At 40.3% G+C, this 72,089-nt stretch overlaps 1 long non-coding RNA gene across 2 annotated transcripts; it reads right to left on the reverse strand.

The window, feature by feature from the left end:
- Positions 1 to 7,556: 7,556 nt before the first annotated feature.
- On the reverse strand, positions 7,557 to 30,137 carry LOC140730385 (uncharacterized). Of its 2 annotated transcripts, none has more exons than XR_012099581.1 (3): positions 30,061 to 30,137; positions 14,773 to 14,894; positions 7,557 to 12,762 (listed from the first exon to the last, which is right to left on the reverse strand). It is a non-coding gene; the product is annotated as an uncharacterized lncRNA (long non-coding RNA). The 2 variants fall into 2 exon arrangements; XR_012099580.1 differs by lacking the exon at positions 7,557 to 12,762 and adding an exon at positions 13,840 to 14,002.
- Between the last annotated feature and the right edge of the window lie 41,952 nt (positions 30,138 to 72,089).

Below are 72,089 nucleotides of genomic sequence, written 5' to 3' on the forward strand. Positions count from 1 at the left end.
CCCACTTGTCAGTGACCTCCATGCAGAATATGACCTGTCTACCTTTGCCTTCTGTGGACAAGCCAATACTGGATGCACAAAGCAAGGTCCCTTGGATCCCATGCCTCCTTACTTTCTCAATAAGCCCTGCATGGGGTACCTTAGCAAATGCCTTATTGAAATACATAGACACTACATCTATGGCTCTACCTTAATCAATGTGTTTGGTCACATCCTCAAAAATTACAATCAGGCTCGAAAAGCACAACCTGTCTTTGACAAAGCTATGCTGACTATTTCTAATCATATTATGCCTCTCCAAATGTTCATAAATCCTGCCTCTCAGGATCTTCTCCATCAACTTACCAACCACTGAAGAAAGACTCACTGGTCTATCATTTCCCAGGCTATCTCTATTCCCTTTCTTGAATAAGGGAACAACATCTGCAACCCTCCAATCCTCTGGAACCTCTCCAGTCCCCATTGATGATGTAGAGATCATCACCAGAGGCTCAGCAATCTCCTCCCTCACTGCTCAGAGTAGCCTGTGTTACATCCCATCCAGTCCCGGTGATTTATCCAACTTGAGCTCCAGCACGTCCTCTTCCTTAATATCTATATGCTCAAGCTTTTCAGTCCGCTGTAAGTAATCCCTACATTTGCCAAGATCCTTTTCCGTAGTGAATACTGAAGCAAAGTATTCATTAAGTACACCTGTTATCTCTGCCGGTTCCATAAACACCTTTCCACTGTCACACTTGATTAGTTCTCTTCTCTCACATCTTATCCTCTTGCTCTTCACATACTTGTAGAATGCCTAGGGGTTTTCCTTAATCCTGCCTGCCAAGGCCTTCTCATGACCCCTTCTGGCTCTCCTAGTTTCATTCTTAAGCTCCTTCCTGCTAGCTGTATAACCTTACAGATCTCTATCATTACCTAGTTTTTTGAACCTTTCGTAAGCTTTTTTTTTCTTCTTGACTAGATTTACAACAGCCTTTGTACACCATGGTTCCTGTACCCTACCATCCTTTCCCTGTCTCACTGGAACATACCTATACAGAACCCCACGTAAATATCCCCTGAACATTTGCCACATTTCTTCTATAGATAGATAGATAGATACTTTATTCATCCCCATGGGGAAATTCAACTTTTTTCCAATGTCCCATACACTTGTTGTAGCAAAACTAATTACATACAATACTTAACTCAGTAAAAAATATGATATGCATCTAAATCACTATCTCAAAAAGCATTAATAATAGCCTTTAAAAAGTTCTTAAGTCCTTAAGTCTATACGTTTCCCTGAGAACATCTCTTTCCAATTTATGCTTCCAAGTTCTTGCCTGATAGCCTCATATTTCCCCCTACCCCAATTAACCGCTTTCCTAACTTGTCTGTTCCTATTCCTCTCCAATGCTATGGTAAAGGAGATAGAATTGTGATCACTATCTCCAAAATGCTCTGTCACTGAGAGATCTGACACCTGACCAGGTTCATTTCCCAATACCAGATCAAGTACAGTCTCTCCTCTTGTAGGCTTATCTACATATTGTGTCAAGAAATATTCCTGAACACACCTAAGAAACTCCACCCCATCTAAACCCTCACTCTAGGGAGATGCCAATCAATATTTGGGAAATTAAAATCTCTCACCACAACAATCCTGTCATTATTACTCCTTTCCAGAATCTGTCTCCATATCTGCTCCTCGATGTCCCTGTTACTATTGGGTGGTCTATAAAAAGCACCTAGTAGAGATATTGACCCCTTCCTATCTTAACATCCACCCACAGGGACTCTGTAGACAACCGCTCCATAACTTCCGCCTTTTCTGCAGCCATGACACTATGTCTGATCAACAGCGCCACGTCCCCACCTCTTTTTTCCTCCCTCCCTGTCCTTTCTGAAACATCTGAAGTCTGGCACTTGAAGTAGCCATTCCTGCCTCTGAGCCATCCAAGTCTCTGTAATGACCACAATGTTATAGCTCTAAGTGCTGATCCACACTCTAAGCTCATCCACTTTGTTCATAATACTCCTTGCATTAAAATAAGCACATCCTCCGGAACCTAACCATCGGTCTGAGCGAGTCCCTTCTCTATCACCTACTTATCCTCCCTCTCACACTGTCTCCAAGCTTTCTCTATTTGTGAGCCAACCTCCTCTTCCCCAGTCTCTTCAGTTTGGTTCCCACCCTCCAGTAATTCTAGTTTAAACTCTCCCCAACAGCCTTTGCAAACCTCCCCACCAGGATATTGGTCCCCTTGGGATTCAAGTGCAACCCATCCTTTTTGTACAGGTCACACCTGCCCCAAAAGAGATCCCAATGATCCAGAAATCTGAATCCCTGACCCCTGCTCCAATCCCTCAGCCACGCATTTATCCTCCACCTCAATCTATTCCTATACTCACTGTCATGTGGCACAGGCAGAAATCCTGAGATTACTACCTTGCGGTCCTGCTTCTCAACTTCCTTTCTAACTCTCTGTAGTCTGTTTTCAGGACCTCCTCCCTTTTCCTACCTATGTTATTGGTACCAATATGTATCACAACCTCTGGCTGTTCTCTTTCCCTCTACAGGATATCATGGACATGATCAGAAACAACCCAGACCCTGGCACCTGGGAGGCAAACTACCATTCGTATTTCTTTCCTGTGTCCCCAGAATCGCCTATCTGACCCCCTAACTATAGAGTCCCCTATCACTGCTGCCATCCTCTTCCTTTCCCTACCCTTCTGAGCCACAGGGCCAGACTCTGTGCCAGAGGCATGACCACTGTTGCTTCGTCCAGGTAGGTCATCGCTGCCCCACCCCCCCAACAGTACTCAAACAGGAGTACTTATTGTTAAGGGAGACCGCCACTAGGATTCAATCTTGCATCTGCTTCTTGCTCTTCCCTCTCCTGACTGTTACCCATTTATGTCTCCCAAGTCCCCAGTGTGACTACCTGCCTCTAGCTCCTCTCTATCACAGGCTGTTAGGTTGTTTAATCTCTCCTTTCGTAGCAGACTCTTACTCTACAGCACAGTGAACTTCATTCTCATAAAGCACTGTCTCTCTTGAACAGTTTTCCTCCAAGCTTATCTATAGAGTACTATATAGATTTTTAGATGCAATATTGAATTTCAGGACATTTTTTGGCCCTGTTGTGACATGCACCTTTAATTGATGACACCCTTTTATTTTAATTGCATTCTGTTTTACAGCATGTTACTGTCATCAAAAAGCTTGCTGTACCAGTTCAAGATCAGTGCCTGCATTTCTACTGTTCACTGTACTCAAAACTGTCAACTCACACTTCTCACCTCTGTTGGAATATGCCAAAAGCTGTACTATTCGGTGCCATTGGAAAAGATCTCCATCATTCTTGAAAACCCAGTTGATCAAGGGACAAAAAGGGATCTTATTGTCCAAGGCACCAAAGAGTATCCCTCAGCATCTTCAAGCAAGAAAAATAAAGAATTTTCAATATTTACTTTCCAGGAATGGATTTAGATCTGAATGCAACTCCAGTTGAGAAAATTTCCACTGCATCTACAAGAAGAAAATATGATACAAAGTGCAGTGACTTATACCTGTCTGAGGTTACAGTCTTGAGTGAAAATTGACAAAACAAACTTAGACGACTGAAGGAAGTCAGAGAAGCAGAGAATTAAAATTCCTCCCACAGCTGTCCAGTTTACCAAGTCCCCTCCTCCACTTCAGTCACCGTCAATGATCCTTTTCACCCAGTTTCTGAAACCCGGATATGTACTTGACAAGTAAATGGCATTTGCAAACCACCGGCTTGCAACTGAAAGCCCAAGGTTGCTTGTCCTCCTGTCAAAGGGCATCTGTTTTCCTAGTGGAATTCAAGGAGCTTTTTCTAGCGGTTGGCTCTAATTACTTGTTTGTGAGGAAAAGAAAATATTCTTTCATGCAACAGAAATGCATTTATGGTAGAAGATGGCAAAGGACTCAACCCTGTTATTGGATGACATATCTTCTCTTCTCAGTTACAGATCATTAAAGGATATTAGAAATGTATGATCACAAAGTGATTCAGCTAGTTATTACATAAACATTAGGAAGGTCTTGTTAGAGATCCGAAAATAAACTATTGTGCTCTTTATGCAATCCAATGTAGGTCACTGGGAGTACAAACGACTTTCCAAAATGCAGTGTTTTGTATTTTGGCCTCCCTGTAGCTGTGAAAGTAAATTCACTGTTCAAGCAATTATAATAGGCAAGGCCACACTGATAGCAAGCAAATCAGAATAGAAAACTATTTTTACACTGTGATACATTCACTGAGACATGCGGAAGGGGGAAGGATTTTAGTTTGAGTGACAATGAATAGGAGGCAAAAATTCTTGATTCTCCGGTCAAAGAGGTTGCTTTATCTTTAAGAAAATGGTGATGTGAGAAACTGTCTTTCAGAGGCCTTTCTAATTCTGCTAAAAACACCCCCGTTTTTCCATTTCCAAAAGAAGGGGCTGCAGATTGCTTCTTATTTCCAAGGTGTTTGCCTCTGCATCTGTGAACAATACTACCTGTGCCAGCCCACCTTTTCGTATCTCTCTTCATCTACAATGGGTCTGTCAGCAAGCAATGGGTCTAAAATTCACTCAAAAAATGCACTGCATTAAAGAAGAGCTGCTACAAAACACATGTATTATATTGTTTAAGGAATGCATTTTTAAATGGGAAATTCATGAAATGGAGGCTGAATGCTGCTGAGAGATACATTTGTATGAAGAGTGACATGATGGGAAAGCACCTAGCAAGATTAAATGAAGAGAGGGGGAAGAGATAAAAGTACAGACTCCTCTTAAGTCACCAAATAAATGTACTTTTGTTGACTTGGTAGACTGGCAATACTTCCATGACACATCTACCTTGAGATACCTACCATTCACTTTGTCAACACCCTTCAACTTTGCCTTCACAATGAGAGCAGCACACTTTTTCCATTGTTCAGGAAAACAATTCTCCTTCCAGAGGCAATTCTGGCTGCTCAGTTAGATCAATGAACATCATCTATTATGAAGATCTACAATTTCCATGTAGACTTTGCCTTCAGTACAGCTGTGTCACGTGAGAGCACATTGTGTTCGTTCACAACCTGGAGGTGTGAAAACAGATGGAAAACTTGAAATTTTTTTAAAAACTGCTGATGATAGAAGACTGAATCAAAACAGAAAATGCTGGGAAAACTCAGTAGATCGGACAACATCTTGTGGAAAAAGAAACAGTCGATATTTCAGAGATGAACACCTTCAAGGAAGTTCAGTTGGTTTAATTGAATTTCAACTGGAGATTATCTACTCAATTGACTTCCAGAAATTTGTTACTCAGTTCCTCACCCCAATGTATTTAAAACCCCATATTCCATCAGCATCATCATCACAGAAATGTTTTTAAAAAATCTGATTTTACTGTACATATTATATCTGAACAATTGCTACATCAAAAATAATTTGCTCAGATAATTACAGCTTTTACATTATGTTTATTTGTCTGTTGTCATTAAGAAAATCAGGTTTGGGACAATTAAAAGAAATCATGAAACTCAGCCAGACAATTCGGCCTTCTAATTTATTGTGGCGAACACAATCTATTCATTATCAGTATTTCCAGATCATGTAATTAGCAATAGCACAGTTCTGTGAATGGAAATTTGAGAAATGTTGTATTGTTTGTTTTTAAGTATGTGATGAAATAACTTAAAACTACTATTGTGTCAATTATGTCTAACATTATTGTGATAAAAATAACAACTGGCTACTCTTTCCAAAGAAAATTAATTTTTCATGTAGCTTCATTGAGACAATGGGAATAATTTTAATCCAGCTCTCAAGGCAGGGAACTGACAGCACTGGGTACAATGCTGACACTTCACTCCTCTGTTTCACTCCTTAGAATCAGAATCAAGTTTATTATCACTGATGTATGTCATGAAATTTGTTATTTTGCAATACAGTGCAATGCATAAAAACCATGTGACAGTAAGAAATTTAAAGATAAATAAATAGTGCAAACAGAGAGCAGAATAGTGAGGTATAGTATTCATGAGTTCATGGATGATTCAGAAATCTCATAGCAGAGGCGAAGAAGCTTTTTCTAAGATATTGAGTGTATTTCAGGCTTCTACCTTCTTAAGGCACCACCTTTCAAAGCTGTTCTCAGTGCTGGGAAAGCTAGTGCCCACGATGGAGTTAGCCGACTCCACCACCCTCAGCAGCTTTTCTCATTCCTGTGTTTTGGAGTCTCCACACCAGACAGTGATGCAACCAATCAGAATGTTCTCCATGGTACATTTGGAGAAATCTTTCATAACATACAAAATATCCTCAAACTCCTAATGATATATTGCCTTCATAATTGCATCAGTATGGTGGACCGAGGAGAGGTCCTCTGAGATACTGATGCCCAGGAACTTGAAGCTGCTCATCCTTCCCACTGCTGACTCCTTGGTAAGGTCTAGTGCGTGTTCTCTTGACTTTCCCTTCTTGAAATCCACAATCAATTCACTCAACCAGCTCATTCATGTATGCCTTCTCATCACCATCGGAGATTCTGGCAACAACAGTCACTGGAGAATAAAACCAGGAGGATTTGATCCTGATCCATGCCAAGTTTCTACAGGTTTTCTTTACTGGCCACCCTTGACTGTTGAGGGAAAGAGCTGCTCGGGTATTCTTGATGCTCACCAATGACTCCATTTGCAGTAGGTGCAATTGGCATAGGAATGAGTTTGCACAATAGTCTAAGGTGAATCCATACACAAGGTACTCAGGGTTGTTTGCTGCCCTTGGAATCAAATTTCAGCATGAATCAATAATTTTCCAGGAATGGAAAATGAATACTGGGGAACCAAATCAAACTAAGCCAGCTAACTTATGAGCTGTAATTGTAATGTTACTGACAATGCAAAGGGGGATATTGACACTCAATATGTTTTGCCTGCATTATACAGTGCCAGAAAATTTCTTGTATCAGGATTATATTCAAATATTTACAGTATAACTTAACTGAACACTAAGAACATTGAGGGTAACTGAGGATGGAATGTGGTTAATAGCCATGCAAGCGATTTTTCTGATCCCAGTGAAGACAAATTCTCTGGGATCCATGCCAGCAGTGCAGGCACTGACTAGTAAAACATCTGACTAGTGAGCTCTGAAACGCCCTGTTTCTGACCTTTTGACTACATGTTTATGGTTATTCTTTTTCACCCATCCCAGCTGATTAATGAGGTCGCATGAGGAGTGGAAGGAAGCCTCGTGGTGCTGTTTATACAAAACTGTTCCAAGAGACTTTGCAGTAATTGACTGAGGGAAAGGAAAAAACAAAAAAAAAGCATCTATAATTATATTCAAACACTTCATAAGCGTGTTAATTTGCAAAGTAAAGGCAGTATTGGACAGGTTTTTATCACTCTTCATTTTATATGCTTTTCACTCATTCAGCAAAGATCCTAAAATAAAGAGAGAGGCCAAAGACATTAACCTAGAAATTCAGCAGAATATCTGTAGAGTGTGTGGGTTTCTTTAGTGTTGATGCAAGTACTATCATACAGATTAGACTGAACTAACAACAGAACATCCTTTATTGAAGTAATTCTCAAAATCAAACAGCAATGTTCAGAACAATAGTATATCAAGGTCATACCACTCAATACATTAAGTTCTTAAAGGCACATTCACACACCAACTGGCGCTCTGGTGCAGTCGGAACAATCTGGAGCTGAACACGCTCAAGACAAAGGAGATGATAGTGGATTTCAGGAGACATCCCTCCGCTATGTCTCCCCTCACAGTCCTCAGCAGCCCTGTGTCCACCGTGGAGAACTTCAGGTTCCTGGGAACCACCATCTCTCAGGATCTGAAGTGGGAGCAGAACATCAGCTCCATCCTGAAGAAGGCCCAGCAGCGGATGTATTTCCTGCGGCTCTTGAGGAAATACGGTCTGCCTCAGGAATTGCTGCTGCAGTTCTACACTGCAGTCATTGAGTCTGTCCTGTGCACCTCCATCATTGTGTGGTTTGGAGCCGCCACCAAGCAGGATAGAACCAGACTACAGCGCATCATTGGAGCCTCCCTGCCCTCTATTGTGGACCTGTACTCTTCCAGGTTGAAGAAGAGGGCGGGGAACATCATAAAGGACTCCTCCCATCCTGCGCACGGACTGTTTGATCTGCTTCCGTCTAGTAGGCGCTTCAGATCCCTCCAGACTAAGACTAATAGGCACTAGAGAAGTTTTTTCCCTACTACAGTCACTTTGCTGAACAGTTAACTGCCGGTTAACTGTCGGCTAACTATTACTTGGATTGCACTACCTGTATGTATAATCTATATTTTCATTTATATTTATCATTATTATTGTTATGAGCAGAGAGACAACATCTGCCGGAAGTAAATTCCTTGTATGTGCATAGGTACTTGGCGATTAAAGTCCGATTCTGATATGTACTACAGCATCGTGCAAATGGAAACATAGTTTGAGTTTATCTCCACATGATGAAAAAGGCCATTCAGTTTATCAGGTAATTTACAATAGAACAGCAATTTGGGATTTTGCTTCAGAAAAAGTGGGTGCCCCAGTAGAGTCGTGGTTAGTAAGACATCGGAATTTGGAATTCAATTCTGGCACAATTGGGTTTCCTCCAGGTGCTCCAGTTTCCTCCCACAGTCTAAAGATGTGCCGATGAGAAGGTTAATTGGTCATTGGAAATTGTCCTGTGATTAGGCTAGTATTAGATAGATGCATTGCTGGGCTACGTAGCTTGCTCAATCGGGAGGGCCTGTTCCATGCTGTGTCTCTAAATAAATAGACAGAGGTGCAGAATGGATCATCTTTTTTATTTACTATTTAGATGAGACCTTTCTTAATTGGTGCAAGTGAAGAACCCAAGAACTCCAACCATCTCCGAGTATCCACCTCTAACATCCTGATCTCCAAGCCATCAATGGAAAAATGCCATCCTGAATCTTAGCACTAAGTAATCCAGCAAGTTGTAAAAATGTAACACTACATTAAGGGGTCAGGGTATAATAACAAGCTAAGCAGATTCCTTCACATTCATGCACGTGATTCTTGGGAATATGGTATAACTGTGCACACTCTTGGAAAAGTTACTTTGTTACACTACTTTCGCTTCAAAAACCTTGTAGAATGAAAATCCAGTGGTATTGGAACACTTGGCAAGGCTTCCAAGTCCAGTGACCTTCTCTCAGATAGCTTCAAGCCAAAAATTACTTACAGGTCATCACCTCTGCTGCAAAGATCACACCAAAGCCTCAGAAAAATTCTCTGCCTTTTTAAGATTCACATCCTCCTCCTGTTGAAGCAGATTGGACTTTGATTGCTCATAAGTTGATTTTCCGACTGTCATCTCTCCATCACCACAGAACATCAAGTTAACTTCTATAACATTGTCTGATTCCAAGGATGCTGCAGTACAGCTAGCTGAGCTCCTGTGACCTGGATTCAATCCTGACCTCTTTTATTGCTTGTGTGGAGTTTGCGCTTTCTCTGTGACTGGGCAGATTCCTCTGCATGCTCAAGGTTCCTTACACCTGTCTTGGTATGTTAATAGACCAATGTAAATTACTACCTTGTGAATGATGGAATCCAGGAGCATAGATGGGAACATTGGTGTGGCACAGTAATGCAATGTTTAGCACAATGCCTTACAGTACAGGTGACCCAGCTTCATTTCCCACCGCTGTCTGTAAGAAGTTTGCACCTTCTCCCTGTGACTACCTGGGTTTCCTCTGGGTGCTCCAGTTTCCTCCCACAGTCCAAAGATGTTCTGGTTGGTAAGTTAATTGGCCATTATAAACTGTCCTGAGATTAGGCTAGGATAAATTAGGGGATTGCTGGGCAGCATGGCTTGAAGGGCCAGAAGGTCCCAATTCTGCGCTGGATCTCAATAAATAAACTAATAGCTATGGAGAGAACAAAATAGGAATAGTGCAAGTGGTTGCTTAAATGTCATCATAAACTTGGGCAGCCAAAGGGCCTTTTTAGCTGTTTGCAATTTTATAACTTCTATGAGAATGGAGGATTGTTGGCCTGGAGAAGGGTACTTATTTGGTACGAGTAAGGCGACAAGATTTGAAAACAGTGCAGAATACTTTTAAATCAAAGCATTATGAAGACAGGAGTTAATGTGGGTCAACAGCAGAGTGATACAGATCAATACATAAGGATATAGGCAAGAGGACTTTCTGGAAGACCATGGACACTCTGCTGTCTTGTGTCTGGATATGTCTGTGGTTCTACAATTGTTCATTGGAGGACATTTAATATAATACAGGGATGGGTTCTGGAATATCAACACACTTCTTTACACCTATCCTGAAATAAGATGGTGAGGGATGCCGTTATCCATTGTTGTTCCTTTTGCCACATCAGGCAACACTGTTGTCTTATCTGTAGCATTTTGACTTTACGAGGCCGAGTTGCTAGCTCGACGCTCAACCCAGCACAGATGGAAAGCATGCAAGGAGCTGGCCGGATTTGAACTCGGGACCATTCGCCTTGAAGTCCAGTTCTGATTGCACTGCACCACCAGCCAGCACAATTAATTATCCCTGTCTACTCGTACAGTATATGCATAACTCCCCAACACATCATCTCCCCACTGCCATGACTTGTTAGCAATTGCAGTTTAGCAATCAGTCAAAGAGAAGAATAGTACCTTGGTCTGACTTTGGAAGGGTTTTGAGAGAGCCAAAATGTATATTGTCAACCATGATGCAATTAAACTGGAAAGGTTACCTATTTGATGACTTTCCAGCTGAAGCCAGTGAAGAAACAGGGAAGAAACAGAATTTCATATTCTACTCCTTCCTAACCTGGTGAAGCTAAATTGGTATAACTTGGTGTAGAATGAAAAGTAAATTTGACATCAGTAGCTTCAGCTAATGTCTCTATTTGTCATATTATTGGGAATTCACCCTGGAGAAATTCCATGAAATAAGACTAAAGTCACATAAACTGGATACATATCACCAGAGCTTAGTTGTCACTTTGTCACTTTCCTGGAATTCATTGCTGTATGGATAAACCTTCATCAGAAGAAATTCAATAGTTAAGAAGAGGCTCATCATGACCTTAAAATCAGTTAGAGGTTGATCTTACCACTGACACCCACATTGCTTAAGTCTTAGATAATCTAGTCAATTTGCTCTGGAATAACTGCCAGCCATTGAGTTAGCAGTCAAAGGTCTTGGATTTACTCTGAACCCAATATGATGAAATCCATACGCATACGTTGTAGGCAGCAGGGTTATAGGATAGCACTCAAGAGCTGATTTAATCCACTCCCTAGCCTAAAGGTGCTACGGTGCTTGGTGTCATCCCAATTGTCATTGGTAGTAGTCATTTAGTTTGGGGCAGTTTGGCAAACTTTCAGAGCAGATGTTCCCTATGTAATGATAATGAAGGTTTATCCTGCAAATAATTACAAATCACCTCCTCTATGCTAAAATGCAAAAATGGCATGGCAAAAATAACAACGCTATTTTTTAATTTATCAAGGGTTCACCTTTGATCCAGAAATGGGAAGAAGTGTTTTCTAAAACTCCTTGAGATTTAATCAATCATGTTAGATACCAATAGTTTTAAAGGATCTGATCAAAACTATTGAAAGTCTCAGATGGGTTTTGAAGTTTGTCTTTGTTGAGTGGCTACACCTGCACTTGAATCAAAATGTGTCATTTTTAACCTAACCCCACAAGTCTGTTTTGTTTACTATCATGTCAGAGACTGCTTCACTGATATGAAAGAATACGCTTAATGTAGCGTTAACATGCAGGTCAGCAGGGCAACTCACCATATACTTTCCCACAATCTTTGCTCATTAACATTGAGCTTTCCATTGTGCAAATGTTGGAACCTTTCCATAAATGTGGGTAAAGGAACGATTACAAAATACAGACGGCAGACAACAGTTTTGAAATGATAGTCTTTTGAACAGAGGAAATTGAATCAAAGGTTAATATCTGCTCCCAGTTCAGAAACACCTGTCCTGATCAACATATTTTCCTGCATAAATTTGGACTTCAGTGATTTTTTTTTAAAACAGATAGTAAGAAATGTATTGCATTGCAATCATCTGCAGTTGGGATATGGGGTGAGGGAGAAGGACGGTAATACAGCAATTATCTAGACAGCTCAGTCAAATATTCATAAGTTCGGTGAAGCACTGACAGAGTGTCGAAATGTAGAACTGGATGTAAAAGACCTCACGACTTTATTCACAATAGCCAGTGCCATCACTCAACAAACATACTGTACGTCAAAAGGGACAGATGGCCCTATCATTTATTTGGTTCCTGATCGTGGGAGCCTGCTAATGTCATTCTCAACAGGACTGGCAACACGCTCAATGTACTACACTGACTGCAAATAAATCTGGGTTTACTTAGCCTCCTAAAATATATAAATCTATGAATTCCTTGATTCTCCAAGAAGTCAGAGCACTTTAGCGCGTCACAGCTTCATGTATATACCTCAGAACTGAGGATGACAAATGAGTGTCAAGTAGAAGGGAAGGAAAGTGGCCATTAGAGAGGGGACAGGGAAAGGGAGGTGCATTGATCAGGTGCTCAAAAGTAGTATCATTGGGGTGGGGATACTTTAACAAAATCATGGCTGATCATTTACTTTGGTTGTACTTTCCTGCTCAAACTCCGTTGACCTTGATTCCATTAGCATCTAAAGTCAATCAACTTTCATCTTGAATTAAAACTGAAAACCCTGGGAACACCCAGCAGGTCATGCAGCATCTGTGAAAAGAAAAACACTTCAACATTTCAGGTTGAACAGCCTTCATCTTGATTATAAACAGTGACAAAGCCTCTACAGTTCTGTTGGGTGGAGAATTCCAAAAATTCACTAACACTTGGGCGATATGATCTCTTCTTTGGCTAACCTCTTGTTTTGAGAGTGTGGTTCTAGACATCCCAGCCAGGGGAAACATCAATTCCACATCCACTCTTTCAATCCCAGTTAAGACATTTTTAACTTCAATCAGTTCTTCTAAACATAAGAAAGCTTTGGCTCACTCTGCTTGAAGTAAACCCAGGAATTGTCTGATGACTGCACTACCTTTCATCTATCACACATTTACCCTTCCTTATGTGAGGAGATAAGATTTTTGCAATAAAACCTGGTTTATTGCTTTAGCTTTCCTAATTGCTGCAACTGCATATTAACTTTTACTCATTCATGTACAAGGATACCCACCTCCCTCTGAGCACCAAATCTTTCAATCCCTCACCATTTAAAACTCCCCCACCTTTCTACATTTTCTGACAAAGTGAATGAACTCATATTTTTCTAGACTTCGCTCTACTTATTACATTTTTACACCTTCATTTAAAGTCTAGCTATGTATGGCATCCTGAAGCCACTCTACATGCCTTCATAACCCACCCTACCACCCAGTTTAGTACCAGCAGCACATTTGGGTTTATTGATCTCCTGATCCAAAATACTGATATGGATTGTGAACGTCTGGGGCTCCGGCACCCATTCTTCAGGCAACACAAGCCTACTCTCTCTTTTTATCCATTAGCCAATCGTTAATCGACACCAAGGTGGTATCGCCAATACCAAGTACTCCAATTCTGCTTAATTTTGAGGTAATTTATTGAAGGCTTTCTTGAATGTCCACATGGTTCACCCCTATTAATGTTTGTTAGTTAGACTTTCAAAATAAGCTAACAGATTTGTCAAACATGATTTTCCTTTAACAAATCCTGTTGACTCTGTCCAGTTGTACTATTGCTTACTAACTGCTCTGTTACCAATTCCTTAAAGCTAGCAATACTTAGGGAATGAAAATTTTGCCAGAAGCTAAACTCACCCAAACTGTGGGTGGCCAGTGCAAGTGTCAGTTCCTATTGACTGGCTGTCCATTACATTCCAAAAATAGCCTGAGTTTGAAATGTTATACCACAAACACTCATCCATCCTATGTGCCAAAACATCTCACATTTGATATTCTGGGTCTTCCATTTTGGGCTGTAAAAGGAAAGAGGGGGCATTCGTTTAGCGACAATCAAGGTAATGCCAAAAGATTTAAAAGGAATGAGTTACTTTTGATGTAGGAAGTGACCAGCAGTGTTGTTGTTTACAGAATGGTCACCACTGCACACATCTTTTAAAAGTGTCAATAGTCTATCAAATGGTGAAAGACCTTGAAAGAGTGGATGTGGAGAAGATGTTTCCTATGGTGGGAGAGTCCAAGACCAGAGAATTAAAGGGGCATTCTTTTAGAATGGAGGTGAGGAAGAATTTATTTAGTGGTAAATTTGTGGAATTCACTGCCACAGGCGGCTGTGGAGGCCAAGTCTTTATGTGTATTTAAGGTGAGATCGATAGATTCTTCACTGGACAGGGCATGAAGGGATACGGAGAGACGGCAGGAGATTGGGGCTGAGAAGAAAATTGGTCGGCCATGATGAAATGGCAGAACAGACTCAATGGGCCAAATGGCTTAATTCTGCTCCTATATCTCAAGGTCTTATGGGATGGTAGGGTGGGTGCCTTTAACAAGCAATTCAAGGGATACCAATAGGCAATCTCTAGCTGCTGAACATTTGAACTGAGTAGCAACTAATTTTATGAACTACAAGAGGGGCAGCAGGAAGATTGCTGAGACATTCATTGAATACATAATGCTAAGCAATTCAAAAGCAAAGCCACACTCATTAATTTTCACCAGAGCGTCACTAACAGACTCTGGTCTGACTGAAGGCAAGATGGCTGCAAAGATTTGCAATGAAACTTACTTCGAGGATCTTCTGCAGACTCTTTAACAAAGCTTTGAGCCCAGCTGAAGATGTCTGATGTTGCTGTGGGAAGTGACCACAGAACTCCGCTCTGATGCTTAGCTTCTACATGTAGATCAGGCCTGTGTCAAAGAAAATGTAGTATTAGTAACACATGACCTTTGATAAAGAAGGCAATCTGAAGGGTAAAAACAAGGGGGGGGGGTATTTTTTTTAAGCATTTATTTGCAGACAAGATTTTATAGTTTTTCATATGAAAAAAGGTGACCTTTATGATCCCTGTTCTGAAGATATTTTATTTTGTTTGCAGGAGAGATTGGTATCAGTAATGAATATGTTGTGTACTTGTGGTGGTGAACTCCCTCACCTCCTTGCTCCTAAGTTGCTCCAGTCATAAGCCCAAGGACAAGATCAAGAGCCAAGTGCCATAAATACTATGAACACACATTCTGCTTTGCTGATAGCAGTTCCAGCTGCAAACAAAGTTACTTATCACAATAAATAATGTGAGAAATGTACTTTCCCAAGTAAGATGATTTCAGCCCCTTTCCACTTCTGGGCAGTAGCCCTTTCATATACCTAACGGTATATAGATACATTCCATTGAAAAAAACGAATACTATTTTCACAATAGGGTACAATTCTACAAGAACTCACAAGCTGCACATTTAGTAAATTTATTCAGTTTTGATGTACGTAGTTTTGTTACTGATCAGTCAAACAGATGAAATGCAAAAAAAGAGAGAAAGAAAACAAGCTGCTGGAGGAACTCTGTGGAGGCAAAAGGAGTTGAATTTTTGGGTCAGGATCCAGCACAGTTGACTGTGAAATGTCAGCGTTCTTGGTGCCGTCATGGTCCAACAGTGCACACAAGTTCCTGATATGCCAAGCAAGCATAGCTATGGCTCCCAGCAAAATAAAGCAGGAGGGTGTTGCTCCCTAAGCAAGAGGAATGTTGTGCTGCTTATGAGAGCTAACACCCGCATTCTGAGATCCATCAGATGTTTGTAGTGCATACGATTACGTTCAGGAGCCTGAGGCTCAATCCACACCCAATGTTCTTGAAGCTTAATAAAGTGATTGTGAAATATCAAGCTTGTTCAGTGCCTGTGCATAAATGGTTTGACTTATTGGCTTCAAATATGCTTCATTGATCACTGGTGTGTCTGAAAACTAGCACAGGCACACAACACTTAACAAAAAGAGCAATTTGTATCTATATAATGTCTTTAATGTTGCAAAACCACCCAAACAGCTTTAAAATATTGATTTATTTCCAAAATACATTTCAGTGAAGGACTTTGTGAAAATGTTTCATCAGTGAGTCACTCTCCATCCAGAAATAAGATAATGGTTGATCTGTAGCCTAACACTATACCATATAACCTTTTCCCCATATTACTGATTTTTTTTTTATTTAATAGAAATCAACCATTTTTACTTCTAACACTTCGTCCAGCAATAACTCCTATTTGCAGGAGTGAATTCCAAACCTAACAATTCATATTCTCCTTGACCACATTTTATTTTTTGTTCTAGATATGCTGACCAGCTGCAATTAGTCTCTCCCCATCCATCGTACAAGGACAACTCCATATCTTGAATATGTAGATCACATTGGCTCTTAATCTTTAAAAATTTAAACCATAGTTTGCCTACTCCTTCATTTTAACTTAACCATTGTTATTTTGGTATGTTTGTGCTACTTCAGCACACGTGTAATTTCCAATGTGAAGAGTGCAGACTAAACACAATATTGTAGTTGTGGATGAACAATTCACTTTTTGACATATGGAATATGACTTCTAACTGAGGTTAAGCTCATCACTACTGTTTGTCACTTTTATTTTATTAGCCTGTTCAAATTTTACTCTTAACCTATCCAAAGAGTCCAAAACTCTTTGAAGACCCGTTGCTTCTAACCCTTCATTATTTGGAAAATACTTCTTAACATAAAGGTATCAAGGTGAGTGATCTCATAATTGGCTTTATTGAAATCCATTTGCTTTAGTTTTGTCCATTCTTTTAATAGCGTAGTGATCTTTGTGTTTCCAGCTATATTGCTTATAGTGACATCTACTTGTGTCAGTGACAAATCTGAGTATGTGGTTCTCGATCCCATCATTGGATTTACTAGTATATGCATTTCAAATCTCATAATCAGGTCAACACTCAGCCCTCATTTCCATTCTTTTCAACAGATTTTGCATGGGATTTCATTGTCACTTTAAGCCCCCTATATGACTGGAACAATGCTCCAGATTTACCAGCACTGTTTTCAATTTCACAGATATTTCCAACAATAATTGCTTCAAGTATCTCAACATTCATAAGGCCGATTGTCAATTGTTTGTTAGTGATTATGCAACAGCATGATAATTGCAAATAACACCTGATGTTTTAGAAGAAATGGGTTATTGCCTATGGTGACAAAACCTACAATTACCAATCCTTCAGGGAAATCACATACAACTTCATATCACTGCATCTCTAAATGCTTTGTTCCTTACTATCACAGTAATTATTCTGAAAATGCCAGAGGACAACTATGGATAAAAAAATGTCAGAAATTTTCTACCTCCACTACACTTTCTCTCCAACAGTAGCACTATGTTCTTTATTGTGTTTTTTAAAATTTCCTCAGTGTAATTATGTATGACATGATCTGTCTGGATTACAAGCTAAACAAAAACTTTCCACTGTATCTTGTTACAAATGACAATAAAAAACTTACAAATACTCATTGAAACAGCACTTAAATGATGCTGCATTGGCTTCTGCATCTGTTTGTCCAGGTGTTACACGTGAATATTTTGTTTTAATATATACTTTTCTGGTGGATATGTTGATTCTTTGTGAATTACATACTGTTGTGAATCACATTCATTTCCCCACGTTCAACACGTAGCACACATCAACTGAAACTACTGACACTAATTAATTTCATGCTTCCACTTCTAAAGAAGTCAACACGTTGTTTGTCAGCCATTGCCCAGAAGAATGGCAGCAAGTCAACAGAAATGCTCCCCATGATTCTTCAATGATGCCTGGCTAAAGGGGAGAATAATTCAATGAGTGAATTGCCATGTTATTAATTTGACATAGAAAATGCAAAAGGGGAATTTGGGAGGTCATCAACAAAGGAAAGATTATAAAAGGTTTGAGTCAATCTGGGGAATTTTACTTTCCTTTATTCCTTTGCCCTGCAGAGCTTTGGGATGCCACATGAATGCTATTTTGCCATTTACCAGATTCAAAAATACATTTATTATCAATGTATGTAGTATACAACTGAGATTTTTCTTCCCCACAGACAGCCACAAAACAAAAACCATGGAATCCATCAAAGGAAAATGCCAACCGCCATCCCACGCACAAACAAAAAACAAATTGTGAATCTGTAGCTTTACTTGCGCTGTTGAACATTGCATATTGATGTGAAATGATAACTTCCAACAGAAGAGATAGGAAAACATAGTTACCTCCTGTTTGCCTAAGTGTGGGATTTGTAGACAGAGTCCTCAGTGTTAGCGCACAAGAACACAATCTTATCCTTTGCACAGGCTGTCGAGATTGCGGATGACTGGCTTCCATTCCAGTTCTTTGGATTCTGAGGTGGCAGGTGAAGCCATTGTGGGACAGACAGTCATAATCACAGAGATTTCAGAGATAACCTTTATTAAGATAGATTTTTTTTTTCTTTCATGGCTTTTATCCAAATGCTCTCCACTGATAAAAACTGGAGCTAGGCCAAGAGGCACAGAAGAGTATGATTCAACATTGACCACTAGGGCTGAAATATTGACTTTGAATTGAATTGACTATTACTTACATCCTTCACATACCCGAGGAGTAAAAATCTTTACCTTATGTCTCTGTCTAAATGTGCAACAGGCAATTTATAATAAATAGTTTGTACAACAATATAACATAGAAATACAGTTGCATCAGCATGGATTAATCAGTCTGATGGCCTAGTGGAAGAAGCTGTCCTGGCACCTATTGGTCCTGGCTTTTATGCTGCAGTACCGCTTCCGAGATGGTAGCAGCTGGAACAGTTTGTGGTTGGGGTGACACGGGTCCCCAATGATCCTTTGGGCCTTTTTTTTTTTAAACCTGTCTTTGTAAATGTCTTGAATAGTGGAAAGTTCATATCCACAGATATGACTGTTTGCACCACTCTCTGCAGAGTCCTGCGATTAAGGGAGGTACAGTTCCCATACCAGACAGATGCAGCCAATCAGGATGCTCCCAATTATGTTCCTGTAGAAAATTCTTAGAATTTGGGGGCCCCATACCAAACTTGTGCAACCGTCTGAGGTGAAAGAGGCACTGTTGTACCCTTTTCACCACAGAGCTGGTGTGTACAGACCACATGAGGTCCTTGGTGATGTGGATGCTGAGGAACTTAAAGCTGTTCACCCTCTCAAACCCAGATCCATTGATGTCAATAGGGGTTAGCCTGTCTCCATTCCTCCAGTAGTCCACAACCAGCTCCTTTGTTTTTGCAACATTGAGGGAGAGGTTTTTTTTGACACCACTGTGTCAGGGTGATGACTTTTTCCTCTGTAGGCTGTCTTGTTATTATTTGAGATTAGGCCAATCAGTGTAATACAGTCAGCAAATCTAATTACCAGATTGGAGCTGTGGGTGGCAATAAACTACAGAGAGTAAAGAAGGGAGCTTAGGACACAGCCCTGAAGGGCACCTGTTTTGAGGGTCAGAGGGGCAAAGGTGAGAGAGCCCAATCTTACCACCTGCTGGCGATCTGACAGGAAGTTCAGGACCCAGCTACACAAGGCTAGATGAAGGCCGAGGTCTCTGAGCTTCCTGTCGAGCCTGGATGGAACTATGGTGTTGAATGCTGAACTGTAGTCCAAGAACAGCATTCTCACATAAGCATCCTTCTTCTCCGGATGTGCAAGGACAGTGTGTAGAACTGTGGCTATTGTGGTATCAGTCGATCGGTTGTGTTGGTAGGTGAATTGTAGGGGGTCCAGTGTGGGTAGTAGTATGCTGCAGAACATTTCTTGCAGAGCTGGTATGACTGAGTAACTGTATGGCCTATAATAATTAACAAAAGATATTACGGGTTGAGTACCCCTTATCTGAAGTGCTTATGGCCATGAGTGTTTTGGATTTTGGAACGTATAATGAGATAGCTTGGGATTACAATAATTTCCAACTCTGAATTTATGTGCTACCGCTAAGCAGTCTTTCTCGCACACTTGTTCATCACACGTATGTATTTAACAGTAAAAATTATTACCTGCCATTAATATAATGAAAATATAACGCGTGCAGGGAAACAAAAGCCCCATCAGAAGAATATCTGAATCAGTTGCTGATCAACCAACAATGGCAGGTTTTTAGGCTCCACCGACAAGGCGGTCTTTAGATCAAAAGGTTATAGTACACTGTATTTGTATTTTTTTTAATATAGGTATAAAAAACAATCAGCATTGTAGACTTGCTATGGTGTTAGATTTTTGTGATCAGTAGATGCTTTAAAAATTCAATGCCATACCTTTTCTTAAATTTCTGCAATCAACTTGCTCAATATTCACAATTACCAATGAGAAAATCTGCAGATGCTGGAAATCTGAGCAACACACACAAAATGCTGGAGGAACTCAGCAGGCCAGGCAGCATCTATGGAAAAGAGTACAGTCGACGTTTTGGGCCAAGACCCTGGACAGAAAAAAGATGAGAAATAGAGTTAAAAGGTGTGGAGGAGGGAGGGAGAAACACAAGGTGATAGGTGAAACTGGGAGGGGAAGGGGTGAAGTAAAGAGCTGGGAAGTTGATTGGTGAAACTGACACAGGGCTGGAGAAAAGGAAATATAGTAAGAAAGGATAGAGGCTATGGATGAAAGAAAAGGGGGAGGAGCAACAGAGGGAAGCGATGGGCAGGCAAAAGGATAAGGTGAGAGAGGAAGAAGGGTATGGGGACTGGTGAAGGAGAGGGTGGAGGCGAGCATTGCTGGAAGTTTGAGAAATCAATGATCATGCCATTAGATTAGAGGCTACCCAGATGGAAATCAAGGTATTGTTCCTCCAGTCTGAGTGTGGCCGCTTTATGACAGTAGAGGAGGCAATGGACAGACATAATCCGAATTGGAATGGGAAGTGGAATTAAAATGGATGGCTATTGGGAGACCCCGCTTTTCTGGCAGACAGCACGTAGGTGCTCGGCAAAGCGGTCTCCCAATCTACATCGGATCTGACAGTTTAACATGAAGCCACAGCAAGAGCACCGGACATTGTATATGACCCCAACAGGTTCAAAGGCGAAGTGTCATCTCACCTAGATGGATTGTTTGGGGCCCTGAATGGTAGTGAGGGAGGTGGTGGAGGGGCAGTTGTATCACTTGTTCCGCTTCCTGCACCCATGCGGAGCTTTTCAACTTTTTCCACTTTGCCTCCAACTTCCACCTTGCCCTCAGATTTACCTGGTCCATTTCCAAAACCCCTCCCCTTTCTTGATCTCTGTATCTACCTCTGAAGACAGCTCATCTAATGATGTCTATTATAAACCCACAGACTCTCACAGCTACCTGGACTACCTTGGTATCTCTTCCCACTCTGTTACTTGTAAAAACGGCATATCCTTCTTTCAACTCCTCCATCTCTGCTGCATCTGCTCTCAGGATGAGGCTTTTTATTCCAGAATGAAGGAGATGTCCCCCTCCTTCAAAGGAAGTGGCTTCCACCATTAATACTGCCCTCAACTACATCTCTTCCATTTCACACACATCTGCTCTCACCCCATCCTACTGCCACCCTACCAGGGATAGGGTTCCTCTTGTCTTCACTTACCACCCCACCAGCCTCTGTGTTCAGTACATAATTCTCTGCCACTTCCGCCATCTCCAACGGGATCCCCTTACCAAGCACATTATCCCCCCACTGACTTTCTGTTTTCTGCAGGGATTGCTTCCAACACGACTCCATTGTCCATTTATCACTCCCCACTGATCTCCCTCCTGGCACTTATCCTTGCAAGTGGAAGATGTGCTACACCTCAAACTTCTGGCAATGCCTACCCCTCTCTTTCACCAGTCCCCATATGCTTTTCCCTCTCTCACCTCATCTCTTTGACTAACCATTGCCTCATCTGGTGTTCTTCCCTTTTCTTTCTTCCATGGCCTCCTGTCCTCTCCTATTAGATTCCCTCTTCTCCAGCCCCGTATCTCATTCACCAATCAACTTCTCAGCTCTTTACTTCACTTCCTTCCCCTCCCAGTTTCCCCAATCACCTTGTGTTTCTCCGTCTTCTCTCCTCACCTTTTAACTCTACTCCTCGTCTTTTTCTGTCGGTTCTACTGAAAGGTTACGGCATAAAATATTGATGTACTCTTTTCCATAGATTCTGCCTGGCCTGCTGAGTCCCTCCAGAATTCTGTGTGCGTTGCTTGGATTTCTAGCATCTGCAGATTTTCTCTTGTTTGTGCCTTTCTACAAAATGATTTTGGTTTCTGCTAAAAAGTAAAAAGTGCTTGAATGATAAGAAAGAGTAACCTTAAGTAACAGGCAAGCTGCTGCAATTACGATCAAGCCATTTGAGTGACTGCAGTAACCATAGTGTACATACATTCATTTCATAATTACTAAAGTCTCAGTTATGTCAATTCCTTCCTTTGCAATGTACTAAACAGAATCATGGTCTATTAAGTCAGACACAGAGGGCCTAAAGCACTGAGGTATATATCAACAATCACAGACATTACTGGGGAAAAATCTATCTAAATTAGTAGGTCTGCAGATAGGCTGATTTGTTAAGACGTATGTAAGGCCCAGTGTTGGTCTGTCTTATTAGCTGCTGATCTTGACGACAACTTTGATCTTAACCATTTGAATTAAGCAGCCGGTCAGTCTAGCTGCATGATAAGTTCTACTTCACAAAACTCCTCCAATTTGACGCAAACTTCTGGTAACGCAGGATTAAAATAAGGAAACAATATTGCAATCACAACTGCCTATAAAATCAATTTAATAGATGTAAAGTCAAGAATATGCCCAAAAGAGGAAAAACAGATATATTCATTCCCAGGAATAAAAGTTACATTGATGAGTAAGCTCTTGCTGACAATCATTTTTCCTTTCATTTGTTAACTATCAACAGATTTCATTTCCACCAACGATGCACAAACAGATTGTAACAGACACCCTTTTATCTTTTTGATGGCATTGACCTCATAAAGAAACACTTATATGGAAACCAGAACTTACTCTTCTTCAAACAGTGTCCTGAGATTGCTAAAGATCAGGAAGCTGACAGTTTAAATTTTTCATCTCAAAAATAGCAACAGTGACCCATACAACACTTTTTCCAGTACTGCAATAACATGTGAACCAAGAATGTCTCTCAAGTCTGGAGCAGAACCTGAATGCTCAGCATCTTAGAACAAACTGGCACCAAACCGTTTTGCTATTCAATGCAATCCACAGCAATGGATTACAATGTAAATTGATGGAGAAGATCCTGGGAGGTATAATGTGATTAGGAATAGTCAGCATGGCTTTGTCAAGGGCAGGTCAGGCCTTATGAGCCTGATTGAATTTTTTGAGGATGCAACTAAACACATTGATGAAGGAAGAGCAGTAGATGTAGTGTATATGGATTTCAGCAAGGCATTTGATAAGGTACCCCATGCAAGGCTTATTGAGAAAGTAAGAGGCATGGGATCCAAGGGGACATTGCTTTGTGAATCCAGAACTAGCTTGCCCACAGAAGGCAAAGAGTGGTTGTAGATGGGTCATTTTCTGCATGGAAATCAGTGACCAGTGGTGTGACTCAGGGATCTGTTCTGGGACCCTTACTCTTCGTGATTTTTATAAATGACCTGGATAAGGAAGTGGAGGGATGGGTTAGAAAGTTTGCTGATGACTCAAAGGTTGGAGGTTGTGGATAGTATGGAGTGCTGTCAGAGGTTACAGTGGGACATTGATAGGACGCAGAACTGGGCTGAGAAGTGGCAGATAGAGCTCAACCCAGATAAGTGTGAAGTGGTTCATTTTGGTAGGTCAAATATGATGGCAGAATATAGTATTAATGATAAGACTCTTGGCAGTGTGGAGGATCAGAGGGATCTTGGGGTCCGAGTCCACAGGGCACTCAAAGCAGCTGTGCAGGTTGACTCTGTGGTCAAGAAGGAATACGGTGTATTGGCCTTCATCAATCGTGGAATTGAATTTAGGAGCCGAGAAGTAATGTTGCAGCTATATAGGACCCTGGTCAGAACCCACTTGGAGCACTGTGCTCAGTTCTGGTTGCCTCACTACAGGAAGGATGTGGAAACCATAGAAAGGGTGCAGAAGAGATTTACAAGGATGCTACCTGGATTGGGCAGCATGCCTTATGAAAACAGGTTGAGTGAACTCAGCCATTTCTCCTTGGAGTGACAGAGGATGGGAGGTGACCTGATAGAGGTGTATAAGATGATGAGAGGCATTGATCGTGTGAATAGTCAGAGGCTTTTTCCCCAGGGCTGAAATGGTTGCCACAAGAGGACACAGGTTTAAGGTGCTGGGGAGTAGGTACAGAGGAGATGTCAGAGGTAAGTTTTTTTACTCAGAGAGTGGTGAGTGTGTGGAATGGGCTGTCGGCAATGGTGGTGGAGGTGGATACAATAGGGTCTTTTAAGAGACTTTTGGATAGGTACATGGTGCTTGGAAAAATAGAGGGCTATAGGTAAGCCTAGTAATTTCTAAGGTAGGGTCATGTTCGGCACAACTTTGTGGGCCAAAGGGCCTGTATTGTGCTGTAGGTTTTCTATTCTATTCTATCACTGATTTTTTTTCCGAGGTATACAGATGTACTGATGGTCTTGCCAAGCAAGCTAATAAATAGAAGTTTTGAAGTAAAATAAAATAAACTTAAGATATAAAATAATTAAACAGATTTGCAAAGGCGCTCCAATCCTTGCTACTCTAACTTCTCTTGCCTAAATAACATTACTACATTCTTCTCTCTGATGAGTTTTTAACTTATTAATTGGTGAATGACTTGTTGCGTGCCATGTCATATTATTAACACTCCAGTGTACTTCATTCTACTCCCACAAATACAAGACTCATTTCAGTTTCTCATCCCTTTTTAAAAAAAGATTGACCTTTCAGTAGGTCATACATCCAGCTGAGAGGCCAGCAATTTCACATTGGTTGAAACCATTTATCTACTTCATGTCTGGAAGGGAAATTGCTTGGTTATCCACCCCCAGCCATATCCTTCAAAACTTATGGCCCTCAAAGAAATCGGTTCTCCTCCAATCCCTTCAGATTTACTCACTCTGTCATTGACAATTGTGTCATATTGTTCTGGAGTTCCTTCCTGAATACTCGTCACCTATCCTTCCAACTTGTTCTTTCAAATTGTATTATTCTCCCAAGCTTAAGATAAAAGCTATATCTGTGAGTCAGTGTTTTTTTTTTAATTTGTTGCCACTGCCATGAAGTATCTTAAAAAGATTTTTGCCAATAAAAGAGCTACAAAAATGGAGTTTGTTGTTGCGGTGTTTTGGTTTTAGGTCATATGTTCAGCCTGATGCCATGGGCTGAGTCTGCTTGGGAAATAGACAATAGCATAACTATTAGTAGAAAATAAATGGTGCAACTCTGAAAGATTCTGCATAATGCAAATCTTTGGGTACATCAAAACTATGGTGCAGTTGTCACAGACAACCTTAGTCCTGCTAATATTGAGGAAGAGGTTGTTTGCTTGTTGCCAGGCCTTGAGCTTGACAATGTGGTTGCTTGCCTGTTTGGCTATGCACTCATGGCTGAGCAGGGGATGCAGCAATGGACTCGGCACACAGCCCCTGGGGAGCACCCATGTTGCAAATGATGGGGTGTGAGGAGCGGCTGTGCATTCTGACTATCTGAGGCCTGATAGTTAGGAAGGCCAACACCCAGTTGCACCATGGTGTATTTAGGCCCCAAGCACAAAATTTGCTCCACACCTTCACCCACTCAGCAGCCCTCCACACCCCCATTACATTATCATTTCCTCTTAGAGCCACCTTATGTACAGACACTCCTGTACCTCCTGTCACTTTATTTACAAAAAAATCAAATCTATATTTAAGCTGTCTTATGTATTTATATTTATTGTGTTTTTATTATTGTGTTCTTTCTCTTATTGTGCTTTGTGCTACATCAGATCCAGAGTAAAAATTCAGTTCTCCTTTACACTTGCTTACTGAAAATGACATTAAACAATCTTGATCTTTTTAGAAACTAGCAAAGTAACCATAGATTAGTGATTGAATTTGAAATTTTCTTGGACAATAGGATAAAAATTATCAACAAGTTTTTGTACTTCCGGTCAAGATGGCTCCAGCGAATGAGGCATTGAGTGACACCTTCTATGATTGAAATTATTTCACTTTTTCTATGCATTTTACTTATTTTTTTAATCATAATTGTGTTTCAGAAACTTTTGATGACTGGCTTACAGTTTGGAGTTGAATCGAGCGATTTAATGCTCTGTTAACCCCGAGAAAATTCCAGGAGAGGACCACGAGCGTGAGTTGCCTGGAGCAGAAGACCAAAGACAGGGCACGGGGCCACGATCGATTCCATTTCTCACCGATCAAAGTGCCGAGTAAGATTGAAACAGTAAGGCAAATACGGAGGAGGCTGGGTCGGTGACTGCTTTCAATGAAGGCCACCTCGAGCCCATGGTCGCTCCCCACGGAAGGACTGAGCATCGAGCTGTCACTCTCTTCAAAGCTGAGTGAGGATGTTGGAGATTCTGATAGTTATATGGACTGTGGTTTACACGGTCTCCTTCAGTGTCTGCATTTTCTTTTCTTTCGTGTTGCCATTTTCCAGGTGGGCGGTACGTTAAGTTTTTGTGTGAGGGAAGGGTTGGGGATTTGGGATCTGATGTTCTTGTCAGTGTTTTCCATGTGGACAATCTGTTAGTTTTTTGTGTAAGAGAGTGGGGGTTTTGAGAGTTTGGTGTTATTGTCGCTGTTATTTTTGGGGTGAGAGGATCTGGTGGGTTAGGGGTTTGATGTTCTAGCTGCCGATTTCCGGGTGGGCGATCTGTTTTTGTGCCAAGGACGGGTTGGGGTGGGGGGGGGGGTAGGTTAGGGCATATGAGTTTTTGTTTCTTTTTCATGCAGGGCTGGTGGTGTTGATGTCTTTTTCTTTCAAAAACTTTCACGGTTATCTATATTTCCTGGCTATCTGGAGAAGATCAATCTCAGAGTTGTATTCTGTGTATATACTTCGGTAATAAAATAAACCTTTAAACAGCTCAACTGGTGAAAAACTTGCTGAGATCTTGGCCAAGCAAAACAGTCCTTTACTCTGTTCCCCTAGGGAACACTGCTCCTGCCAGATCTGATGGAGAGAATGCCTTCCTATCACCCTCTGGGGACATTACATCACCAAGTTATTTGTCAGAGCTGTTTGATCCATTTCTCCACCCAAGGATTGCCAAATAACAGCCCCCAGTCACACTTACCCATGACACTCCAACTCACCCAGCTCCAAAACGGAGTTGAAATTAGGACTATAATGTTATCACTAACATTTCACTGAAAGTGAGTGACTGTTACAGGCCAGAAAATTATGAAGGGGCTGGAGAGATAAAAGAACAGAGAGACCATCACCAGTCGGTGCAACTTTATGGCTTTGTGTTGCTGACATAGAACCCAAAATGCAGAAGGAAAATACAACTTAGGAAGTGACTGTAGATCAAAGCAAATTTCGTCATGCTTCAATCAAATGGATCTTTATACTTACATGAGGGGAAATGAAAGAAAAGTGCACCTGTTTACTTTGCATGTGGAATAAGAATACAGGCCATAGTATCCTGGAGCATACACCACCTGCTCTGAGAATGCAGTCAATTATTTTATTACTTAAAGTTGCACGTTACAATTTACTTCAGATAAAGTTAATTTGCACAGTTTATGGAGTTCACATACAGCCATCGTTTTGCAGAATATAGTTTTGCATCTTATTCATTGAGTCATTAAAAAAAAATCAAATCATTGTTATTTGAAAATTAGTTAAGTGCATTATTGCCATTTATGTTAGTCTTTTCTTCACTTTTAGTTCCACACAAAGCCTCTTGAAATTGCCATGTTACCCTGGCAATGGTCTCATCTCACGAGCACAGAATTCATGGTATCAAATCTGAGAAACTTCATTGGGAAAAACCGATTTCCATCAAGAAGCACAAGACTACTTTGTGCATGGAAATGTCAACCCACATACATTTCTAGCACAAGATTTTCCATCGATCAAAATATTTAAACTTCTTCATAGCAGGAGTACCTTAACCACCAAAGAGGTTCACAGTCTTCTCAAAAACATCTCAGCTAAGGACAAAAAGTTAATGACAGCTCTTTTTGGTAGCATGATATCCAGAGGGAAGTTCTTAAAGAAACAGAGAATTGTGGGTGGCCCTTCCCTTCCCATATCATGCCTCTATTCTGCACTTTATCTAGAGTGAGAGATGTGTCTGTGTTCCCTATGTGTCCAGCTCATTTTTTGAAGGCAACTCCTTGGATATAATTTAAGGATCTCTGAAAATGTTATCATTTCTGAGATTTTGGTGAATATATATTTCTCCTCATGGCATGCTTCTTTAATTTAATTCTGCTAATTTACAAAGATTCTTCAGCTCCTTCTCCTTTGCTGCCTGCTAGACATTAGAAGATTTAAGTATAAATTGTTTAAATTAATATTCAATTAAGATTTTTTTCTGTAAGCCCACTCAGTTTAATAAGTGCAGATGTATGCTAGTAAAGCTGTAAAACATCTGTCCATTTCTACTCTGGAGCGATTCAATCCCATTCAGAGATGGTAATGTCATAACAGTTTCATCTTTAAAATTTCAGTTCCCTATTTTACACCACCTATAACACCATTGATCTAAAAATGCCTTTTTCCAAATAGAATTTAAAAGACTGGTGTCTCAAAAAGCATCTCCTTCAAAAAACAATCTGTTGACTCTCTTCTACATGAAGTTATATCAAAAGTCTTTTTTTTGAAATATTATATGGTGTGACCATTTGTGAAATTCCTCTGTTTGCTTGTCTGAGGAAGAGAAGCTCTGGTGTCATTTCAGATAAAGGTGATAGATAATTGTTGTCATATGCTAAAGCAAGTTTATGGCCACGTGAGAAACATCAGGGTTCCTTTCCTAGCACCAAATAAAATCCTCTAGTTGGATGTTTGTGGCAGAGATTGATGCGTCTTCTGTTTTATTACACTAGAGTGCATTTTCCCTTCTAACATAATTAAGATAGTCATATTCCCTGTTGCTACTGAATATTTTATGGGTAGTCAAACTAAGGAACTCCTGAGCATGTGACATCCATATTTCATGTCAACACTGTCCTTGTGGAATATAGTGAAAAGTCTTGTTAGAATATGAACCTACTAGGAACTGAGGGAAAACATATTTCTTAGCAGACTATTTGATGCTTGTTCAAATGATTTCATTTCAATATGCTGTGTGTGAAGGAAGGGTAATTTATGGTGCCTTCTTACCTTATACTGGGAGGAAGAAAATATAGAAATTTTATGCATTTTCCAGCACAAACTTTATTGGGATTGTATCAGTACACAAAAGTGGTGCTTATCATTCTTTTCAGATTGACAGATGGGAGATATTATCAGACAACCTAGTCCATCAGACAGAATTTAAATGTTTAATACTGCTTTCTCATATTCATAACCTTTCTCTGTTAATATAATCATTTACTAATCTAGCTGCCATTATTATTATTATTTGATTTTCTGTTCTAGCCAATGATTCCATGATCCCGCCTACTCTCCAATATCTAGGAAGCCATTCCCTTTCCTCTTCTGTGGCCCTTCCTATCACACGTGACTTTGCTCAGGCTTTTGAACATCACCCTGTAGGTCTTATGCCTGTCATTTCTTACAATTCTAAGAAACAATATGGGACACATGTTTTGACATTATTGCTCAAGTATGATAATATCTACTCACAACAATGTACAGGACTACTATGTATTGAAAAGTTAAGAATTCTAGCTCTTATCCCCTGCTAACCAGTCTGTACTGCTCTGGCCATTGAGTCAGCACAGAACACAGTCCAAGTTAGGAACTTGCTGCCTTTTATAACTCAAGTCCACTCAGTGTATCAGTCACATTGGTAGCCATTTAAAGACAATGTCCACAGTTTTGTAGTGGATTTATTTTAGAGTTTGTATTTTGAGGCTTTCCTTAAGAGAATAATGATAGATTTTCCCTCCAAAATTACAGCAAATTAATTAGTAAGGATATAGTGCACACTACCTTGTCAAAAATGCCTTGTCCTTTCATCACTTTGATTCCAAACAGGGATTTACAGAGCTTGCCAGTCTGAAATGGTCTTTGTACTCTGGACTGATGTCCACAGGGAACAAAGAATGCCAGCAAATCATTTCACATGTACTGAAAGAATCATTTCTGTTTATACTGGAAACAAAAATAGATGCTTCATGGGACGGTGCCAACCCTCTGGAAGTTATTATGCATAGCCTGTAACAGCAACTTAGTCACACTGGAAGAGCAGGCACATATAATTACTTAAATTACTCCTTGAAAATGTTTACATGGGCATTTCTGCTTCAGTCATTGCCCATGTAAACACGCCTTCTTGACCCACATCCAAAATGCGATACTTCCATTTAAATATTAAGCACCTCTACATTTTACTCAAACTGTACTTCTTCACAAAAGAAAGCAAACACTGTCAGTGTGCTGCTTACCTTTGAACTCCACTTACTGATGTGGTTAGAAACATGCTATTCCAGAGTCAGACACACTGTGGCTTGAGGTTTGCATTGTTATTTATAAGGGTGTTTAGTCGGTACCAACTGTGGAATGAAGTTTTGGTGGCTTTGGTAATCAATAGAAGGGCTAAGTATAACATTTTGGCTTCTCAGATCCTTGCATCCCTCTCAGTACTGTTCTCCAGAGGCTGGAGAAATGTAGCTGGCCAGGACTAAACAGACTTGCTAGTTATTTCCAGTCATTTATGTTTTGATTTCAGATGCCCAACAGCTGGTTTTTCCTCTGCTTTTCAATTGGTTTGAGGAAGACTGCATTTGTTTTTAACATGTTGAACATTTTTAACTACCTACAACCGATCATTTTTATTCTTCGATCCAAATCCTTCCATTTTGAGCACATTAAAATCCCAACCAAAGTGACTTAATCATAAAATGGTTCTATTCTCCAGGGCCAATCCTAATCATAAAACGTTAACTATTTTTAAGAAGCAATCAGACCTTCTGCAAATACCTCAGTTTATCAGAAGAGGGCACGCAAATAGAATTACAGTTGCCTTCCAGAGCAATTCCATCAATCCCATTTCTCCACGACTTTCTCTGTAACTTGTTCTCTCTCACTTCCCACCAACTCCTCCATGAATCTCCTACCACCGACTCCCACCAAGGGTAACTTACAGCAGCCAAATAAATGACCAGCTGCATTCCTTTGGTTGGGCGGTGGGGTAAGAATCAGAACACTTAGTGGAAACCCAAACATTCACAAGGAGAGCATGCAGACTCTATACAGACAGCAGGAGTAGTTAGCATTGAACTCAAGTTGCAGAAGCTAGGAAAGATGGACCTGCGGTACCACTATGATTACAGGAACAAACTCTGAAGTCTAATGGGCAGTAAGGAGCTGATTTAGTTTATCTCACACAGATAGTGATGTTTATCTGACAATTAGCTTCAATATTTTGCCCCTAGGTGAAGAAGGGATGGATGCCTAGTCCAAATCACTGCTTCTGAATGTTTGAAAGAAAGTGTACAGATGCAATGAGGGGATTTTGTTTCCCCATCTTAGTAATCCATTTTATCTCCTTTTTCATTTTCAGGATGCATGCAGAAGTAAAGAAAGCATTTGGATCTTTCTTGGTTTATTGTCTTTGGAAAAGATGGCCTGCCTTTTAAGGATATTGGAACATGCGAAATGGTGTTTCGGCAACACCTCAGTAAAACCGAGCTCTTCAATGTAAGGATAGTCATGTAAGAGTCAGTGACTCAAACAAATATTCAATATGGAATGAGAAATATATATGCACTATTTGGGTAGAGTGCTTAAGCCATTCAAATGTGTATGTATGCCCAACATTAGACTTAACAGAAATCACAACAATGTGCTAATAATCATGTAGTTAGTTCTCATCATCATTTCCCTGCTTGAGACTGCAGGGAAATAATGGAGTAGCTTAACAGATTTTAGTGAAAAATTTGAGGTTATGTAATATGTCAGAAATTGCAAAATTGATGTAATTGTTCTTGCTTTCATTTTCAAATCCTTCCATTAGTTATGTTCTCTTATCCTTGTGACCACCCACAATACTCGGCTTCTCTAATATGGGCTTCCAGTACATTTCAGAGGGTCAGTATTCCATCACTGGCAGCTGTACCTTTAGTGCCAAGACACTAAACTCTGGATCTCCCTTGACAAACTTCTCTACTTCCTCCATCAAGCCATTTCTTGATGGATCCTTTAAGTCAATCTTTTAAGCAAAGTTTTTTTAAATTATACTTTTCAATATATTTAAGTGTAGAAACTTTGAATGCTAATTATCCTATAATAGGTGAAAACTATTGTTAAAAATTCAATTCAAACAGATGTAAATCAAGATCAACATTCACACGAGTAATAACCCAGATTTGCTGCCCTATTCTCATACTCCTTCAAATTCATTCATTGAAACCATTTATTCTTAAATGGTTTTTGCAGTGTTCCAACTTCACTCCCAGAATTCACCAATTGTGACTATGCTGAAGTGAACCACCTGGTGATCTGGGTGAAGGAGAGGTTTCTGTTCAGCACCTATTCTTGTTCTGGTTGTTCCAATTGATAGGTTAGATCTGTTAGATAAACTAACTGCTAAAGACTCAGATTAAAATAGTAGCACAGCTGAGGTGATATCATTTGAACCCATTTTGGAAATTTGGAAAACTTACTAGTTTAGGACAGGCATCTTTGCTGTCAGCAAATTTAAAATTGTCATTAAGATGATCATGGTCAATAGAAATGGATACGTTCCCCAAATGTATTAAGATTTTCATTATGTACAAAAAGGTAAAATTGACCTTGTTTTCTCTGGTAGTGTTTCCTCAGCCTTACTACCCTCCATATAAAAATGTTTTCCAGTATCTTGCATAAAGTGTAAATTTTCCTTTTATTTCTCATCTACAATTGCAATCACAAGGATTCATTACTTTCTTTGGAGGTTGGGAGTGTTAGGCTTGTCACTGAACAACTCTTCTACAGACATACTGTTGGAAGTATAGCGACTGATTGTATCAAGGTCTGTTAAGATGATCAGAATGTGCAGGAATGCAAGAAGATACAGAGAATAATGGACTCTTTCCAATACGTCCTGAACACATCCATCTCCACCATTGGAAGTATCTACAGGAGCTGCTCCCTCAAGAAGGTACCATCCATCATCAAAGTTCCCCATCATTCAACCCATGTGTTCTTTTCACAGCTACCATTCCGAAGATACAGAAGTCTAATACCCCACACCACCAGGTTCAAGAACAGCTACTTCCCCTCAATCATTTAGCTCTTGAACCCACTGGTAATACTCTAATCACTAAAGTTTAGCAACACGATGACAACTCAGATTGCTTTGTACTAAAATGGAATTTGTGGGGTTTTGTGTGCTAATTGTGTACTGTTTCTTGTTAAAATTGTGTACAAGTTATGATTTTTGTTGTGATGGTACATGCCTGTGATGTAGCAGCAAATAAGTTTCATTGCACCTGTGCATTCATGTACTTCTGCACATACCAATAATTCAACTTATATATAATTGCTTTCTTTTCCATAATTTTAAACATCTCCATCAACTCACCCTTAATTTCCTCAGAGCTGGTCACAAACAGGCTGCAATGATTTCTTGCATTTCACCCAAACTTGCTGTAGAATCCCAGCAAAGTAATGTTTCATTGTGCTTGCAAAGGGATCTGCAACTACACCTGATCCTTTCTGTTTTTAGATACAGTGAGTCCATTTGGTATCATGAGTTTAGGAATTGGAACCTTGACTAGCTCCAACCCTATAAAGAGACCTCCCCATGGCTATTATCCAGTAATTCTATCGGGACTTTCCAAATTGATAGTTAGAGACTAATTGGGTACAATTAGTCAGATAATGCCAACTGTTTATTCTCAAGACTTGATTTCTTTCACCCAGTGTTAAGGACATATTCACTCAGTAGCCAATTTATTAGGTACATTCACATCTGCTTGTTAATGCAAATATCTAATGAGCCAATCATGTGACAGAAACTCAATACCTAAAAACATGCTGACATGTTCAAGAGGTTCAGTTGTTGTTCAGACCAAGCATTAGAATGGGGAAGAAATGTAATCTAAATGACCTTGACAGTGGACTATTTTTGGTGCCAGACTGGGAGGTTTGAGTATCTCAGAAGCTGCTGATCTTCTTGGGATTTTCATACACAACTGTCTCTAGAGTTTACAGAGAATTGTGTAAAAAAACCATCAAGTAAATAGCAGGTCTGTGGGCAAAAATGCCTTATTAATGAGAGAGCTCAGAAGAGAATGGCAGGACTGGTTCAAGCTGACCGGAAGGTGACAACAACTCAAATAACTATGGGTGTGCAGAACATCTCTAAATGCACAACACTTCAAACCTTAAAATGGATGGAGTATAGCAGCAGACAACCATGAACATACTCAGTGCCCACTTTATTAGGTGTAGGGGGTACCTAATAAAGTGGCCACTGAGTGTAATGCCCTTTGAATGGAACACCTCTAGGAATCTATTCAAAGTTGTGGTCAGTCAAGTAATTGCATAGCTTGATGATGTCACTGCATCTGTTTCTTTGGAAAGGAAACCCTACAGAGGCACTGGTCCCCTAAAATAAGTGTTGCTTTTCTTTGTCTGTTGATATGATGAAGCAACCTTCATTTTATTATTCATTCATATAATGTTAGCACTTATTGCTCAATCATAATCACCATGGGAACACGGTGGTGAGTCACCTCCTGCAGCTAATGGTAAAGATATGTCTCTGTAATACATAACCATGCCAAGATGCCACGTCACTTGTTAGATGGTAACTTTCCTATGCACTACTTCCCTTGGCCTTCACTGTACTAGAGGTATCAAGCTTATTTATTTATGTTTTTTAGTGATACAGTGTAGTGTAGGTTCTTGATTAGCCAGGACATCAAAGGGTGCAGGGGAATGGAGGTAACTGGAAGAATTGGATCAGCCCATGATTGAATGGCAGAGCAGACTCGATGGCCCAAATGGCCTACTTCAACTCCTGTATCTTACAGTCTTAATCTCTTCTCATAAGACAAACCTCTATCCTTGGAGTCAATTGCTGAATCTTTGCTGTATTACTCCTTTTCTGACATGTATAACTTTCTAAATTTATTAGAATCAGGTGTATTATCACCGGCATGTTTTATGAAATTTGTTAACTTAGCAGCAGCAATTCAATGTAATACATAATATAGAAGAAAAAATTATCATAATAAGTAAATCAATTAGTGTATACATATATTGAATATATTTAAAAATCATGCAAAAACAGAAATAATATATATTAAAAATGTGAAGTAGTGTTCAAGGGTTCAATGTCCATTTATGGCAGATGGCAGAGGGGAAGAAGCTGTTCCTGAATTGCTGAGTGTGTGCCTTCAGGTTTCTGTATCTCCTACCTATTGGTAACAGTGAGAAAGGGGCATGCCCTGGGTGCTGGAGGTCCTTAATAGCGGACACTGCCTTTCTGAGCACCGGTTACTGTCCTGGTTACTTTGTAGGCTAGTACCCAAGATGGAGCTGGCTAAACTTACAACCCTCTGCAGCTTCTTTTGGTCCTGTACAGTAGCCCCTCACCCCATAACAGACAGTGATGCAGCCTATAAAAGTTTTTGAGTATATTTGTTGGCATACCAAATCTCTTCAACTCCTAATGAAGACTGGAACTTGAAACAATTGAATAGAAGAAGCTGTTAACAAGTAAAAAAGATGTCTGGCAGGGGAGAGGCTTTTCAAAAAAAGAGATATTGGTGGGGGAGGGCGGGTTCAAGACGACTATCTGAAATCTAAATAAACCACATTCACTGTTTTTCTTCTGCTCTATATTCAAAGAATTCTAGCAGAGATGTCAAGTTAGCCAGGTCTTTCATAAATCTATGCTGATTCTGCTGAGTCCCATTATTCTTCTCAAGATGTTCTGTTATTGCATCATTATTTCTGCAGGTATCCCACCACAGACGGGTCCATTTTTGCCTGTTATTTCTCTCCCTCCTTTAAGTACCAGGGCCACATTAGCTACCGCCAATCGACAAGAACAGCTCTAGAATCCATGGCACTCCAGGAAATGATAACCAGGGCTTGAAGGCCACCACTTCCAAAACTCTGAGGTGTACAGTAGATCAAGGTGCTTGGGATGTATCAGCTTCTAATTTTATCAACCGTTCAGGCACTATTTTTGACTAAAACCAAATTTCTTGAATAACACAAGAAATTCTGCAGATACAGGAAATCCTGATGAAGTTTTTCAGTCCAAAATGTCTACTGCTCTTTCCTCTCCATAGAAGTTGCCTGACCAGCTGAGTTCCTTGAGCATTTTGTGTGTGTTGTCTGTATTTCTTCAATTCCTTGTTCTCACTATATTCTGGATTCTAATCTATCAGGTAAGGTTTTGTGTGTCTTCTTTCATGCAGACAAAAGCAAAGCTCCTCCCACTGAGTTCTTGCAACAGCTTGTTTTCTTGTGCCAAAGCAAAGTAATTGTTAAATTCATCTGCTCTTTCCTTACTCCCTACTGAAAATTCCCATGTCTATCACTTGCTGAGGAGTTGTGAATGCAATTGAACATTGTGCAATCATCTGTAAACATCCCAGCTTCTGACTTTACAAAAGAAGAATAAAGAGCTACAGCATCTGAGGTAATGCAAATGACACTGAACGATGCAATCATCAATGGAAATTCCACTTTCTGAATTTACAGCTGATGGAAGATATACCAGCTACTGAATTGTGGATTAAATTGGGACTTCTGAAGAAGAAATGAATGGAAGGTTCAGAAACCTTACGTTTCTGAAATTTCAGTTACGGTGCTCAGGAAAAGTTGCTGTTTTTCTGACATTATTTCTTCTCCTATCCAATCTGATTCCTGTTTAGCTCAATTTGGTATCAGTCAGCAGTCTCAAAGCAAATACATTCAGACTTGGAGACTCAAAGGAATGCACTGAATACAACTCAGACTTCAGGTGCCTCCTACACCACTCTTATAAAAGATAGAAATTTTCCAAATTGTTTTAAGAGAATAACATAAATTGGAACACAGAATATAGAAAAATACAGCACAGGAATAAGCCACACACATAAAATGCTGGTGGAACACAGCAGGCCAGGCAGCATCTATAAGGAGAAGCACTATAAGGACAACGTCAGGGCCGAGACGTCGATAGTGCTTCTCCATATAGATGCTGCCTGGCCTGCTGTGTTCCACCAGCATTTTGTGTGTGTTGTTTGAATTTCCAGCATTTGCAGATTTCCTCGTGTTTGCACAGGCATAAGCCATTTGCTTTGCCAAACCAGCTAAAAACCAAATTAAAAACACCCAAACACTAATCCCTCCTACCTCCACCACATCCATATCTCTCCATCTTCCTTACATCCATGTGCCTGTCCAAACATATCTTAAAAGCCTCCGATGTAATTGCCACCACCGACATGCCAGGCAGCACATTCCAGTCACCCACAACTCGGAGTAAAAAACTTACCCCTCACATCCACCTTGAACCTACCCCCTTTCACCTTCAATGCATGCTCTCTGATATTAGACTTTTCAACCTTGGGAAATAGATACTCTCTGTCCACTCTATCTATGCCTCACAATTTTGCATGCCTCTTTCAGACATCCCTCAGGCTCCAACACTCTGGAGAAATCAACCCAAGTTTATTCAGCCTCTCGTGATAGCACATGCCCTCTAAACCAGACAGCATCCTGGCAAACCTCTTCTGTACCTTCTCCAAACCATCAACATCATTCCATTAGTGGGACGGCTAGAACCGTATGCAATACCCCAGATGTGGCCTAACCAGAGATTTATAAACATAATCTCCTGACTTTTGAACTCAGTGCCTCAACTAATAAAATCAAGCATTACATAAGCCTTCTTAACAAGCTTATCAACCTATGTAGCCACTTTCAAGGAGCTATGAACTTGGATCCCAACATGACATTGGTCAGCAACACTGTTAAGGATCTTTCCCATCTCCTTGCATTTGCCCTATCAAGGTGCAACACCTTACATTTATCTGGATTAAACTCCATCTGCCATTTCTCAGCCCATATCTGTGACTGATCTATATTGTGCCTTATTCTTTGCCAGTCTCCTACACTATCCACAACTCCACCAATCTTAGTATCATCTGCAAATTTATCAACCCACCCATCTACATTTTCATCCAGATCATTTATATATGTTACATACAGCAGAGGTCCCTGCACAGATCCCTACAGCACTAATTACAGATTTCCAGCTCGAGTAATTCCCTTCAACCACTACCCTCTATCTTCCATGCACAAGCCAGTTCAAAATCCATACAGCCAATTCGCCACAGATCCCATGCATCTTAAACTTCTGGATTAGTCTCACATGATGGACATTGTCAGACGCCTTACTAAGATCCATGTAGACAACATCCACTGCCCAAATCTCATCAATCTCCCTTGTCACTTTATCAAAAAAAAAATCAATCAAGTTGGTAAGGCCTGACCTGCCATGCACAAAGCCATGCTGGTCCACCCTAATCAGGTCATGGTTTTCCAAGTGCTCATATATACTTACACCAAGAATTAAGTGTGTTCCTTAGCCATTTGTTGCCATGCCTGATGTGTATAGTGAGGATAATCGGCAATTGCATTTTTTTTGCACGAGGTAATAAATAAATTGGATTAGCGTTTACTTTGTATCCGACTCCAGCACTCACAATGAAGTTGAGTTCAGTCATATCACAATTGGTAACACTCAAACTACAGAGATCTTCATTTCAGGCAATTAGCAAATCCAAGTATCTGAGCAAATTATATTGAAATCACTTTGGAATTATCAGTTCCATTACAGGGCTAGGAAACATAGCAGAATATCTCTGCAACAATTTTAATCCAATCAATTTCCCAGCCAATTCAGCCCTTCTGTACCAATGACCTATGATCGGTTCACAATTGCAGAGGCCAAGTGAAGTTAAACTCTGTCACCTCAGGGAGACTCAGAGGAGGTAGAGCCCCGATTTGTGTAAGCAAGCTGGACAAGCAGACAGGTACTCTGAAATGTTGAGGTTTGTTCAAGTTGTCAATGAGAGACATAGAGAGTTAAGGCACCATTGCATATACAGGTAATTGAAACAATACAAGTTTTGCAATGATGCAGTTCATGATATTGTCATTACTCGTGAACACATGGGGTACATTCTCAGTTCCCTTGTCTGGGACGTTCCTATCGCCATTGCCCACTTTTGTAAATATTACCTGATTTTTAGTCCATTAATTAATTTATTTATTGAGATACAGTGCAGAATAGACCCCCCCCCCGCCCCTTCAAGCCACACTACCCAAAATCCCAAATTTTTAATCTCGCCTAATCATGGGACAATTTACAATGACCAATTAACCTCCCAACTGGCATGTCTTTTGACTGTGGGAGGAAACCAGAGAACCCAAACGAAATTCAGGTGGTCACTGGGAGAAGGAACAGACTCCTTACAGGCAGCAGTGGGAATTGAAACCAGGTCATCTGTACTGTAAAGCTTTGTGCTAACCACCACACTATGATGTCACCTAAGTAAGACCCTTGGAATGAAGACTTTGTGTTATACAGAAGGTAGGCGATCCATTTTTTTCCTCAAGTTAATGTGCAGAATCACAGTGTTGAGAAAGATCAAATGTACATTCAAGGTCCATATAACTGAGGAAAATTGCTCTAAAGTGGAGACAGTGATCAACACAACAACACAATTAAGCCGGTTTCCAGCTCACAGCTTCTTATTCATTTTTATTTCTGATAAATAAAGCTTGAGAAAATACTGTGGCCACAAGGGCAAGTCAAAGATTTTGTCTCCTGCACTGAATAACTAACCTGCAAACTCCCCAATGCCCTTTCCAACACTTCAAGGCACAAGTCAGCAGCTTGATGGAGTACTATCATTTTTCTCAGATGAGTGGAGTGCAAAGCAATTCAGGACAAAGCAAACTACTTCACTGGTATACAGGCCTTTAATATGAACATTTATTCTTGTTATCAGCAGAGCACTGAAACTGCAACGAAACCCCTTTACAAAATGCACTGCAGCAGCTAGCTAAATCTTCTTCAACAGCAGCTCTTAACCTATGCAGGAAAAGAGCAACAGGTGAATATTGGGGATACTTTCAGGTCCCCTCCACTAATACAGTCTCCTGACTTGGAAATTAAATCTGATATATCATTAGTGACTCTACATGCCAGAATTTAGTATTTATAACATATATTCCACGCATTTTTACAGGCAGGCAAAAACGAAGAAACCAATTAAAGAAAAAACCAACACGCAGAGAAAGAGGAAGAAAACACAAATTGTGCCAACAATAAAAGCCAGCAACAGCATTCAGAAACAAATTGAGTCCATAGACCAGGAGCTCAGAGCAGCCAGAGTAGGCCCATAGCCTCAGTCTCGGTTCAATAATCACTGCAAAGCTCGCAGTCACAAAGAACATAGCGACTGGACCAGCCTCACAGCGTCAATGCCCCAGAGAGAGGAGTGAACATTGCAGAAGAGTGAGCAGAATCAGCCCACTGTCATCTTCAGTCTCGACACCCTGCCCTTACAGTCTCGGCCAGCGTTTAAATCGTCCAAATATCAAATCGTGCCACACACTAGGACGTGGGCCCCATCACAGTGATACACTCTGTGCTTAGACCTCAGTGCCCAGCTCAAGACCATTCTCGACCTTTCCAAACCAGCTCGGCACTTCGATCGATCCACATTCACTCCTGGTTCAGGTGGATGGGCTCTGAACCTCTTCCTCACTGACCCCTCTCCAACTAGCTCACTCCTACTCCAACACTGTCTCAACAATGCCTTGACCTCACTTCTCTTTGAATATGCCATGCTCCGACTTTGCAGCGCACCCGCACGGCTTGACCCTCAAGTCAGCTTCGTCTTCGCTCGCCTCTTCATTGTTTGCAGTGATAGTTTCCCACAATTTACCACAGAAAAGGAGTTATTAATAAAATACTCAATCATATTTCTTGCCTTCTGAACTATCAGTAAGCTGTCATCTGACTTCATTAGCACCATCTTAAATGGGGTTTGAGGTATGCATCTTCAATTTAAGTAATTTTGTCATAAGTAACTCATCTCTCCATCCAAAAGAATGTATTGTACCAAAGTGCCCACTTAGCTTAACCTGAAGAGGAATGCCTTTATGTGGGGATACTGTTAATGCAGAGACTCACCACTACTTTCAGCACGGTTGGTCTATATGAAGCTAACATAACCACAGTCTTGTAACAAGTAAAAATGGAACATCAGAATCTGCATTACAATTTCAGTCATCTTTAGACAGTATTCTATAAAACCAGAAACACTACTGCTTTATTTCACACAGCTTGCTTTTTTTTTTATCATCACAACACCTCCTTATCAAAGAGATGTTTGACCGCACTGAAAAAATACCGTTGTGAGATCTTTTCATCCAGGAAGAGGGTTGAGGTTGCCATGGTAAAGACATAGAGTCTACTTATCCAATCAGCCTGATTAGGATTCAGACTTAGGTCCCATGGAAAAAAATACGCAATGTATAATATAAACCTCCATGAAGATGATATTGAAGCTACAACTTTAGCTTTTGAAATAAGACACTACAGAATCTCTTCTAGTGCTCTTTTAACTGCCTTCCTCTAGTCATCATTGGAACACCCTCACAAGTACAAAAGAAGGAAAACTACATAGATGGATCAACCAGACACCTTTAATATTTTATATCACAAGTTTAAAGCCCAGACTGGAACTCGACTTGCTGCAAACTTTAAAGTTTGCCTCGCATTTCAGACTTTTCCCCCTCTTTATTTGAAAACTCTCCCATCGGTGGCATTAGCTGCTTTTACTAACAGCGGGGCAATGACTGCCACTTGTTTGCCTAAAGGAAACCCACCCGCTCTGCAAAGAGTAAATATTTTGTTTGGCTTTTTTTTCCAGAGCAATAGCTTCCTGTATTGGAAATTCACATTAGAAATTTTGGTGCAAGCTGCTCTTGGTTTTTGATCCAGCTATTTTAATGGGCAAATATATGTGTGATTAGCTATGCCTAATTCTCTAAAATGCACCTTAAATTTAATAAAGACTTACCCAGGAAATACCAAAGGTGAAAATTTACCATGTGGTATTTGGCCATCACTGGATCTGTTCTGGCTTGCCGCAGAGGACACAGACTGGAAGTTGGTCCTAACACCTCTTAAGATCCAGTTACATAAATCTGAAACATGTACTGTATAAAGGAGCCATACATTCTTTTTATTTTAATGGGGTTGAAACATACATTTTTTAAAAAATCATCAAATGTCTTACAGTCTATAAATTTTATTTACAAATATCCTCCGGTCATTATAGTCATTATATCTCTACTGCTAACTGCCCCTACCCTCTATGCAGCAGACGCCTGTCTATTCATGTTTATTCACACTTTGGGAGCATGTTGCACAGGCTACCATAAACACACTCAAGGCTTCAAAGAACAGAGGCATTTACATTAATTGGGTAGCCAATTATGGATGACAAGGCGATCGTCTGAAGGTAGCAGCATGTTCCATTTATTCTTCCACGGTGATGGATCTCACAAGTGTCTGAAGCCAGAGGTCACATGAAACCACATCTGCAGGGAATAAAACAAGCAGGCAATTTGGAATACAAAACACCATCTGATTCATCTGCTAACTTCTAGGGTATGGATCTTGTGATTCAGGTCTATGAATTTCACATCTTCATTTTACAGTATTTAACAGAGGGCAAGGTTTTTACTCAAGGTTTCATGTCCCTCTCTAGGGATCTGTGCATGGAATCCAACTGCCTGCTTCAAGAAGGAACAATTACTGTGGTATATTTGAGACTTTAATTGATAAAAACCTTAACCTATTTTTTTTCCTTTTCTGTTTTGCTTTCTCTCAACATGATTTCAGTTCAATTCTTTCAAAGTGATAGGATAATCAGGGAGAATATCCCCATAAAGTATTGCCATTGAGAAAGTGACTTGAAGAATAGTCATGATGAAAGTGCATTTAGATTCTACAATGATGGAATAATGAAATCTATTAATTTACGAAAGTTCACAAAGGAAGGAATTTGTTCGTACTTAACAACGTATAACCTGAAAATATACAACAGGTTAGCCAATTAATCAATTTTGAAATATGCTTATGATTAGTACTTTGGATGCTTTTAGCACTTGGTAAAGCCTGCAAACAACAAAGCTATGTGAAATCTATTAACATTAACCTCTTAACCCAGTATTCTCTCTATGTCACCCTCTCCTTACCAACATGCCTTGCTTTTCCTCTTCCCAGCCCCCAAAATACAAACAATTACAATTTCAAAATGTCTACTGTCTAGTCTTTAACCTTCCATTTGTCACACTTGCTGAATTTACTGTTCTGTTCAGCTGCACCTTTTAGCTGAATGATTTGGAATTGGTTTATTGTTGCCACATGTACTGAGGTACAGTGAAAAGCTTGTCTTGCATACTGTTCATACAGATCAAGTCATTACACAATGCATTGAGGTAGAACAACAGCAATGTAGAATAAAGAGTAACAGCTACAGAGATAGTACAGTGCCGATAAAGACAAGATCATAATGAGGTAAATTGTGAGACCAACAATCCATTATAATCATCCAACGGAATGTTTTAACAGTCTTATAATTTCAGAGTAGCATCTGTCCTTGAGCCTGGTGCATTCAGGCTTTTGTATCTTCTGCCCAATGGATGAGTGAAGAGCAAATGAGCTTTAAAACTAATACTTTTCTTGCCCTGACCATCCCCTCCTTCCTTCCTCATCTCCATTTCCTTAAGTCTAAGCAGCACAAACTTGAATAGTAAAGGCTAACATTTGGCTTAGTTATTGACCAGAATATTTGGGCATAGTACCTGCCTCATTATGTCTCAAAATACTGCACACCAACTAATACTAACTGTGGCCATGAAAGATTTTCTTTGTTGTACTGTATTTCATTATATCCTTGAATTAATAAGTAAAAGCAAAAGTATCTTCTTTTTCAAGTTTCATTCCAAATATTTATTATATGCATATTACAAAAGAAACCACCTAAAGTGCCACACAGTTTTCAGGCACATAAAAATTTCCCGCTCAGAGAAATGGTTGGTCCACACAGTTGTAAAAAAAAGATTCGAGGGAACATTGCACGCTGTTATCTTTCCTGTAATACCATGGGCTTATATTTTTTTAACCAGCCTCATGTGGCACCTTGTCAAACGACTTCTGAAAATTTAAGTAAATTACATCCACTGACTCTTCTTTGTCTATCCTGCCAGTTATTTCCTTAAAGAATTTAAACAGATTTGTCAGGCAAGATTTCCCCTTAAAGAAGCCATGCTGACTTTGGCCTATTTTATCATGTGCCTCCAAGTACCCAAAAACCTCATCCTTAATAATGGACTCCAACATCTTCCCAACTATTGAAGTCAGGCTAACAGGCCTATAAATTCTTTCTACGGCTTTCCTCCCTTCTTAAAGATTGGAGTGACATTTGCAATTTTCCTGTCCCCAACAACCATTCCAGAATCTAGTGATTCTTGAAAGATTTTTACTAATGCCTCCACAATCTCATGTGTTACCTCTTTCAGAACTCTGGAGTGTAGTCCATCTGCTCCAGGTGACATCGACCTTCAGACCTTTCAGCTTCTCTGGCACTTTCTCCTTACTAACAGCATCTACACTCACTTATGCCCCCCTCCGATACTCCTGAACTTCTGACACGCTGCTAGTATCCTCCATAGTTAAGAATACTTATTAAGTTCACCCACCATTTCTTTGTATCCTATCACTACCTCTCCAGCATCATCTTCTAGCAGTACAATATACACTCTTGCCTCTATTTTACTCTTTATATAACTGAAAACACTTTTGGTATCCTTTTTGATATTATTGGCTTTCTTACCTTCATATTTCATCATTTTTCTCCTTTTTTTTAAATTGTCACCAACCTGAAATGTTGACTCACCAACTTGATTTTCTCAATCTACCTGCATATTGAAATCCTCCATCACTATCATAACATTGCCCTTTTTACATATCTTTCCTATTTCCCATTGTAATTTGTAGCCCACGTCATCGCTACTGTTCACTGGCCTATATATAAGTCCCTTCATGGACTTTTTACCTTTGCAATTTCTTAACTCTACCCATAAGAAGTCTACATCTTCTGACCTGATGTCACTTCTTTCTAAAGATGTGATTTCATTGTTAACCAGCAGAGCCATCCGCCCCCTCTGCTTACCGAGCTAACCTTTCAATACAATGTGTATCCTTGGATGTTAAGTTCGCAGCTGTGATCTCCCTTCACTCATGGCTCAGTGATGATAACAACAACGCACCTGCCAATTTCTAACTGTGCTGCAAGGTCACCCTCCTTATTCCATACAATACGTGCATTTAAGTATAACCTTTGGTCTTGCTTTTATCAACCCTTTTGATTTTGCTCCATGTTACACTTCAACTCATCCCACTGACAGGAATTTTGCCCCATCATCTATCTGTCCTTTCTCACCGTTTCCCTACTCAATACATCTACTTGTATACTCACTGCCCCATCCTCAGCCCTATCACTCCCTATACTATTCCTCTGCCAAATTAGTTTAACCTCCCCCCCCCCCCCGAAAAGCTCTAGCTAACCTGCCCAAAAAGATATTGGTCCCCCTTGGGTTGAGATGTAACCTAACCTTTTTGTACAAGTCATACCTTCCCCAGAAGAGGTCACAGTGATCTAGAAATCTGAAACACTGGCCCCTGCACCAATTCCTCATCCATTCATCCTATTCCTAGCCTCACTGGCTGGTAGCATAGGCGGAAATCTAGAGATTACTAGGCTGGAGGTCCTACTTTTTAGCTTTCTACTCTGTTAGGACCTCCTCCCTTTTCCTACATATGCCGTTGATACCAATATGTATCACAACCTCCAGCTGCTCATTTTCCCCCATTAGAATGCTGTGGACGTGATCTGAGAATCCCTGATCCTGGCCCTGGGAGGCAAATGGGTCTCTTTCACATTCACAGGATCTCCTGTCAGAACCTCTAAGTCTGGAACCCCCCCTGTCACCACGGGACTCGTCTTCTCCCCCCTCCCCTTCTGAGCCACAGAGCCAGACAGTGGCAAAGACCTGACCTTTGTGGCTCTCCTCTGCTAGGTTATGCCCCCCAACAGTATCCAAAGTGGTCTCCTCACTGTTGACGTGTTCGGCCGCCTCGGTACTCTGCACTGGCAGAGCTCCCCTCTCCTGAAAGTCACCCAGTAACTTGAGTCCTGTACTTCAGGTGTAACTACCACCCTGTATGCCTTGTTGATCAATCCCTCAGTCTCCCAAATGATCTAAACGATCCAAAGTCCATCCAGTTCCAGCTCCAATTCCTTAGCACAATCTGAAAGAAGTTGCAGCTGGATGCACATTGTGCAGGCCTAGTCATCAAGGACATTGGAAGCCTCACTGCCTTCCCACGTCCTGCAAGAGGAGTATTCTACTATCCTGCCTGGCATCTCCACTGCTCTAACTATGTACTAAGAAAGAAAGAAAAATTAAATGAGAAAATCTACTTACAGCCTTTGCCTCTTCGCACTGAAGGTTCACAGAGCTCAGAACCTGAGCTTCCCTCTGTACGACTGGCCCACTCACATAATAGCCACTCCACTTAAACCTACTGTCTTTTTATTGGCCCTTGCTGAATACCTAATTATGCACATCACTCCTGTGCTCACTGACCTACGGTAGTTCTTATTTAATCGGATTGTGATTTCCTACAGCCTTACAACCCTTGGAGATGTTTGTGTTCTTTCATAATAAAGACAGAAAATGTTAGGAATACCCAACAGGCCAGGCCACCTCTGTGAGAAGAGAAACAGAGTTAACGTTTCTGGTCATAGAGACAAAAGAAGCCCATGAACAGCCGGAAGGGTAGGGGAGGGTGACCATTGGGTTCAAAGATTCAAAGTAGATTTATTATCAAAGCAGAAAATAAATTATGCAACCTTGAGATCTGTCTGCTTCCGGGAAGCCACAAAGCAAGAAACCCAAAAGAACCCAAATAGAAAAATAAAGAACAACACCCAACGCACAGAGAAAGAGAAAAACCACAAATCAAGCAAATAATAGAAGCGAGCATTCTGAACCTTATATCTGAATCCCTGGAGCAGTCAAAAGTAGGCTCAAAGCCTCGTCTCTGTTCATCATATTATTGGGACAAATGGCCGTCAAGCTCGCAGACAGAATGCTCAGCAGATGGGCCAGTCTCACAGTCTCAGTGCCGCAGAGAGAGGAGTGAACATCGAGGGAAAGAAGGAAATTGGCCTGACCCTTGCCTCCAGTCCCTACACCCTGTCTTTCCAGTCTATCTGGGCCAGAGTTCAAATTGTCTAAGCCTCACATTAGGACACGGGCCCCACCACAACGATAAGCTCTGGGCCTAGACCTCGTTGCCCAGCCCAAAGCCATTCTTGACATCTCCAAATCGGCTCAGCGCTTAGAGCGATCCAACCTTATACCAAAACTCCTTTGCCCCGAGTCCTCTCTGTATCACTCACTCCAACTCCATCTGCGACCCTGTCTCTCACACTTAATGCTTTGACTTTGTAATGCACCAGCTCGACTCATCCCTTCAATCAGCTTCATCTGCGCTCAGCTCTTCATTGTTGGGGGTAATAGCTTACCACAATTTACTTCAGAAAGATACTGTTAGTAATGTTTTTAGTCAAATTCCTTGCCTTTCAAATTATCAGTAATCTGTTGCTTGCCTTCAGTAGCACTACCTTAAACCAGAAGTTTTAACTTTAAGCTATTTTAAGGTATTATGATCAATACATAAATGGGAGCAGTTAGAGAGTGAAGGTATAGACAAAAGGCCATCAACAGAAAGATATAGGAGTTATGAAATACAGAGCAGGAAGACAAGCCTGGCAGGCCAAACTGGGCATGTCCTCCACTTCCAGAGAGAAAATTAGAAGAGAAAATCATGAAAAGTGGGGGGAAACAGTAGCAAACCAACTGAGCCAATATCATGGATTTGAGAAATTAAGTTACCTGAAGTTGCAGAATTGAATATTAAGTCCAAAAGGCTGCAACATGTATAGATGGAAGATGAGGTGCTGTTCCTCTGGCTTCCATTGCATCTCACTGTAACTGTACAGGAGGTCACAGACCAATGGGTCATAGGAAGAGTGGGATAGGCAATGAGAAACAAACTCGAGAAAATCTGCAGATGCTGGAAATTCAAGCAACACACACAAAATGCTGGTGGAACACAACAGGCCAGGCAGCATCTATAAGAAGAAGCACTGTCGACGTTTCGGGCCGAGACCCTTCGTCAAGACTAACTGAAAGGAAAGATTATAAGAGATTTGAAAGTAGGAGGAGGAGGGGGAAATGCGAAATGATAGGAGAAGACCAGAGGGGGTGGGGTGAAGCTGAGAGTTGGAAAGGTGATTGGCAAAAGCGATACAGAGCTGGAGAAGGGAAGGGATCATGGGACAGGAGGCCTAGGGAGAAAGAAAGGGGGAGGGGAGCACCAGAGGGAGATGGAGAATGGGCAGAGTGATGGGCAGAGAGAGAGAAAAAAGAGGAGGGGGAAAAAAAACTAAATATGTCTGGGATGGGGTAAGAAGGGGAGGAGGGGCATTAACAGAAGTTAGAGAAGTCAATGTTCATGCCATCAGGTTGGAGGCTACCCAGATGGAATATAAGGTGTTGTTCCTCCAACCTGAGTGTGGCTTCATCTTAACAGTAGAGGAGACCACTGATAGACATATCAGAATGGGAATGGGATGTGGAATTGAAATGTGTGGCCACTGGGAGATCCTGTTTTCTCTGGCGGACAGAGCATAGGTGTTCAGCGAAATGGTCTCCCAGTCTGCGTTGGGTCTCACCAATATATAAAAGGCCACACCGGGAGCACCGGACGCAGTATACCACACCAGCCGACTCACAGGTGAAGTGTCGCCTCACCTGGAAGGACTGTCTGGGGCCCTGAATGGTGGTGAGGGAGGAAGTGTAAGGGCAGGTGGAGCACTTGTTCTGCTTACTCAGATAAGTGCCAAGAGGGAGATCGGTGGGAAGGGATGGGGGAGCCGAATGGACAAGGGGGTCGCGTAGGGAGTGATCCCTGCGGAAAGCAGAAAGGTGGGGGAGGAAAAGATGTGCTTGGGAGTGGGATCCATTCCCATTTTGATATGTCTATCCATGGCCTCCTCTACTGTCAAGATGAAGCCACACTCAGGTTGGAGGAACAACACCTTATATACCGTCTGGGTAACCTCCAACCTGTTGGCATGAACAATGACTTCTCTAACTTCCATTAATGCCTCTCCTCCTCTTCTTACCCCATCCCTGATATATTTAGTTTTTTCTCCCTTCCTCTTTTTTTCTCTCTCTCTGTCCATCACTCTGCCCATTCTCCAGCTCCCTCTGGTGCTCCCCTCCCCCTTTCTTTCTCCCTAGGCCTCCCGTCCCATGATCCTTTCCCTTCTCCAGCTCTGTATCCCTTTTGCCAATCACCTTTCCAGCTCTCAGCTTCACCCCACCCCCTCCAGTCTTCTCCTATCATTTTGCATTTCCCCTCCCCCTCCTACTTTCAAATCTCTTACTATCTTTCCTTTCAGTTAGTCCTGACGAAGGGTCTTGGCCCGAAACGTCGACAGTGCTTCTCTCTATAGTTGCTGCCTGGCCTGCTGCGTTCCACCAGCATTTTGTGTGTGTTGCTAGGCAATGAGAAGCTCAGGATTACCTCTGAGAATTGAACACGGGCTCTTTGCAAAGTGATCACCCAGTCTGTATTTATTTTCTCCAATACAGAAGAGACCACATTGTGAACATCAAACACCAGATTGGATGAAATATAAGTTTGAAATCACTGCTTCACCTGGAAAGACAACTTGCGTCTCTCAAATCTCAGAAGGGAAGAGGTGAAAGGACAAGTGTTGCATAGCCTGTGGAGGCAAGGTTTAAGAACCATAAGCAGAGAGGCTGATAGTGGAAATGGAAGCGTGTACCTGGTATTCATGAGATTAATGATCCCTTTAAAATACCCAAAGCGCAGGAGAGGGAAGACAAGCCTGATGGAGGAAGCTCTCTGAAGGTGGTGGAAATTGCAGAGAATGAATTGCTGAGAAGAGACTGACAGAATGGAAGGTGAGGACCAAGGGAACTTTATCCTTGGTCCATCCCAGAGAAGAAAGGAGCTGACAGCAAATGTTCAGGAAATGGACGAGACACAATCAAGGGCTTTGTTAACAATGGTAGAGGGGAAGCCAAAGCTCGGGAAGAAGGAAGACATTTCAAATACTGATACAGAAAGTCTCATCATAGGAGCAAATATGACAGAGCCAGAGGGACATAGTATAGAATAGAATTAGTAATTAACCTAGCTCCTGAGATGGTGACAGAGAAATGTCAAAAAGGAAGGGAAGAATCAGAAATTGTCCATGCGAAGGGTGGTATTTGGCAGTAAAAGTAATACAATTGTCAAGTTCTGCATGAGTACAGGAAGTAGGAGAAATGCAGTCAGTGGTGTATCAGAAAAGGAGTTGAGGGAGTGGGCCCTCGGGTTGGACTGAAATATACTAGACGATAAGAGGCACAGATCAAGTGAATAGCCAGATAATTTTTTTCTAGGGTGGCAATGGCTAATTCAAGGGAGTATCATTTTAAGGTGATTGGAGAAAAGTGCAGAAGTGACTGTCAAATGTTTTTTTAAACAGTGTGACGGGTGTGTAGAATACCAGATGTGATGGTACAGGCAGGTACATTAGAGACATCTATTAAAATTTTAGGGTGGGTACATCGATGATAGTAAATTGAAGGACTATGTAAGGAGGAGGGGTTAGATTGGCCATTTTAGCCTCTTAATCAGTAGACAACTGTGAGTCTTCTGAGATCCATTAGCTCTTTATCTTTAGCTTCTGAAGTCTCAAAGTTCCCTCCCTAAACCTGTTTGCTTCAGTCTTCAATTCTATTTTATTTTTCAAATTGATGTTTAAAATCCATTTATTTAGTTAAGCTGTGGTTAATATTTCCTTGTTTCCATGTCAATGGTTATTTGATAATGATCCACAAGGGTGGTTTGTGATATTTTTCTACTTTAAAGATACATTGTCTGGTTGACATTACTTAAGTAATAAATATTGGCTTGGCGCCTGAGATAAACTCCCATAATCTCCACAATTTGGCCATGTGATCATTGAAATCCATGAGAGAACACAAATGGGTCCTTGGTTCAGCAACTCCTTTAAAGAACTGCATCATTGGACTCCAGTGCTTGGAGTTATAGAATCATATAACACAGAAGCAGGCTGTACAGTCAACTGATCCATGTTGACCAATATTTCCATCTAAAGAAATATCATTTACTCACATTTTCCCATTTGTTTAGGAACATTTGGACATGCCAACAAAACGCCTTGGTCTACCTTACTTTGTTCATCCAGACAGACCCTAGAGTTTCCTACCAGACCTCCAACATGCCCACTGAGTTTGCTGACAAGGCAATTCCTGTTGCTACCGTGTTACCTATGGAAGCAAAATATAGGTGCATGGCTGAATGTGATGGATCTCTGGGAAAAGCTAAAGCTGAAAGCAGGCAGGCAAGTGGATATTGAGCTCAACTGACTTTAGAGTGGAGTGCAACTGAACGTTGCTACCTGCTGGCATTGCCTGTTGCTTGCTTTATTGTTGGATACTCTGATATGTGCAAAGGAGACCCCCAGGGATTGACAATAGAGCCCAAAACAGTGAAAATTATTAAAGTGCAGAATTAAACTATAAATTTAGTATTCAAAGATAATGATTGCATTGAAGATTCTGGCTAATATTCATTTTACCATGGAATATAGTGTCAAATAAATATGATTATTTTAGTTTCCCTCAAGACAAATCTTCTTTTTCTTTCTTAAGGAACTCAGAACACTCTTTCCAGTATTTCTTTTCTCTTAATAACTGTCTTTTGTGACCAAAGGCAAAGGGTGCAGATTAAATCTAGCCCACCTTTTTCTCTGCAGCTGCTATATACACAGACTCTGTGTGAGCGGGATGCACCTTTGTAACTCAATCCCCCTCTCCTGCCTGCAGTGCTGAAAAAGTGTGATTCAAAGCTCAGTTTCAGGAGACAACTGGGCTGGCTCAAATGATAGCCTGTACTAGAGAATGGGCTCATTGTCGTTATCTGTGCTTCATCAGGTCCAATATTTTTACAGCCCTGATATTCAGGTCAGCTGAATAATTACTGCCTCAGAGGATAAAAATATGACTAGGTGAAACAAAAGCTGCTTCGTGCTTAACCCCTTGAAGAACTGGCTGTGTTTATTCACAGTGGAACACACCTTCCATAATGGGGTGCAGAGAATATGATCTAGAGGGAGCAGGGGGTGGGGATTGCAGGAGGTTTGTTGTTGAATTATTTTTGCCATTGATTTGAACAGCTTGGTGTAAGGTTTCCTTGACAGGACACAGGAGGTTAAGTATCACTTGCTTCAGTTTGTTTAAAAACATAAAACAAATGTTAGTGTTCTGGGATGTGGCCTACTTCAATCCATACTCTGCTGTGCAAAGACAAAGCAGGTTATATATTAGACTTGCCAGCATCACCTCAGTGTTCTCTTTGCACAAGCCCTATGCCCTCCTTTCAAGTTTGCATACATCAGGTTCCTTGCTTTAAGAGTTCAGTGCTACCAATTCCAGCAAACTCAGTCATAGAGTTAAAAGAGCAAAGTGTATGAAGAATAAGCTTAAAATACTAAATGCATGTATAAACTTAATTGAAGATTTTTCCTTCTTAGTAATACAGAATGTGTCAAAGATACTCAATTTTAAAATTTTCTTGAAGAGTTTATCTTTTCCACCTTAAGGAACAGGACATGTTCTGGTACCTCTAAATATCCTCTTCAGCATTCTGGATTGGTTGTGAGGGATGACCTGGGCACTTGCTATTTGATACTTACTTACTGATCCAAACCATAAGAAAAAGAAACTAAGAACAGAAAATGGAAGAGTATTCACCATGTGTAGCTCTCATTCTAAGACTAAGCATCAAACTGCACTCAGCACTGTCTGCATCATACAACTGAGATTAGAAACTCAGCAAATGGTGAACTCACACAAATAGCACAATTCAGCAAGATGAGTGACTTAGCCTTTGTACACAAATGTCCATTTTTAATTTTATCATGTGGGCTGTATTATCATCAGTTTAGACCTTTATAACTCTAGTACTTTGCATTCAGGACATTTTGAAGCCCTTTAGAGTCAATAAAATAATTTAGAAGTGGCATTACTACTGTAATGGAAAAGCTCAACAAACAATATCTACACAAACTTTTCTACAAATACTCATGTGATAGTGTTCAAACAACCCTTTTTAATGTTATTAGTAGAGCGAGAACTGTTGGGCAAGACACCAGAGTCATCCGCTCCTTACAAAAACACTCAACAGGCTCAAGTTAACATTTTGTTTTGAAGATATCACCTCCAAGAGTTCGACATTCTCTCAGTACTGCCTGTGCAGGTTTTGTACTCAGGTCTCTAGATACATAGATAGATACTTCATTGATCCCAACAGAAATCACAGGGTAAAAGTAGCATTACAAGTGCACAGATATACAAATATTAGAAGAGAAGAAAGAAGGAATAAAAAGTAAGTTACTTCTAACAGTCTAACAGGAGGGGGGTCATCACTTCCCTGGCTACAGGTTGACTCATTATAGAGCTTTTTGGCTGAGGGTAAGAATGACTTCATATAATGCTCTTTGGAGCAGCACAGTTGTCTTAGTCTATTACTAAAATTGATCCTCTGTTCAGCCAAGGTGGCAATCAGAGGGTGAGAAACATTGTCCAGAATTGCCAGGAGTTTCCATAGGGTCCTTTATTCTACCACAGCCTCCAATGTGTCTAGTTTGACTCATAAGAGAGCCAGCGTTTCCAATCAGTTTTTTGAACCTGTTGGCATTGCCCATGTTGATGCCATTGGCCCAGCACACCACTACATAGAAGATTGTACTGGCAACAACAGACTGTTAGAACATGTGAAGGGGAGGCCTGCACATTCCAAAGGACACCAATCGCCTCAGGAAATAGAGGCAACTCTGGCCCAATCATGTCTGTCATCCAGGTGCACCCCAGGTACTTTTAGGTCCTCACCAAATCCACATCTTCACCATCAATACTAACAGGGAGGCTAAGACTTCCTAAAGTCCATCACCATCTCCTTTGTTTGACAGATGTTGAGCTGCAGGTGATTCAGTTTGCACCATTTGACGAAGCCCACCACCAGGGCCCTGTATTCATCCTCTTGTCCCCCCTTTCTACACCAAACTATTGCTGAGTCATTGGAGAATATCTGCAGATGAGATGACTCAGTGTTGTATCTAAAGTCTGAGGTATACAGGTTAAACAGGAAGGGAGCCAATACAGTCACCTCTGGGGCCCCATTGCTGCTTATAGTCATGTCTGATAGACAGCTCTGAAGCCGCACAAACCGTGGTCTGCCATTCAGCTAGTCCATTATCCAGGATACAATGGAATTGCCAACCTGCACTGAACAGAGCTTCTCCCCCAGCAATGAGGGCTGTGTGGTATTGAACACACTTGAGAAATCAAAAACATGATCCTCACAATGCTGCCCTGCTTGTCCATATGGGAGTAGGCTTTGTTCAGCAGGCAGATGACAGCATAAATGTGCTCCTGGGAGGAAAACTGCAGGGGACTGAGGGCTGGTCTGACCAGTGGTCAGAAGTGAGCCAAGACTAGTCTCTCTCATTCTCCATGTTGTGTGAGGTCAGGGCCACTGGACGGGAGTCATTCAGAACTTATGGTTGGCACTTCTTGGGTACTGGGACCACACATGATGTTCCCGTACAATCGGGACCTTTTCCAGGCTGAGACTCGGATTGAAAATGTGCTGGAGAACTCCACACAGCTGCTCAGCAACTCCTTCAGGATACTTATATCTATAAGCTGCTCTGTTTAAGAAGGAAGAAGGGGGTCTTGCCACATAGTCAGGGCTCTATTCCATCAGCAGCCTCCTCAAACACAAAGGATGGGCATTATTTCATAAATCCTGAGGACCAGTCAAAAATGTCCAGTGGTGCCACAGAAGAGCTTTCATGCTGTACCTTGCATTATTTCCTCATTGGCTTTCATTCTTGTTCATGACTAGGCTACCCATTCTTTCAGAAAACATTCCGGCATCATAGGAAGACAGAAACGGCAAAACAGCAGTGATATTACTCAACATAGCCAGAGAAAATGGTATTCAGTCAAAATAAAAATCTGAATTATTCATGATTTAAGTGACCGGTATGAATATATGGAATCAAACCGACTAATCTTATCTTCGAGTTAAAATGAATAATTCATAGTCATTATTTGAATTCTGAAATTAGATTACACTCTGAAAATCATTTCCCTCTATCTATTACAATAATTTGCAACAGATGCTGGTCACATTTGATGTTAGTTTCTTTTACCATTTTTGGTCAAATTCCTGCATGAGATGGGAGCAACAGACAAGTCTGAGTTTTTTCTAGTATGTTGTAATTCTGTTGCTGATGGCTCTTACTTCAACCATAGCAGAGTGTGATAAAATGAGAGATACAAACAACGCTCAACATTTTTTTTGTAAGTAGTCAAATAGTATCTAAGGTCATACCTTATTTTGGAGCCACAGAATGTTCACAAATGGGTAGAGACATGTTAATTGAGAGGGGGAGATGCTGGCTGACAGAATGTGTAAAGCTTATTGACTTTGGTAAGAAAAATAGAAAGAAGAATTATTTTAATCAGCAATGAAGGTAAAGTAATGCTCAAGGAGAAATAGAATCAGAATGTGTTTAGGTCAGGCAGCATCAGTGGAGAGGGAAGCAGATTCAATGTTTCAGTCCATCACTTGATTCAGTTTCACTGACTTGGAACGTTTTTTTTCTCTCTCTGCAGAATACTGCCTGATTTTCTGAATATTCCCAGTACTTTCTGGTCCTTATTTCAGGTTTAGGGCATTTGTAGATTTTAGTTTTCATTTAGGTGTTCACAGGTTCCCAAAATAGTCAAGTGTCACAGAAACAGGTCATTCGGCCCAGCATTGTCAAAACCATCTGTCAAGTATTATCCATGCTAATACAACTTTGCCAAGTTTGATCATAGCCCACTACGCTTTGGTGATTCGAGTATTTATCCAGATGCTTCTTAAAGGTTGCGAGGGGGCCCGTCTTCACCATCCTATCAGGTAACGTGTTCCGGACTTTAACCAGCCTCTGGGTAGAAAAAGATAATATTATTCAGGTCCTCTTTAAACCTTTTACTTTTCATCTTAAACCGAGACCTTGGACCTTAGGTGGAGTAATGGCATCAGCGCCGGACTTTGAGGTGAGTGGTTCTGGATTTGAATCTGGCTGGCTCCTTGCACACTTACCAGCCAGGCTGGGTTGAGCAACTTGGCCTTGTAAAAAAGCACAGGCAAAATGCTAAAGAAACTACAAGGCACAGAGAGGAATGACTAATTAAACCAGGATCTGTTCATTTTATACAACTTACTATCTACCCTATTTATACCTCAAATAATTTAATATACCTCAATCAGGTGCCCCTCAAATTCTCAGCTCCGGGGGAAACAAACAGCTGAATCAATTTCTCCTCATTACTAAAACATTCCTTCTTAGATAACACGCTGGTGAATCTCCTCTCCATCCTTCCACAGCAATCACATCTTTCCAATAATGTGGGAACCAGAACTGCGCACAATATTCCAGCTGTGACCATATTCTAGCCTATGACTATCACCAATACACAGAAAATATGCATATAAATTCAGGATAGCAATTAGGAAGGCAAGTGGAATGCAGGCATTTTGAAGTCTGTGGAAAGGAATTCTTGTTGCAATTACAGGGAAGAATGTCTCAGCCTATCCAGCTTCTTATAACTCAAAACCTCCAGTCTGAGTAACATTCTTATGACCATTGCTTCACCTTTTCTAGCTCAGTGACAACTTCCTATAACACAGTGACCAAAACTGCACACATTGACAGAAAGAAGAAAATTTTAAAAATAAAGAGTAAATGCCAGAATACTAATATGATGCCCATTACAGATTGATATCATGATTCTTCTCATGTCCCAGGATTAGTGGAAAATAAATTCCTCCCTCAGGAGTCTTGTAATTCTATCAGCGTCCATCTTCAATGAGCCCTTTGTAAAGAATTGTTAGCTGATCTTTTTCTCTGTAGTGATAGCTTCCAGCTCCAGCATTTTGAAGGACTAATGAGATGAGAAGGAGGTTGAGGTGAGACAGTCCAAGGTATATTTGCATTATTCAAAATGTATACCTCTTCATTACTGACAAAAGGGTGACAACATTACCCCAGACTTACAGGCTAAATCTCACTGCTATATCCTCAGAAACCCATCTTTTGTGCCTGTTCACAGAATGACGACATGTTTGCAGAAGTTACCTGTATTAAAGGATAATTCAAGCTGCCTGAAATGGTCATGATTGAGAAGCTACTGTGTGAGAAGTACAGCAGGGACTAAAACTGCTGACATCTAAGTCAAATACAAACTGCTCATAATTTAAAAAGTTCCAAGTTCAAAGTAAAATTTATTATCAGAGTACATACATGAAATCATGCACAACCGAGATTCTTTTTCTTGCAAGCATACTTAGCAAATCTATAGAACAGTAACTGTAAACAGGATAAACGAACAAAAAGCTGTGCAAATGCAAATATAAGTAAATAGCAATAATTAATGAGTATGAAATAACCAGATAAAGAGTCCTTAAAGTGAGATCATCGGTTGTGGGAACACCAGAAGTAGAATAAGTGTATTTACCCACTTTTGTTCAAGAGCTTGATGGTTGAGGATAGTAATTGTACTTGAACCTGATAGTGTGAACCCTGAGACTCCTGTACTTTCTACCTGATGGCAACAGCGAAAATAGAGCATAGCCTGGGAGGTCAGGACCTTTGAAGATGGATGTTTCTTTTCTATGATAACATTTCAGGCAGATGTGCTCAGTGGTAGGAAGGGCTTTATCTATGATGTACTGGGTCAGACCCACTACCTTTTGTGGGATTTTCTGCTTAAAGGCCTTGGTGTTCCCATACTAGGCCGTAATGCAGGCAGCCAGCACACTTTCTACCACACATCTATAGAAGTCTGCCAAGGTTTTTGATGACATGCTGAATCTCCACAGACTCCTGAGGAAGTAGAAGTGCTGTTGTGCTTTCTTTACAATTATATTTGTATGATGAGTCTGAGATGGTGACACCCAGGAATTAAAAGTACTGACGTTCTCCAACTCTAATCCTCCAATGCTACTGGCTCATGGACCTCTGGTTTCCCTTTCCTGAAGCTTATAATCAGTTCCTTGTGCTTATTGACATTGAGTGAGAGGTTGTTGTTATTACACCACTCAGCCAAATTTTCAACCAGTCAAGATAGGGATGCGTTGATGGCCTTAACTAGTATATTGTAATATAACTGCTTTGACAGGCCCTTGTTTGTGTGTCCTATTTATCTCTTTAGATTCAGTTCAGTAGATGAATAGGAATGTATCATTTGTGAATGTTTACTTCTGTGTAGCACAGTGGAAATGCTATCTATTAAATGAATGAATGAAATCAGTGACACCTTAATCTTATAGCCTCAGTACATCAGAAGCCTATTTTAATTTGCTGTGCTTAGAGGTAATAGAATGGAAAATTGTACAATAAGTGGTATATACTGCCTTGTCCATTACAGTCAAGACCCTCCCTTCCATTGAGCACATTTACATGGAGGGTTGTCACAAGAAGGTAGCTTCCATCATCAAAGACTCCCACCATCTAGGCCATGTTCTCTTTTCACTATCCCAGCTTTAGATTCCACACTGCTAGGTTCAGGAACAGTTTTTACCCTTCAATCTTCAGAGTTCTGAACCAGTGTGGATAACCTCACTCACCTCAACTCTGAACAGACTCCAGAACCTTCAGACCCACCTTCAAGGACTTTACATCTCATATTCTCAGTATTGTTAATTTCGTTTTTAAAAGTTTGTCTTACTTTGCACATTAATTGTTTGTTACTCTTCATTTATGTATATTTTCCATAAATTCTATTATATTTTTATTTAACTCTAACTGTCTGCAAGAAAATGAAGATCTACATAGTACAGTGGATTCAGATTAATCGGGACCAGTACATTTTGGGTCAAATAAGCAGCTGCCCCAATTAGCTGAAGTTTCACGGAAATAGTTAAAAAGGAATTTTTTTAAAACCTACCATTTATCCAAATAATAAATTATGCATTTAAATGAAATACCGAACAAATTAGAACACTACCAAAATTACTACAATACTATAAAACTGTGTGTTAGTTCCTATTAGTTATCGACAGAGGGATTAGTCCAGTATACACTGCTGGGTTCTTTTGATTGAACAAATTCAGTGCAGACTCTTAATGCAGGAAATAGACTGCCTTCATACAATGCTTTCAATGATTGCATCCTCCAATCTTAACATACATAATATCCTTCAATTGTAACATACAGGAAGATTGTAAATGCCTTCAAGTTCTTCATAGTTCCTAACTTGTTGAAGAAGTGAAATACTTTCATTTTCACTCCCGGCCATATCTGGCAGCTCCAAGCCTGAATGCTTGAAACCGCAGTGAGAAAAACAGTTCTGAATTAGACCATTAGACCATAAGACATAGGAGCAGAATTAGGCCATTCAGCCCACCGAATCTGCTCTGTCATTCCATCATGGCTGATTCCTGATCCCACTCAACCCCATGTACCTGCCTTCTCACCATATCCTTTGATGCCCTGACAGATCAGGAAACAATCAATTTCTGCCTTAAATGTACACATGGACTTGTCCTCCACCACAGTCTGTGGCAGAGCATTCCACAGATTTACAGTACTACTCTCTGGCTAAAAAAAATCCTCCTTATCGCTGTTCTAAAGAGTTACCCCTCAATTTTCAGGCTGTGCCCTCACCATAGGAAACATCCTCTCGACATCCACCCTATCTAGTCCTTTCAACATTTGGTAGGTTTCAATGAGATCTCCTCGTGTTCTTCTAAATTCCTATGAGTACAGGCCCAAAGCTTCCAAATGCTCCTCATATGTTAACCCCTTCATTCCTGGAATCATCCTCGTGAACCTCCTCTGGACTCACTCCAATGACAACACATCCTTTCTGAGATATGGGGTCCAAAACTGTTGACAATACTCTTAAGTGCGGCTTTTATATTCTTTTCCCCATGAAATAAATACCAACATTGCCTTTGCCTTCTTTAACACAGAGTTAACCTATAAATTAACCTTTTGGGAGTCTGAGCCCCTCTGCACCTCTAATTTTACCCATTTAGATAATAGTCTGCACCATTGTTCCTTTTGGGAAATCATACTTTTCCAACAGTGTATTCCATTTTCTTGCTGTTGTCTTACTGCTTATTACTTGCCAGCTATCGGTGACAAAAATCTCTGCTTTTTTAACACAAACGTGCAAGATTTGCCCAAATAAGTGGCTGCCCTGATAAACCAATGGACCAATTAATTGAATTGAATTGATTTAACTGGGATTTGCTGTATATGGTAACATGCAGGTACTTTGTTAATAAATTTACTTTGACTTCGACTTTTGAGAGGAGTCTCAAGTGCCAAGGGTTTCAGAAAGTTGCTTAGATACCATTGTAAAAGTGCACCAACCAGCATGAAACCTACTTTCAGGGAGTTCTGCATCAATGTGCTAATGTCAAGATTGCTCTTGCAGCATCCTGTGTCTGGTTACCTACTGTAAGAGCTTTCTAAAGCATAGGTCTAAGTAGCCATTTGTGTTAAGTATATTGTGCACATGAAACCACATCACTGCAGCTCAAAAGCAAACTTGCTGCATTTCAGGCTTTTTCAACTTTGCCCTAGTAAATAAAGTTATTTGAGATGCTGGGCACAGGCTCTTTCAGCACAACCAGACCTCACTGTGCAATGCTTCTCAGAAAATAAAGGATGTTAACGTGCTCATATCTTTCCTGCATTCTCTGCTCAAAGCTGTTTCTGAGAGGCTGTCTTCATCCCATGATTTATTATAGTCACAGTGTTGTTCAGCACCGAAATAGACCCCTTTACACATCAGATCCTTGCCAACTGTCTTATCCCCTCACAACACCAATCGCATTTGCCAATGTTAGTTCCATTTCTTTCTCTGCCTTGCCTGTTCCAAATGCCTGTCGAAATGATGGTTGTTTAAGATCCAAAGTAGTTCTAAACCTTAGAGAAAAGTCCTCTCTGGTGAAAATCAATCCCTAATCATTTTGGTTCCTTCAAATCTTGCAAATGTTTGTTTTTCAATATTCGCTATTTTCTATGATATGGCATAAATGCTGATTCAATCATTCTGAGACCTAGACTCATTATCTGGAGAAAAAGTTTCAATAACTTCAAAGGCCTTTGAAATTAAAATTCAATCAATTCCTCAAAGTTTCATTTTATAAATATTCGATCAGAAATGGTGGCCATAAAAGTACTGGATGTATTTTTTTAAATCCTCTGGTTCACTAATATCTTTTAAAGAGAGAAATCTACTGTCCTTAAGCAGTTTAGTGTTTATATGACTCGAGCCTGACAGCAGTATGCTTGACTTTAAACTGCCCTTTGATTATACACTCCGTTCAGGGATGCACAATAAATGCTGACCTTGCCAGTGATGCTCAAATCGTGATCGTAAATAATAATTTAAAGCTCTTTAGTTAAGATGACCTTCCTTTTCTTGAAAACATTACAAATTCAGACAGAAGGTTGCTGTCAGGGAGCTTTCCCCTTTTATGGTTGAGAGATGGAAGACTCCTTAACAGAGCTGTGTGCAATTCGTTTAATGTCGCGGCAAATTATTTATAACAATCAGTCGTTTCGAAAGTATGAAATCAAAACTAACATTGGAACTGTTGATTTTATGGATTAAGACTAATACCATGCGCCATTAGGTTGATCACGTTAGATTAAATATGGAAGAAATTTCCCATTAATAATATGGAAAAATTAGATGAATATTACATTACTTTGGCTGGCATAGTGGCAAAGCTGGTGAAGCAATTGCCTCACAGTGTCCGAGATCCCGGGTGCTGTCTGTATGGAATTTTGCGCATTTCCCCCATGTGCTCTGATTCCCTCTCGCACCTGAAGATGTGCAGGTTGGGAGGTTAACGTGACGTTTCAAATTGCCTCTGGAGTGTAGGCATATGGAAGAATCTGAGGGGGGGTTGCTGAGAATGTGGGAGAATACTAATGGGTTTAATGTGAAATGGATGGTTGACGGTTGATGTGGACTTGGTGGACCAAGTTTCTGAGCTATATTTCTGTACGACTCCATGAAAACCTAGGTTCACATAAAATGAAGCAGGATAGTGAAGGGCCAAAAGAGTCCAAGAGAAATTGTGAGCATATTGTTCCATGGAATAACTTTATGCAACAGGATAACCTAAAGTAAAATAGAATTCTAAAATTCATATTTGGAATCAAGGCAAAATAACAAAGTATTTTTCCTCAAGGAGTAATCCAAAAAAAGCAAGCAAAGGACAAACTGGTGTGTGTTTTCAGCATTTTCTACTTTATTTCAGACATTCTCATATCTGGACTAATTTGGTTTTGTATTTTATATGAAGGATGAGCTGAAAATTTATCAAAGCAGGTCTACTGGAATCTTGTCTACTGGAATCTATACCCAGTAGAAGATTTATTTTCAAATTGCAGACTACTTGTACAAATCTCCACAAATTTTCTCTCCTACTATATATCCTACATGGATGTACATACCTATGCTTCTACAAACAAAGGCATTCTCAAGCAACCAGAAAGACACAAAAATCGCACAAAATACATTAGCACAAATATACACACACACACACATAGATGAATATTAAATAGTGTATCTGATCTCACAGAGGAAAGGCAGAACATTAACAGAAACATGCTGAAAGCTATTACTTCCAATTTAAACTTTTTGAATATTATGAGTTAGAACACCTTTTAGAACTTGAATGGAAAAGTTTTATTTTATTCAAGTATACAACCATAAGACTTGAATTAAATTGAACAGCTCACTGTTTGAAATACAGTATTTTGCTTACATTGGAATGCATTAATGTAAATGAGGTGTTGCCATTGTCCAATGTAGCGCAGAATATCATTTCAATGGGTCTTTTGTTCCCACACGACAGGGGCCACAAATATAAGCAGCTGCATAAACATTAGAAATAATTGCATATAAAAGAGCAAGGCAGTTTTCACATTGATGGAATGTAGGATCTTGTCCACACATAGTACCCATCCAGAATCATAATAATGAGAGTCACAAACTTGGCTTTCATAAAGCAGGGCATGAGAAGTCATTACTTGCTCTCCAACCTTCCATCTCTCTGCTTCTTCTCTGAAGGAAATTATAGAATGTGTTGAACAAAGTGCATGAATAGACCAAGCACTGGCCAGTATAATTTAACACAGTCAAATGAAGAATGCTGCTTTTACTTTGGGAAATAGGGACTTACAAAATCCATGAATAATGTTGGAATAACTGAGGATAAATTTGAAAGAGTGCCAGAAAGTCGTGAAGGACATTATACGAAGTTCTTTTTTTAAAGCAAATTAATTTCTCCTTCACGTTTTGCTCATATATTAGGGATATTTGATGGATTGGAGTTTATTTGGTATAAAGAGCTTGTTTGAATTTGTGATTTAATGAACTTCCCCTATTTATTGGGAAATCTCAAGCATTGAGTAATAGCATCTTAATATAGGTGTTTATGTATTTTTTAAATTTGTCATTTATAATAACAAATAAATTATTATAGTCTTGACAGAAAGCAGCTTTAACTCAAAACTTGCATGGATCCTATACCTACCAATGTAGTTCTTTTGCTATTTTTCTGCTGTGGATTGCCTCGATCTCCACTAATCTTGATTATACCAAGGATCTCTTAGCCATATTCCATTTTCCTTAAATTCCAAATAATTTAATACTCTGTTGTTTCCATCTTGTTCTTCGCTATGTTCCTCTCGCCTTTCAATCTTATCCATTCAAAATTACAGGGGTTCCACTTTTTCTATGTTTCATATTTAAACATCACCCATGCCAATTCCAATTGTTGTAGTCTATGATGCTTCCTCAAAGTCTTGCTTCCCAGAGTCTGGTTTCCATCAGTAATATCACAAGTCAACTAGCCATTGATGTTCCAGCCAGAGAGCATGGGTTGCATGGCAACTCCCCATCCAACCCAATGCGAGCACATAAGGCCATGAGACATAGGAGCAGAGTCAAGCCATTTGACCCATTAAGTCTGATCCAACATTCCATCATGGCTGACTCATTATCTCCCTCAATCACGTTCTCCTGCCTGCTACCTGCAACTGCCAATGCTCTGACTAATCAAGAAACTATCAACCACTGCTTTAAATATATCTATCCAATGACTTGGCCTTCTCAACCACCTATGGCAATGAATTCCACAGGTTCACCACCATCTGGCTAAAGAAACTCCTCCTCATTTCTGCTGTAAATGGGCATTCCTCTATTCTGAGGCTGTGTTCTCTGGTCCTAGACTCACTCACTGTTGGAAACATACGCTTCACTTCCACTCTGTCTAGGGCTTTCAATATTTGATTGGTTTCAATGAGATCACCCCCCCCCCCCCCCGGCAATCTTCAAAACTCCAGTGAGTACATATCCATAGACATCAAGCACTCATCATGCATTAACACTTTCATTCCTGGAATCATTCTTATGAACCTCCTCTGGACTATCTCTAATGCCAGCAAATCTTTTCTTCAATAAGGAGCCCACAACAGCTCACAATGCTCCAAATGCACTCTGATCAGGGCCTTATAAAACCTCAGAATTACATCATTGTGTTTATATTCTAGTCCTCTCAAAATTAATGCTAACATTGCATTTGTCTTCCTTTCCATGGACTCAACCTGCAAGTTATGTGATGGGATATTCATTTCCTGAAACAGTGGTCTCATGTTTTCCCAAACTCACTTTCTAAATAAAGCAGCTGCCATTTGTAAAGATTCCAAAAAGTTGTAAGTAATCTTCCAATGAACAGTTTAGCTTTAGGTCGTAAAATGGCAGTCAGTCTTCAGTTCTTAAAATGTAAATGGAAAGCAGTAAACAGCTTGAAGTTAAAACAAGTACTGTCTATAGAGTAGCTTCACAGACAAGCTCTGTGTATAGCAGATACTCAATCTGTGAGAAGTTGGATGTTAGTAACAACACCTGTCGTGCTGCTTAAAGAGATATAAGACAATAGGTTAGCTAATTTGGCTTGTTTCAAAACAGACAAATCTGACTAAGTTGCTTATTTCAAGGAAGGTTGCAGACCAGATAGATACAAACATTCAGTATATCAATAACTTATCTATTAGTTAGTCCTAATGATGGGTCTTGGCCCAAAACATTAGCTGTTCACTCTTTACTATTGATGCTGCCTGGCCTGCTGAGGTCCTCCAGCATTTAGTGTGTGTTATTTTGGATTTCCAGCATCTGTAGATTTACTGGTGTTACTAATCTATTATTGTTGGGAGTTTTATGTACTCATAAATTAGCTTCACAGCATTAATTGTTGAACTGCATCTCCAAGATGCTTTCAAACTGTTTGTGTAAGAGGGGCATCTGAGGAAATACCATATACGTGTGAAGTCATCCAAGTGATATAGAAAGGGTAGAAATGTAGAGAGCCATTCAGGCTTTTTTTAGGAATGGAGTTAGGAACATTGAGAAGCAGTAAAGAGACATGGGGTGAATTAGAATCCATTCCTCTGGCTTTGATCTCTGGTATGGACAATCCGTTCATCTGCGTCACTTCTATGTCTTTTTAGTTTATAGGAATTGCAGCTGTGTTTTAGAAATCCTTTCTGTTTTGGAAATAGTTGTGTTTTAAAAATGGTTTGGAATTTAGAAATGTTTAGCATAGAAATCTGTGAATTTTAAATCTGCTTTAAGAATGTTCTTTGGATTTGAAAGATAAATGAACTGTGTTTTAAACTGCTTTGTTAGCTGGAAGTATCTTCTCCTTGATAGGGAGAGGGGACCAACCACTCAAATAGTAGCTAATGTAAAAAAAAGCTGTCTTAACTTTTAACCGGCAGTCAACAAGAAAAGGTTCTTTATTCCAACTGTTTGCCTCCTGCCAATCAGCCAATGTTCTATCCGTGCTAGTATTTTTCCTGTAATACCATGGGCTCTTAACTTGTTAAGCAGCCTTATGTGTGAAACCTTTCAAAGGCCTTCTGAAAATCCAAGTATAAAACATCCACTGATTCTCCTTTGCCTATCTTGCTTGTAATTTCTTCAAAGAATTGCAACAGATTTGTCAGGCAAGATTTTCCTTCGAGGAAACCATGTTGCCTATGGCGTATTTTATCATGTGCCTCCAAGTACCCAGAGACATCATCCTTAAAAATCGACTCCAACATCTTTCCAACCACTGAGGTCAGACAAACTGGCCTATAGTTTCCTTTCTTCTGCCTTTCTCCCTTCTTGAAGAATGGAATGACATTTGCAATTTTCTAATCTACTGGAACCATTCCAGAATCTAATGATTCTTGAAATATCACTACTAATGCCGCCACAATCTCTTCAGCCATCTCTTTCAGAACTTGGGAGTGTACACTATCTGGTCCAGGTGACTTATCTACCTTCAGATCTTTCAGTTTCCCAAGAACCTTCTCTCTATTTATGGTAACTTCACGTATTTCATGACCCTGATACCTGGAACTTTCAGCATACTGCTAGTTTCTTCCACAGTGAAGGCTGATGCAAAATACTTATTCGGTTCATCCACCATTTCATTGTCCCCCATTACTACCTCTCCAGCATTGTTTTCCAATGGTCCAATATCCACTCTCACCTCTCTTTTACACTTTATGTATCTGAAGAATCTTTTGACATCCTCTTTAATATTATTGGCTAATTTACTTTTGTATTCCATCTTTGCCTTCTTAATGACTTTTTTAGTTGCCTTCTGTTGGTTTTTAAAAGCTTCTCAATCTTCTAACTTCCCACTATTTTTTGCTTTATTTTATGCCCTCCCTGGCTTTTATGTTGGCTTTGACTTCTCTGGGTACCCACAGTTATGTCATCTTTCCTTTAGAATACTTCTTCTTCTTTTGATGTATCTACTTGTATCTTCTAGGTTACAATTGCTCCCCAAAATTCTGGCCGTTGCTGTCTGCCATCATCCCTTGTAGTGTCTCCTTCCAATCAACTTTAGCCAGCTCCTCTTTCGTGCCTCTGTAATTCCCTGTACTTTAATTTATTTTAATTTAATTTTAATTTTTACTTTTAATTCTTTAATTTCTGTAAAGGGAGTACTGATACATCTGAATTTAGCTTCACCCTCTCAAACTGCAGGGTGAATTCTAACTTTTTATGATCACTGCCTCCTAAGGTTTCCTTTACCTTAAGCTTCCTAGCTGGTCATCATAGGTCTTCCAGATCATGACTGCTGCTGTTATGACGTGTCTTTATCCAACCCAGTGAGAAAACATAATTGGTCTTCCAGCCAGTGAGTGATGGTGCTATGACTAATTCCAATCTAATTCAGCATTGTAACTATTTTACACTTTGGACAAACTAAGTCCCTCAGAACTTGGAAAAAATGGTGCTTTCAAATTTATTTGTCCTTATTAAGAGCAACAACATAATAACTGGCCCTTTTGGCCCAACAAAACTGTGCCACCCAATTACACCGATGTAACTAATTAACCTTGTCTTTTGAGCATAGGATAAAACTATAGAAAGCACACATGGTCACAGGGAGAATGTATGAACTCCTTACCTACAGCGGTGGAATTGATTCCAGGTTGCTGTTGCTTTAATAGCATTACTCTAACCACTGATCTACTGTGTCTCCACAAGTTGTGTATTTATTTATGAATCTTTAGCAGATCCTTGACAAATATCATTACCTGTAGCCCAAGTGGGTATGAGAGAGATCAGTGCCAAGGCAGCCAAATTCTTTTTTATTGTTTTACCCCTGAATCAGGTTTAGGTGTTAAACAGCCCTTGAAAGAGTTAACTCCATTGTTTTTTGCTTCCCCAACACCCGCCTCCTCCTTCTCAATCACACTCAGCTCACAGTTGATTACAAATATTTAGATTTGACGATTACTTATGCTTATAGGATTTAAGGGCGCCAGAAACACATTCCAGTCCACTGATAAAAATGTCTCTTATCTTTACAGAGATTTAATCATTGTCAATAAGAAGTTATTAAGGGTAAAAATAAAACTGCTGAATTACTGCCTTGCACTGTTGCTTGTTGCTTGATGTCCACTGGCAGGAGAACGAGCTTCCATTCATGACATTTACAAGCTGCTTTTCAATATTGGCTCTTTCAGTTCATTTCTGGAGCACATATGAATTCAACTAAAGCCAAAAAATATCACTTGCCCCATTTAGTTCAATTCTAGCACCTTGTATTATTTTAGTAGCAGCACACCAAGCAAATGAAAGCATTAAAAGAGTAAGTACATATAAATGGAAGTTTGAAATATTCACATATAAAAGGATAAAATGCCCTGCACAAACCACTTCTAAAAAAATTTTTCAGTCAGCAAGCTGAAGATTTTATGAACAGTACAAACTTTGGGAATACGTTTTACTCTCTAATTTTTTTTTAAACTCTGCTACCCTGAGGACGGATTGACTACAGACAGACCTCATTTAGAGATTATTAGTGGTCGACTATTTGACTGCCCAAGCAGTCATATTTCGAGTGTAAAGTGATGCAGGGTGTTTGAAAACTATCCAACTTGGCGAAAGATCTAGTCATTAGGTACTGATGCTAACCCATGTGCCAGTTGTGGTTCCTGGATAATATCCATTTTATCTGTTCCACTCCAAAATACCAATTTGAAAACCAATTGTAGAAAATGATAATTCAATATTTCATCAAAAAAAAAACAGTATATGTTAGAATGCAGTGGTCCTGCTCTCATGCTCTGAAGGGTGAGGAGACAGTTGAGCTTAAGGCTGTGGAATAAAACTTCATGCATCAAACAACCTGCTAGGATAACACAGTGAGTCCGGTAGCATCTGTGGTAGTTAAAGAAATAGTTGACTTGATTATGATCTGATGAAGGGTCTCAGCCCAAAATGTCAGCGCCTTATTGCTCTCCACAGGTACTGCCTGAATTTCTCAAGTATTTTGTGTGTGTTAATATTATCGACCTGAACGGTGACAATTCCTTTCCCTCCCAATATTGATGCTCAGTATCTGCAGTCACTTGTGTCTCGTAAACTTAATGGATGACCTAACCCAAAAGCAAGAGTGCTAGCTTAGAGAAGAAATAAATTGCTGCATTCACCTCAGAATTAAGCTCAGATGATTTTTAGTTGATCTCTAGTTGTTCAGAAAGTTTATACGAGGGGTGATTGATTAGTTTGTGGCCTAAGGTAGAAGGAGTCAATTTTAGAAAACCTAGCACATTTAGTTTTCAACATAGTCCCCTCTTTCATGTACACACTTAGTCCAGCGGTTGTGGAGCATACGGATCCCTTCTTTGTAGAAGCAGGCGTGATTGATAAGTTCGTGGCTTAAGGTAGAAGGAGATGAGTTATTAACTTCAAACTTTCTGCATTATCGCTCAGAGTTGAACTCCACATGCATGTAACGAGAGCGTCTTGGACCTCCAGGTGGTCCACAGCAGGGGTGATTGATAAGTTCATGGCCTAAGGTAGAAGATGAGTTATACAGCTCTCATTACATGCACATGCAGTTCAACTCTTTGAGTGAAAATGCAGAAAGTTTGAAGTCAGTAAAACATCTCCTTCTACCTTAGGCCACGAACTTAACAATCACCCCTGCTGTGGACCATTTCTGGAGGTCCAAGACGCCGATTTCTACAAAAAAGGGATCCGTATGCTCCACGACTGCTAGACTAAGTGTGTAAATGTGGGAAAAATAAATGTGCTAGGTTTTCTAAAATAGACACCTCAGGCCACAAACTTATCAATCACCCCTCGTAAAGTCATTGCTGAGCTGAATGGCGTTGCCATCAGAAAATATAAATGTTTTTGGGGATTTACAGAAGTGACCCGAAGTTTTCTCAATCCTCATTTGTTACTTGAGATTGGGAATTAGAAAATGTATTTTAATTTTTGAGTTTCTGTCAAGTAAAATTATAGATTGGAGTATTCTACATTATGCAGTAGCATTTAAACAAGGAAAAACATATCGGTTGGCATTAGAGGAGAGTAGTTGAATTGTTCAGCTGGCACTTGGTGCACTCCGTCATCTTTTACAGCAGAGTCTGGTGAATAAGTGGGAACTGTCACTGGTGATGATGTCTAGAAGTTCAAACTCAGATAGCTCCATCAATGGCACACGCCTTTGATCTACAAACACTTCACTCATGACGTATGTAGAAAGGGTCTTTATCAAAAAAAATGGTTCCACAGCAAGTCAGCTCTGCTCCAGGATACTGAAGTAATTTAACACTGGTAGATTTGCTATGTGGAAATGTTATCTTTCACTGTATTAGTGCTATGCAGTGTCATTTTTTACCCATTTCATTGATGTCTCAGACTAAACCTTCAAAGCTGGAATTCCAGCATCTTCTAACTCAGATTTCTATCAAATGTGAAAGTGAATGAATGACTGGTCTTGCAGTCCTGCAGTAGTAACATGGACTCAAGTAAGTCTTGCTGAATCCCAATATGAAAAACAATGGCTGAAATAAAGACAGAAAGTGTAGAAACACTCAGCAGATCAGGCAGCATCTTTAGAAAGCGAGATAGAGTTAATGCTTCAGAGCAATGAGTATTCGACAGATTCAGGAAATCACACAGGGTGTGAGTCACATCAAAGTCACCTTCAGCTGGCTCCCAGAAAGCTGATGAGTGAAGGACGTCTATTTACCCTGGTCTCCAACTAGTGTAGAAATAGGCAATTCATTTCCAATTTCCTAACAAAAGCTTCGCAAAGGTCTTAAAGTAATCTTGTAGTCTTCGATAATATGTGAAACCTCTTGAGAGTGGAGATGCACCCAAACAAGGCACAAAGAGCTCAGGAAAATAACTGAACAGAAAGCGATGCCACAATACTCTGCTTTCCCACTCCTGAGCATTACTCTTCATAGTAGTTCGACAGTAAAAATTCTGGCAGGGAATGTGTAGTGGGATATTTCCCCACAGCAAAGCAAAACTTACTTTGTAAGTTTCGTACACGTGCAAGGGTAAAATATCAGAGACAACACAGTGGCTGGGAACTGTACACCAACAATTGATAGCGCTGACAGGAATAGAGAAAAACAAAAACAAAATGTTTAAGACTTTGATTGTTTAGCTTTTGAATGGTACATTTGCGATTAAATGTTATTGTGCTGTGCTGTTTTGTTGGTTTCCCTAGGTTTCAGCTGTGGTTATTTGTTGGTCATAGAAAGAAGACTGGCTTCCCATCTCTAGTCAGTCACCTTAGCATCTACCTAACTGTCATATTAGCAGCTTTATTGTCACAGTAGACAATTGGACTCAGAAACCCAATAATGGCAAGAGAAATGGGGGTAATGGGTGAAGAAGACAAAATTGGCAAAAACACGTTACTTTACATGAGGATGCAGGCATTTAGCAAGCTTAGTGCTGGAACTGAAAGGCATTACTTATATTTTAAATGCCCCCTTTTTACAGGCAGTCTTATAAACTCTGATAGCTTGTTTATGCTAGATCCTAATAGCCTGCAGTTGTGTTAAAGTCTGCAGGAGCTTTATTATTCATTCCAATGTGGCCAAATGCAGCTTGAAGTGAAGCCTGTGAAATGTCACTTTGGTTGTGAAAATAAACATATTTCAAGTCTGTTAGCCTAATAAGAGCCTTTGGTGGGAAAAATAATGGAAGTCAGTTTGCCATCCTTGAATGGATATTACCGAGGGGAATTCTGCAGACAATTCCTTGTTCCTGCTAATTGTCTTCTTTTGATTCTTGGGATTTAGAAAACCAATCAGGAATGTGGGCCAGTTGGATGCAGCGCCAGACTGATGTCAATG

The sequence above is a fragment of the Hemitrygon akajei genome, chromosome 7, assembly GCF_048418815.1.
Source record: "Hemitrygon akajei chromosome 7, sHemAka1.3, whole genome shotgun sequence".
NCBI lineage: Eukaryota > Metazoa > Chordata > Chondrichthyes > Myliobatiformes > Dasyatidae > Hemitrygon > Hemitrygon akajei.